This window comes from Microtus oregoni, unplaced genomic scaffold, assembly GCF_018167655.1.
Source record: "Microtus oregoni isolate MIOR12 unplaced genomic scaffold, Mior012 000099F_ref0000060, whole genome shotgun sequence".
Taxonomy (NCBI): Eukaryota; Metazoa; Chordata; class Mammalia; order Rodentia; family Cricetidae; genus Microtus; species Microtus oregoni.
Window position 1 is genome coordinate 1,731,122 of NW_024544712.1, and position 72,089 is coordinate 1,803,210.

Consider the following 72,089-nt stretch of genomic DNA (forward strand, 5'->3'; position numbering starts at 1 on the left):
TAAAATGCCACAGCTATGACTACATAAACATACATTTCCCATTACTTTTATTTTATTGTCCCCTTTCTTTAATAATTCTTTTCCCAACACCTGATGTTTATATATGTGTGTACCCATCTATTAGTAAATACAGATAAGTACTCTGTTAGCTATACTTGTTGACTTTGTCCTTCCTTCCTAGCTTTATTTTTTGTAACTTTATGACTTCCTAACAACTTTCCATCATTTATTTTTTTATCATCCCAAACTACATGTTTCTTTTATTTTCTCTTACTTTTCTTTTATTCATTTATTTTTTGATACAGGGTTTCACTGTAGTTTCCAGAGCCTGTCCTGGAACTAGATATTACAGATCAGTCTGACCTCAAACTCATAGAGATCTGCCTGCTTCTGCTTCCTGTGTGCTGGGATTAAGGGCACGTACCATCAAGGCCTAGTTACACATGTTTCTTTTGTAGATTATTTTACTTATGTATTTTTATTACATTTCTTTTGTTAAATCCTAAATTTTATTTCATTTTCATTTATTTTAAATAATATTTTTATTTTATATAAAAATCACAGATCACTTTCCATACTTTTCTTATGATCCCTTCATATACTCTTTAATTTCAACCCCAACCACCCGTCAGGGAGGGAAAGGCCCCCCATGGGGATTCAATAATTTTGTTACATCACATGAGATAGGATCAACTGTAACCAGGATACAGTAAAATATGTGAATATGAATATGATGGGTTAACTACATTTCAAACAATGATTCTAAAAAAAAATTGTCCCAGTATTACTTCTTGGTGTTAGAAACTTTGTTGCTTGGTGTGGATATTTGGCATCTGGTTCTGGCAGTGGATATGTGTCATAAAAGAGAAGAGTGTTTTTTCTCAGTATAAGGATTTGCTGAAGGAGTGATTTTTGAGTTGTGATCAATTGGTGTTTTTTCATATTTCATTTTATTTTATTCTTATTGATTTTATTGAGGTAAACATTTTTCTATGCTTGCCTCTTGGCCTCTCCCCTCCCCTTCAACCCTCCCCCAAAGTCCCCATGCTCACAATTGACTCCAGAGATCTTGTCTTTTTCTACTTCCCATGTAGATTAGATTCATGTATGTATCTCTTAGGTTATTCCTTGTTGTCTGGGTTCTCAGGTATTATGATTTGTAGGCTGGTTTTCTTTATGTTTCAAAACCACTTATGAGTGAGTACATATGATAATTGTATTTTGGTATATGGGTTACCTCACTCATGATGTTTTCTAGCTGCATCCATTTGCCTGAAAATTTCAGGATGTCATTATTTTTTTCTGCTGTGTAGTACTCCACTGTGTAAATGTACTACATTTTACTTATCTATTATTTGGTTGAGGGGCATCTAGGTTGTTTCCAGATTCTGGCTATGACAAAAATTTGGGTTTAAACCAGTGAAATAAGAAGAGATCTGTTTCCACCTTTTAATTTCTTTGTGGCTAACCTAAACAACATGCATCTTGAAATACCTGACTCACTTTTACTACTGTGGCAGTTTTTTCAAGTTGGATAAAAACCCATGTAGAAATATCAGAGTCAAAACTCATAAAACTTTCCAGTCATAATATGGTAAAACATGTCAGTACTCTTTGTTAAGATATGGTAAAATCAAGGTGGAATAATTGGTAGCTTAAAGTCTACATATGACATATAAAAATCTGACTTAAGAAATCCCATAAAATAATGATAGACTATGCATTCTGTGTTTTTCTCCTAGAGATGAATCTGTACAGGGAAAGTAGAAGGAAAAATTTCAGAGTGATTTTTGCAATTAGTAAATGTAGAACAACACATTTACTAAAATAACTTTCCAAATATTAAGACAGACAAACACAGTTATAAAGAGGAGGCCAGCTACAGATAGAAATTTCATCAGAGCCCTGGTTAACACAAGCTATAATCATTGGAGTAGTTCGGAAAGTCATCTATTCTCGTCAGCAGAGTTTTCTATTTTCCTGTGATAGTTTCTAAGACCTTTACTGGCAACCATGTGTAGAGCAACTTATAAGACTATTGGAAAACATAGCTTGATCTTGATGAGAATTCTGAGAGGGTTGAAACACAGGAATTAGCAAACGTGTTACTATTTAAATTTAAGGGTATGGAATAAAACAAAGGAATACGACTGGTGCTTTCTTCATTCTGGGGATGTGAAATATAGAAGAAAAGATCTAGATCTTAATGTTCCTTAATCTATTATAAGGCTATAGTAACACCTTCACATATATGTGGTTTCCTGTTTCATAGTCAGTAGCTATGGAGTAGAAGAAATGATAATAGTATTATCAAACTAATTTATGTCATTAGTATAAATGAAATTAGGCTAAATGTGGAAAATGTAGGTGCTCGGGGTTGCTTTAGAATATGGAGATGTATTAGATTTGGACAGACTTTGAGATCCTAACTGTTGCCTCCAAATGCCAATGAGATTCTTACTGCTCATATAAAAGTGCAAAGAAGCAAGGAGTTATTGAAATGTAGTGTTTCCTTTGTGATTTTAGTCTCAGGTATAAGTATACTGTATAAGTATTCTTCAGTGGCAGAATAGGTGTCAATCAATTTTCCAAATGAGGCTTTGATCAAATTCATGATCAATCACTTAGCAACTGACACTCTTTTCCAAGTCATGGTTACCTCATCTCACTGAATACAGTGTGTGGAAGAGTTTATCAAAGAGTTGGTACACATCCAGAATTAAAACTCTGAACAAAAATATTAAAGGCCTGAATCATATCCCACAAATGGTGAGTTTTCCATTGCTACCTCATTCAGCAATGTTTCATTAATTGTTATCACTCAGATGGAATAGAATCTTGTCAGGTGGGTGCCAAAGGATACCAAAATGTCACACTTCACAGAAAAAAACTGACACCAGAGATTTTTGGGTTGGATTAAATCAGGAAGGTGGTTATGTTCAGACAAGAAACAATATAGACCAGAGAGGAAGATTAGGTTTGTATAGATTTTCATGGGAGGGGCTGTAACTTTTCAGGGTGCATTTTTCCTGGGTATATATTAGTCATATTTCTATTTCAAAGTTTGGGCTTTTACCTACCTCAGTAGAACAGTGGCTAGAATGGGCCTGTCTTCTGTCTTTAGAACAGCTAGACTGTTTTATTGCTAAAACCTTTCAAATGTAGGTCCTTAGGAGGGGTTCATGGGTACAAGTATATCAAGGGAATTAGAGGTTTACAGCCATTAATTTACACTAAACATAGATTAATGTGTGAGCTATTTCCTGCTGATGAGGCAGCTACCCAAATTTATTCTTTTTGGTGTCCTCTACAACCTCAATATATACTGCATATTATGGCCTAGATCTATAGCACTGAAGTGTTCCTCAAAATGTTCCTCTTGTAAAAATTTTTGAGATCAGAATCTGATTGATGTTTCTTCTTTGCTTTACAATCTAGAATACCTTCATTTACCTCTGATAGTTTCCTGTACTCTAACAAAACGTACCAATCAGGCAGTATAAACATGTTTATAATACATAAACAACAATTTAAAAATCGAACAATAGATATACCAGTATTTATGTGGGAAAAAACAGCAGGTCTGTACCCAACAATAAGATGTATAAACCTATGGAAGGTTAAGGATATAAAGATCATATCTAAATATAACAAAAGCAATATATAGCAAGCCGACAGCTAACATCAAATTAAATGGAGAGAAACTCTAAGAGATTCCACTTAAATCAGGAACAAGACAAGGCTGTCTGCTCCCTCCATATCTCTTCAACATAGTTTTTGAAGTTTTAGCAATAACATAACATAAGGAGATCAAGGAGATTCTAATTAGGAAGGAAGAAGTTAAACTTTCGTTATTTGCAGATGATGTGGTAGTGTATATAAGTGACTCAAAAACTATATCAGAAACCCTCTGCAGCTGATAAATAGCTGCAGTAATGTGGCAGGATACAAGATCAACTTAAAAAAAAAATCAGTAGCCGGGGCTTGAGAGATGGCTCAGAGGTTAAGAGCATTGCCTGCTCTTCTAAAGGTCCTGAGTTCAATTCCCTGCAACCACATGGTGGCTCACAGCCATCTGTAATGGGGTCTGGTGCCCTCTTCTGGCATGCAGGCATACACACAGACAGAATATTGTATACATAATAAATAAGTATTAAAAATATCAGTAGCCCACCTATATGCAAAGGAGAAAGAAGCTGAGAGAGAAATCAGAGTAACATTATCTTGCACAATAACCACAAATCACGTAAATTATCTGTGGGTAACAGTCCCAAAGGACATGAAAGATGTATTTGACAAGAACTTTATGTCTTTGAAGAAAGAAATTGAAGAAGATACCAGAAAATGAGAATGCTCTTGGATAGAAAGGATCAGCATAGTAAAAATGGCAATCTTACCAAAAGCAATCTGTAGATTCAATGAAATCCCTATCAAAATCCCAACACAATTCATCACAGATTTTTAGAGAACAATAATCAACTTCATATGGAAAAACAAGAAACCAAGGATAGCCAAAACAATCCTGTAAAGTAAAGAAACTGCCAGAGGCATTACCATTGCTGATATTAAGCACTATTACAGAGCTACAGTAATGAAAACAGCTTGGTATTGGCACAAAAGTGGAGACGTTGACCAATGTAATCAAACTGAAGACCCAGATATTAATTCACATAACTATGAACACCTGATTTTCGACAAAGAAGCACAAGAGATACCATGGAAAAAAAGAAAGCATCTTCAACAAATGGTGCTGGCATAACTGGATGTCAACCTGTAGAAGAATGAAAATGGATTCATTTCTGTCACCATCCACAAAACTCAAGTCCAAATGGATTAAAGACCTCAATATACATCTGACCACACTGAACCTGGAGAAAGTGGGAAGTAGCCTGCAATACATGGGCACTGGAGACCACTTGCTATGTATAACCCCAGTAGCACAGACAATAAGAGCATCAATAAATAAATTGGACCCCCTGGAACCGAGAGACTTCTGTAAAGCAAAGGACACAGTCAATAAGATAATAAGGCAGCCTACTGAATGGGAAAACATCTTCACCAACCCCTTTTCAGACAAAGGACAGATCTCCAAAATATATAAAGAACTCACGAAATTAGACATTAAAATTCTCAATAACCCAATTAAAAAGTGGTGTACTGAACTAAACAGAGAATTCTCAATAGAAGAATTTCAAATGGCCAAAAGATACTTAAGGACATTTTCTTCTTTTTTAGCTATCAGTGAGATGCAAATCAAAACAACTTTGAGCTACCATCTTACGTCTGTCAGAATTGCTAATATCAAAAACGCTAATGATAGCTTATACTGGAGAGGTTGTGGAGCAAGGGGAACCCTCATCCATTGCTGGTGGAAATGCAAACATGTGCAACCACTTTGGAAATCAGTGTGGTGGTTTCTCAAAAAACTGGGAATCAATCTACCCCAGGATCCAGCATTCCACTCTTGGGAATAAACCCAAAAGATAATCAATCATACTATAAGAGTATTTATTCAACTATGTTCATAGCAGCATTATTTGTAATAGCCAGAACCTGGAAACAACCTAGATGCCCCTCAACTGAAGAATGGATGAAGAAAGTGTGGCACATTTACTCATTAGAGTACTACTCAGCAGTAAAAAATTAATGACATCTTGAAATCTGCATGCAAATGAATGGAATTAGAAAACATTATCCTGAGTTAGGTTACCCAGACCCCAAAAAACCAACATGGTATCAACTCACTCATAAGTGGATACTAGTCATAAACAAAGGCCAATGAGCCTATAGCTTGTGATCCTAGAGAACCTAAGTAATACAGTGAAACCAAAGAAAAACATATATAGACTAACTTGGAAACTGGAATCAGACAAAAATTTGGAAGCAGGGGAAGCAGGGGTGCAGGGGGTAGAAGGAAGGGGACAAGGGGTGGTTGAGGAGAACTTAAGGAATGGGATAGGAGGAAGGACATATATGAGAGCAAGGAAAGACAATATCTTGACTGAGGGATCCATTATGGAGTTGGCAAGAAACCTAGCTCTAGAAAAATGCCCAAGAACCTACAGGGATGACCCTAGCTGAGACCCTAAGCAATAGAGGAGAGGGTGCCTGAACTGGCCTTGCCCTGTGGTCAGATTGGTTATTACCTTAAATATCACCATAGAACTTTTATCCAACAACAAATGGAAACAGAGGCAGAGACCTTCATCACATCACTGGACTGAGCTCCTAAAGTCAAGTTGAAGAGTGGAAGGAGTGAGAGTATGAGCAAGGAGGTCAAGACCATGATGGATTCACCCACTGAGACAGTTTTCCTGAGCTAATGGTAGCTTACCAACTCCAACTGGAATGGGAAGGAAGAAACTCTGAATGTGGTTGACAGTTGAGGCAGAATGAGCGGCCAATGTCAATGGCACTGGGATTTGCCTCTACAGCATGTACTGGCTTTTGGGGATCTTATTTTCTTTGGATGTATACCTTGCTCAACCTAGGCGTAGTGGGGGAGGGCCTTATACCTTGCATAAAGCGAAGTGCCTTACCCTCTCTGAGGATTGGAGAAGGTGGGGTTGGAGGTTGTGTGGAGGGAATGGGAGGAGGAAAGTGAGTGGGAATTTGGATTGGTATTTCTTTTAAAGTAATAAAAGAAAACAAAAAAGAAAATGTCTAGACAGTATGTACTGTTGGAGGCTATGTCTTTACAATAAGTCCTGTGGAGACCCTCGTGGTGAAGGAGATCTGTGTGTTTGCATATGGGAAAATGTTCAGAGACATAATGTTGAATAAGAAAAGAAAGTGCGGCGTTGACACTAAATGCTTCTTCTTCTCCATAAAAAAGACTGGGAGAGCCGGGCGGTGGTGGCGCACGCCTTTAATCCCAGCACTCGGGAGGCAGAAGCAGGCGGATCTCTGTGAGTTCGAGACCAGCCTGGTCTACAAGAGCTAGTTCCAGGACAGGCTCCAAAGCAACAGAGAAACCCTGTCTCGAAAAACCAAAAAAAAAAAAAAAAGACTGGGAGATACAGTCTATACATTGCGATGTTTGTAGGCACTGATGTGGATTTTTCCAGAAGCTGTTAGCAGCAGCAGTTTCCTCTCTCCGAGAGACAGACTGATCACCCACGGAGGGAAAAAGACCTCTCTTCTATGACTTATTTTACTCTCTAGACCTTTACGAACGCGACCCGAGGAGGTGATGATGCAGGGGTCTGAGGACAGAGCCACGTGATGAAGCATGGGTGTAAAGACAGCCCCAAGGTGATGAAACATGGGTGTGAGGACGGCCCCAGGGTGATGAAACATGGGTGTAAGGACGGCCCCGCGGTGATGACACATGAGTGTAAGGATGGCCCCAGTGATGACGCATGGGTGTGTGGGCAGCCCAGCGGTGAAGCTTGCATGTAAGGACGGCATCGCGGGGATGAAGCATGAGTGTAAGGACGGCCCCGCCGGGATGAAGACTCTGAGCGGCGAGATGCAAACGCCCTCCGCCGTGAGCACCGCCCCTTCTTCCTGTCTGTCTCCATCATGATGACGCGATTCACCTGGACTAACAAGCGCGCCCCGTTTTAAGCCCCCACGCACAAAGGGTGAGATCGCGTTGGGCCGTCGCCATGGAGACGGTCGGCGCGTTCTGATGACGCGCCCTCAAGTTGCAAGTGCTGTTCTGATGACGCTAAGTAGCGGGAGAGTGGACGCGTCACTCCTCGCCCCCGAGTTCCGCCATGTTGTGAGCCAGCGCGCCGTGATGACGCAAACCTCCGTTTTCCCGACGTCACTGTGATGACGCGTATCCCTCGCCGCGGACGCGCTGGTTTTTAAGAAGAGCTGAGTAGCGGGCATGTCTGCAATTCGGTTCCTGCCCTTCCTGTCCGTCCGTCATTCCCGTCCGTTTGTCTGCCCTTCCGCTCAGCGTTTTCGCCTTTCCTCCCCGTCCGTGTGTCCGATCATCCGGTCCATGTGTCCGCTCTTCTGGTCAGTGTGTCTTCCCCTTCCGTGTGTCCGCTTTTCTGGTCTGCGTGTCCCCCTCCCTTCCCTGTCCGTGTGTCCGCACTCCCCCCTAAGTGGGTCCACTCTCCCTCCCCTTCCGTGAGTCTGCTCTTCCGGTGTGTCCTCTTTTCCGGTCCCTGTGTCTGCTCTTCTCTTCCGTTTGTCCACTCTTCTGGACCAGGCCACCAAACTAACCACAGTGGGGGGGGCACAGGCGGGGCCTAGGGTGTGGGCTGGGCCTTGGTGGGAGGGACATTGGATGTGGTGGCCCTGCAGTTGGATTAGCAGGAACTGGGCACCACGCCAACCACAGTGAGGGTGTAAGACAGGCAAGGCCTGGATGTGGGTGAGGCCTGGTGGGAGGAGCTTCTGATGCGGCCTGTCCTGCAGGTGGATGAGCAAGACCTGGGTACCATGCTGACCACAGTCAGGGATTTAAGGGGTGGGAGGCACTTCGGATGGGGGCGGGACTTGCAGATGGACAAGCAGGACCTGCTTACCATCCTAACCACAGTGAGGGTCGGAGATGGACAGGGCCTGGGGTGTGACAGGGCCTGGCTGGAAGGGGCTAGAGTTTGAGGATAGGACCAGCAGGTGGGCGTGCAGAACCTGATGTGCCTCTGACCATGGTCAGCTTTGTGTGAGGGGTGGGTCCTACAGAGGGTTTAGGGTGGGGGAGGGGCATTCGATTGGGGCAAGGCCTGCATTGCAGGGGCGTGGCCGAGTCTGACAGTGGGGCAGAGTCAGGCTCCCTCAATCATCAGTCTTGACCCCTCCCACGATGCCTGTCTTCTTTCACAACCATCTCCTCCCAGATGATTGACAGGATCCTCTTCGGCATTGTGACAGGGTGCATGTTGGCATGGCAGTGGGCTGGCCCCTGGGTGTGGGCATCACTACTCGTGGTCTCAGTCACGTGAACAAAGTTATGACATCGTGGGTATGGGGCCTGGCCACTGAATTGATGCCACTCGGGGGTGGGTGTGGTCCCTGGGTTCGCGGTGGTGTCACTGGTTGGGTGTGGCTGCTATGAACAGTGATGCCTCCCAGAGGTAAGCATGGCTGCACCATCTGCGGTGACCCCACCCCCACATGAGACCCCTGTCCCTTATTCTCATAGAGGCCCAAAAGTGCTGAAGGTCAGGAAGATCAGCTACTTGGATTAGTGCCTTTCCCATGCAAAAACGCAAAAGCCAACTTAGCTCCATCTCCACCCCCTTTATTAGTATTTCCCTAGCCCTAGTTCTCCCCAGGGCCAGTTTCTAGGTAAGTCTGGACTCACCCACTGAAATCATTCAAATTAGCCAATCTTTAACATGCTCACCTAGCCAAGCACCCTTCCTACCTACACAAATCACAACAAGGGGACTTTTCTATTACAACCTAACCCATTTTTTCCCTTATATTGACCCCCATCCAGAGCCTGCCCTAGTATTTCCCAATGTAGCCAACTTCTTTCTTAGAACCTATGAACTATAAACTGTATTTCAGGAATCCCTATCATACAATCTGATGCCCTTTTCTGGCATGCAAGAATATATGCAGAGGGCTGGAGAGATGGCACAAGGTATAAGAGCCCTGGCTGCTCTCCCAAGGATCCTGAATCCAATTCCAGAAACCATATTATAGTGGCTCACAGACAACCGTTATGAGATCTGGCGCCCTCTTCTGGCCAACAGGCAGACATAACAGGCAGAATTCTGTATCCATAATGAATGAATGAAGGAAGGAATGATAAATGAATGAACAAATGAACGAACGAATAGGCAGAACACTCATGAATAAAAATTAAAAAAATAAAATTTTTACAAAATTACCATCTCGGGGCTGGAGAGATGGCCCAATGGTTAAGCACACCTGCTGCTTTTCCAGAGGGCACAGCTTCAATTACCAGCACTCGTGTGGCAGCTCACCATTGTTTGCAGTTTAATTCCTGGTTATCACCCAGTTCCACACGGACATATATGCAGGGAAAATGCAAATGCACAGAAAATAAAAATTAATAAATTTAAAAATAAGAGTTGCCATCTTCTGAAATATTAGTTTCACTGTACCCCTAAAATAATAGATAATCTAAAGGCAGGTGTGTGCCTTTAATTGCAGCAGTCTAAAGATGAAAGCAAGATCAGGATTTTGAAGTCATCACAAACTCCATAGAGAGTTCAACGCAAGCATGACCTACAGGAGAGCCTATCTAAGGAGGAAAACAACAAACAAGCCAACAGAAGTGACTTTATCTGGGGTTGCAATGCTGGGACTAGAATCAAGGACCTTACACATGCTAAGCATTCTTCCTAACTTGGCTGGATATTTTTAATTCAATAAAATCATGAGGTAAATGAAAGGATAAGAGTGAAGTCTTATGGCTTCTGTATTTCTGGCCTGTCAAATTGACCAGGAGGATATTTTAACATTACTCACTCCTGGTCAAGGAATGAAATCATGCATCCAGACCTAGTAGGCAAACACTAGTATCACTTGTTCACTTTTTAAAGGATTGGCAGTGCTGGGATGGAACCCAGAGCCTTCTGCATGCTATGCAAGTACTCTAGCTACACCCAATATGGAATAAGGCCCTTGAGAAATTCTTGTGTGTTCGCTTTTGTTTGGAGACAACATCTGGGTATATAGGATAAGCAGGTGTCTGCTGCCTCTGCCTTCTGTGGGCTGGAGTCATAAATGTGGGTCACCAGGTCTACCTTACATAGATTTATCTAAAGATCATTGATAAAGAATTTGAACCACCTGACAGTCGCTTGCCGACAAACAGAGAAGGACTGTTTGGACAGATGATTCAGACCAAACACCATTGGAGTAACTGAGATACGGTCTACTTGTGCAAACAACACAAAATCCCACACAGGATGCACAGTGGAAAGACCAACAGCACTTTCCTGGCCAAAGGGAAATGAGGAGTTCTCACCATGCTGCAAAGGTTTTAATATAAGTGAGGGATGGAAACACAGTGACAGCTGTCATATTTGCAGGAGTAAGGGCTACATATCAAACTTTCTGGAAACTAATTGGTCTGTTTAGAAATGTCTAATACAAATTGGGTAGGTATATGGCAGAAACACTTGTTTCAAAGCAAGATGCTTGTTCTCGATGCAGTTGTACTGGGTAAATCCTCTATTATAAGTGACAAATGACAGTTTGAAGTGAACTGACATTCTAAGCTCTAAGCAGGGTGTGTGTGTGTGTGTGTGTGTGTGTGTGTGTGTGTGTGCGTGTGCGTGTAAACCTTTGGTAAAGATTCTAGGAAGTTAATTTTTTTTTGAAACTTCTGGTGGTGATGAAGGCTAGGAATGTTTCACATCCTGATATGGATTATCTTGGGCTATCTTTACCCTTTAAGAGCCACCTATTGCCACCGCTCTGTCTGAACTAACATCCCTTTCAATATCATGTGAAATCCTTTTGGAATGAAGCAACACATCACTACCTTCTATCAACCCAAATGCAAAGAATGTTGTTAAATAACAATTGACCCTATAATCGATTTTACCCAACTTGCTCCAATTTCCCTACTTGATGTTTCCATTTAATAGAGTTGGGAGAGAGAGAGACAAAGAAAGACAATGAAGGCAGATAAAGTCAGTACACACCAGACCGTGTTGTCACATGCCTTTAGAAATGCATTCATAACTGTCATGCAATGAGAATGAATTCTTTTTCTATGTATTATCTTTAGTCAGTAGATCACAGTGTGCTAACAAGCACATATACATTAAATTATATGGTTAACACATCCAAAACTGTTTGAAACTCTGAACTAATGTTAATACATTATAAGTCTATCATGGAGGTTTATCATTCCTGAATTTTACTAAATTAGAAATTATTGCTGGGTTGAGATGACTCACGCCTTAAATTCCGGCCTCCAGGAGTCAGAGGCCGGCAGATCGCTGAGCTTGATTAATATCTGGGAAATCAATTGGATTCCATTGGTCAACCACTGTTTTAATGCCAATATCAAGCTGTTTTTATTACTGTAGCTCTGAAATAGAGCTTGATGTCATTGATGGTGATGACTCTGGAAGTTCCTTTATTGTAGAGGAATGTTTTGGTGATTATGTGTTTTTTGTTTTTCCATATGAAGTTTAGTATTGTTCTTTCAAGGTCTATGAAGAATTATGTTGGGATTTTGATGAGGATTTCATTGAATCTATAGATTACTTTTGGTAGGATTGGCATTTTATTATGTTGATCTTTCCATCTTCTGGTGTATTCTTCAATTTCTTTCTTCAAAGACTTAATGTTTTTGTCGAATAGGTCTTTCACTTCTTTGGTTGTGGTTACCCCAAGATATCTTATGCTGTTTGTGGCTAATATTAAGGGTGATGTTTCTCTGTTTTCTTTCTTAGTCTCTTTATGATTTGTATATAGAAGGAATATTATTTTTTTTGAGTTGATTTTATATCCTATCACTTTACTGAAGGTATTTATCAGCTGTAGGAGTTCCCTCAAAGAGATTTTGGGGTCACTTATATATACTGTCTTATCATCTGAAAATAACAAATGTTTGACTTCTTCCTTTCGAATATTTAATGCCCTTGATTTCCTTTTGTTTGTCTTATCCAGAACTTCAGGAACTATGTTGTCCTATCCAGAACTTCAGGAACTATGTTGAAGAGATATAAAGAGAGTGGCAACCTTGCCTTGTTCCTGATTTTAGTGGAATTGCCTTGAGTTTCTATCTATTTAGTTTAGATATGTTACTTGTATTACTGATGTCCTCAAGGCCTTTATCATGAAGGGGTTTGGATTTTGGTGAATGATTTTTCATCATGTAATAAGATGATCATATGGCTTTTTTCTTTCATTTTATTTATATGATGGAATACCTTGATAGATTTTCATATGTTGAACCATCTCTGCATCACTTGGATGAAGCCGACTTGATCATGATGAATTTTTTCGTGTATTATGGGATTCAGTTTTCCGTTATTTTATAGAGTATTTTTGCCTCTATGTTCATGAGTGAGATCAATCAGTTATTCTCTTTCTTGGTTGAGGTTTTGTGTTGTTTCAGTATCAAGGAAACTGTAGCCTCACGAGAAGTGTTTGACAATGTTTTTTCACTTTCTATTATATGGAATACTTTGAGGAGGAAAAGTATTAGCTCTGTTTGGATGCTCTGATAGAATTCTGCGCTAAAATCATCTGGCTCTGGGGTTTTTTTGGTTGGGAAGCTTTTGGATGACAGCTTCTGTTTTCATTTAATAAGTCTATTTAAATTGTTCGCCTGTTCCTAATTTAATTTTGGTATATGGTATCTATCCAGAAAATTTTCCATTTCTATTTTGTTTTCCAATTATGTGGAGTGCAGGGTTTTGTAATATGACCTAATGATTTTCTGGATTTTTTAAGTGTCTGTTGTTGCCCTTTTCCTTTCTGATTTTGTTAATTTGGATGTTCTCTCTTTGCCTTTTGATTAGTTTGGATAAGGGTTTGTCTGTCTTGTTAATTTTCTCAAAGAACCAGCTCTTTGTTTCATTTATTCTTTGTATTATTTTCTTTGTTTCTATTTTATTGAATTCAGCCCTCAATTTGATGATTTCCTGTCTTCTATTCCTGCTGGGTACATCTGCTTCTTTTTGTTCAAGAGCTCTCAGGTGTGTTGTTAAGTCACTAGTGTCAGTTTTCTGTATTTTCTTTATGTGGACACTTAGTGCTATGAAATTTCCTTAGTGTTGCTTTCATATTGTCCCATAGGTTTGAGTATGTTGTGCCTTCATTTTCATTGTATTCAAGGAAGTTTTTCATTTCTTTCTTTCTTCCTTGACCCAGGGGTGGATCAATAGAACACTATTCCATTTCCATGAGGTTTTATGCTTTCTTATAGTAGTGTTTTTATTAAACTCTAACGTTAAACCATGGTGATACAATATAATACAGGGTTGCTCTAGTTTTTTGTATCTATTGTGGTTTGTTTTTGTTATCAAGTATGTGGTCAGTTTTAGAGGAGGTTCCATGAGGTGCTGAGAAGAAGGTATACACTTTTGTTTGTTTGGGTAGAATATTCTATAGATGTGTGTAAAGTCAATTTGAGTCATGACATCTGTTAGTTCTCTTATTTCTCTGTTAAGTTTCTGTCTGGCTGACCTGTCCACTGGCAAGCATGGAGTGTTGAAGTCTCCTACTATTAGTGTGTGAGGTTTGCTGTGTGGCTTAAACTGTAGCAGTGTTTCTTTAACATATGTGGGTGCTCTTGCATTTGGGCCATAGATGTTCAGAATTGAGACTTTATCTTGATTGTTCCTGTTATGAGTATAAAGTGTCCTCCATCTCTTCTGATTGATTTCTGTTTGAAATCTATTTTGCTAGATATTAGGATAGCTGCACCCACTTGATTAGTAGGTCTATTTGTTGGAAAAAACTTTCTTCACCTTTTTACTCTGAGGTAACATCTGTCTTTGAGGTTGAGGTGTGTTTCTTGTATACAGCAGAAGGCTGGATCCTGTTTTTGTATACATTTTCTTAGCCTGTGTCATTTTATAGGTGAATTGATTCCATTGATTTTAAGAGATATTAATTATCCATAGTTGTTAGTTCCTGTTAATTTACAGTGGTAGTGGTTGTGTTTTTCTTTCTTTTTTTTTGAGTTTTGCTAGTGGGAAGCTATCTGTTTTCTGTATTTTTGTGGGTGCAGTTAGCTTCCTTGAGTTGGGGTTTTCCTTCCAGTACTTTCTGTATGGATGGGATTGTGGAAACATATTGTTTAAATCTGGTTTTGTCATTGAATATATTTTTTTCTCCATTGATTGTGATTGAGGGCTTTGCTGCGTGTAGTCATCTGGGCTTGCATTCATAGTCTCTTGGTATCTGCAACACATACGGCCAGGACCTACTGGCTTTTATGATTTTCATTGAGAAGTTGGATATAATTCAAACAGGTCTACATTTATATGCTACTTGAGCTTTTTTTTGCAGCTCATAATCTTTCTTTATTCTGTTTGTTTTACATTATGATTATTATGTTGTCAGGGGAATGCTTTTTGATCAAGTCTATTTGGTGTTCTATAAGCTTCTTGTACATTTACAGGGATGGCTTTCTTTTGGTTAGAAAAATTTTCCTCTATGATTTTGTTGAATATATTTTCTGTGCCTTTGTGCTGGAGTTCTTCAACTTTTCCTATCCCCATGTTTCTTAGATTTAGTCTTTTCATGGTGTCCCAGATTTTCTGGATGTTGTGTGTTAAGAATTTCTTTGTTGACCAAAGAATTAATTTCTTCTATAGTATCTTCAGCACCTGATATTCTCTCTTCCATTTCTTGTGAAATATTTTAATTTCTTATAGTTTCATTTATTGATCATTGAGAGTATTTTCTGTGGTATCAGAATCTTGTTTTAAAAGTCCCTGCTTATACAGTTAGTGTTAAATTGTTTTCCCTACCAGTGACATTTACAAAAATCAATTCAATGTTTATAAATATCTAAAATTAACATTTTCACTCTAAGAATGAATCTCTTTTCTTCCTTCATTTCTCTCATAGCAGTCTACTCTGTCTCTCTCTGGATCCCTGTTAATCTTTTCCTCTTCCACCATAGCTTTGGGAACTTATGGGTATTCCAAGTATACACTGTTCGAAAAATGTGGTTTGCTTTTTGTTTCTATGTTTTGTTTTGATACTGAAATTTGCAAGTGAAGTGCTTTTAAATAAAGATCAAAAACAGGGTTTGAGGCTACTTCTGAAATTTCCAAGCCAAGATGATACAAGGCGACATCCATTATTTCCCTCAGTCTGTGCTTCTGCAAAATGTGTATGTCAGTCACTGTTACACTTAAACACATTCCAATCTAAATCTACTGGGGGAATATCTGTTCATTGTTATAGCTAAATTATCATGAGACAGATTTTGCAGATTTTTTTGCCCCAAACAAAAACAGAGTAGTAATTTCTTTTTTTTTAATTTTTTTTTATTGCGAAAGAAGAAAAAAAACATAAACAAAAAAAACAAGTTTCCACCTCCTCCCAGCCTCCCATTTCCCTTCCCCTCCTCCCACCCTTCTCCGCCTCCTCCCACCCTTCTCCCCCTCCTCCCACCTTTCTCCCCCTCCCCCCACTCCTCTCCCCCCCCTCCCTCTCCAGTCCACAGAGCAGACCAGGTTCCCTGCCCTGTGGTAAGTCCTAGGTCCTCCCCCCTTCGTCCATATCTAGGAAGGTGAACATCCAAACTGGCTAGGCTCCCACAAAGCCAGCACATTAAGTAGGATCAAAAACCCCTGCCATTGTCCTTGGTGTCTCATCAGCCCTCATTGTTCGCCACGTTCAGAGAGTCCGGTTTTATCCCATGCTTTTTCGGTCACAGTCCAGCTGGCCTTGGTGAGCTCCCCATAGATCAGCTCCACTGTCTCAGTGGGTGGATGCACGCCTCATGGTCCCAAATTCTTTGCTCATGTTCTCCCTCCTTCTGCTCCTCATTGGGACCTTGGGAGCTCAGTCCAGTGCTCCTGTGTGGGTCTCTGTCTCTATCTCTATCCATCACCAGATGAAGATTCTATGATGATATGCAAGATATTCGTCAGTATTGCTCTAGGATAGGGTCATTTCAGGTTCCCAATCCTCAGCTGCCCAAGGAACTAACTGGGAACCTCATCTTGGGCACTAGGGAGCCCCTCTAGGGTCAAGTCTCTTGCCCTCCCTAAACTGGCTCCCTTAACTAAGAATTGTGGTTCCGTGCTCCCCTATCCACCTATCCTTTATCCCAATTCTCCTGTTTCCCAGGTCCCCCTCCTTCCCTTCTACCTTTTCTCTCCCCATCTCCCTTTACCCCCATCCCACCCCATCCCCAAGATCCCATTTTCTCCCCGGAAATTTGGTCTACTTCCCTTAGCCAAGAGGACAACTATATGTTTTTCCTTGGGTTCACCTTCTTACTTAGCTTCTTTAGGTTCACATCTTGTAGACTCCGTGGTCCTTATTTATGGCTAGAAACCAATTATGAGTGAGTACATCCCATATTCATCTTTTTGGGTCTGGGATACCTCACTCAGGATAGTGTTTTCTATTTCCATCCATTTGCATGCAAAATTCGAGAAGTCATTGTTTTTTACTGCAGCGTAGTACTCTAGCGTGTGTATATTCCATACTTTCTTCATCCATTCTTCCATTGAAGGGCATCTAGGTTGTTTCCAGGTTCTGGCTATTACAAATAATACTGCTATGAACATAGTTGAACAAATGCTTTTGTCATTTGATAAAGCATCTCTTGGGTATATTCCCAAGAGTGGTATTGCTGGGTCCAGGGGTAAGTTGATCCCGAATTTCCTGAGAAACCGAAACACTGACTTCCACAGTGGTTGCACAAGATTGCATTCCCACCAGCAATGGATGAGGGTACCCCTTCCTCCACAGCCTCTCCAGCAAAGGTTATCCTTGGTGTTTTTGACTTTAGCCATTCTGACAGGTGTAAGATGATATCTCAAAGTTGTTTTGATTTGCATTTCCCTGATTGCTAAGGAAGTTGAGCACGACCTTAAGTGTCTTTTGGCCATTTGAACTTCTTCTGTTGAGAATTCTCTGTTCAGTTCAGTGCCCCATTTTTTAATTGGGTTAATTAGCATTTTAAAGTCTAGTTTCTTGAGTTCTCTATATATTTTGGAGATCAGACCTTTGTCTGTTGTGGGGTTGGTGAAAATCTTCTCCCAGTCAGTAGGTTGCCTTTGTGTCTTAGTGACCATGTCCTTTGCTTTACAGAAGCTTCTCAGTTTAAGTAGGTCCCATTTATTCAATGTTGCCCTTAATGTCTGTGCTTCTGGGGTTATACATAGGAAGCGATCTCCTGTGCCCATCTGTTGTAGGGTATTTCCCACTTTCTCTTCTATCAGGTTCAGTGTGTTCGGGCTGATATTGAGGTCTTTAATCCATTTGGACTTGAGTTTTGTGCACGGTGAGAGATATGGGTCTATTTTCATTCTTCTACAGGTTGACATCCAGTTGTGCCAGCACCATTTGTTGAAGATGCTTTCTTTCTTCCATTGTATACTTTTAGCTCCTTTATCGAAAATGAGGTGTTCATAGGTTTGTGGGATAAAATCCGGGTCTTCTATACGATTCCATTGGTCGACTTCTCTGTTTTTATGCCAGTACCACACTGTTTTCATTACTGTAGCTCTGTAATAGAGTTTGAAGTCAGGGATGGTAATGCCTCCAGAAGATCCTTTATTGTATAGGATTGTTTTGGCTATCCTGGGTTTTTTGTTTTTCCATATAAAGTTGATTATTGTCTTCTCCAGATCTGTGAAGAATTTTGATGGGATCTTGATGGGGATTGCATTGAATCTATAAATTGCCTTAGGTAGAATTGCCATTTTTACTATGTTGATTCTCCCAATCCAAGAGCAAGGGAGGTCCATCCATTTTTTGGTATCCTCTTCAATTTCTTTCTTCAATGCCTTAAAGTTCTTGTCAAATAGATCTTTCACTTCCTTGGTTAGATTTTCCCCAAGATATTTTATGCTGTTTGTGGCTATCGTGAATGGTGAAGCTTCTCTGATTTCCCTCTCTGCTTCCATATCCTTTGTGTATAAGAGGGCGACTGATTTTGTGGAGTTGATCTTGTATCCTGCCACATTACTAAAGCTGTTTATCAGCTGTATAAGTTCTTTGGTGGAGTTTTTGGGGTCACTTATGTACACTATCATATCATCTGCAAATAACGAAAGTTTAACTTCTTCCTTTCCAATTCGAATCCCCTTGATCCCATTATGTTGTCTTATTGCTATTGCTAGAACTTCAAGCACTATATAGAAGAGGTATGGCGAGAGTGGACAGCCTTGCCGTGTTCCTGAGTTAAGTGGGATGGCTTTGAGTTTCTCTCCGTTTAATTTGATGTTAGCTGTCGGCTTGCTGTATATAGCTTTTATTATATTTAGGTATGACCCTTGTATCCCTAATCTCTCCAAGACTTTGAACATAAATGGATGTTGAATTTTGTCAAATGCTTTTTCAGCATCTAATGAAATGATCATATGGTTTTTTTCTTTCAGTTTATTTATATGCTGGATTACATTGATAGATTTTCGTATGTTGAACCAGCCCTGCGTCTGAGGAATGAAGCCTACTTGATCATAATGGATAATTTTTCGGATGTGTTCTTGGATTCGATTTGCCAGTATTTTGTTGAGGATTTTTGCGTCGATATTCATGAGTGAGATTGGCCTGTAGTTCTCTTTCCTGGTTGAGTCTTTGAGTGGTTTTGGTATCAGAGTAATTGTGGCTTCATAAAAGGAATTTGGTAATGACCCTTCTGTTTCTATATTGTGGAATACATTAAGGAGTATAGGTATTAGGTCTTCTTGGAAGTTCTGGTATAATTCTGCATTGAAACCATCTGGTCCTGGGCTTTTCTGGGTAGGGAGGTTTTTGATAACAGCTTCTATTTCTTCGCGACTTACAGGTCTGTTTAGATTGTTCACCTGGTCCTGGTTTAATTTTGGTAGATGGTATTTGTCTAAAAAAGTGTCCATTTCTTTTACATTTTCCAATTTTGTGGCATACAGGCTTTTGTAGTAAGATCTAATGACTCTCTGATTTTCCTCTGTGTCTGTGGTTATGTCCCCCTTTTCATTTCTGATCTTATTAATTTGCAAATTCTCTCTCTGCCGTTTGATTAGTTTAGATAGGGGTTTATCAATCTTGTTGATTTTCTCCAGGAACCAGCTTTTTGTTTCATTGATTCTTTGGATTGTTTTCTGTGTTTCTATTTTGTTGATTTCAGCCCTCAATTTGATTATTTCCAGTCTTCTACTCCTCCTAGGTGAGTCTGCTTCTTTTTTTTTTCTAGAGCTTTCAGGTAGGCTGTTAAGTCTCCAGTATGTGCTTTCTCTGTTTTCTTTAGGTGGGTACTTAGTGCTATGAACTTTCCTCTTAGGACTGCTTTCATAGTGTCCCATAAGTTCGAGTATGATGTTTCTTTATTTTCATTGAATTCAAGGAAGACTTTAATTTCTTTCTTTATTTCTTCCTTAATCCAGGTATGGTTCAGTAGTTGACTGTTCAGTTTCCATGAGTTTGTGGGCTTTCTGGGGGTAGCATTGTTGTTGAATTCTAACTTTAATCCATGGTGATCTGATAAGACACAGGTGGTTACTAATATTTTTTTGTAACTGTGTAAGTTAGCTTTGTTACCAAGTATATGGTCAATTTTCGAGAAGGTTCCATGAGCTGCAGAGAAGAAGGTATATTCTTTCCTCTTTGGGTGGAATGTTCTATAGATGTCTGTTAAGTCCATTTGCTTCATTACCTCCATTAATTCTCTAATTTCTCTGTTAGGTTTCTGTCTGATTGACCTGTCCATTGGTGAGAGAGGAGTGTTGAAGTCTCCTACTATTAGTGTGTGTGGTTTGATGGCTGCCTTGAGTTTTAGTAATGTTTCTTTTACGTACGTGGGTGCTTTTATATTAGGGGCATAGATATTCAGGATTGAGACTTCTTCCTGATGAATTGTTCCTGTTATGAGTATAAAATGTCCCTCTCCATTTCTTCTGATTGATTTAAGTTTGAAGTCAACTTTGTTAGAAATTAGTATGGCCACACCTGCTTGTTTCTTAGGTCCATGTGCTTGATAAGCCTTTTCCCAGCCCTTTACTCTGAGTAGGTGCCTGTCTTTGTGGTTGAGGTGTGTTTCTTGTAGACAGCAGAATGTTGGATCCTGTTTTCTTATCCAATCTCTTAGCCTGTGCCTTTTTATAGGTGAGTTGAGCCCATTGATATTAAGTGATATTAATGACCAGTGGTTGTTAACTCCGGTCACTTTTTTAGTAGTAGGGTTTGTGTGTTTTCCTTCCTTGATTTGCGCTGGTGAAGAGTCTCTAGATGTCTGAGTTATTGTGGTCATTGTTGGACTCCTTGGTTAGTGATTTTCCTTCTATTATTTTCTGTAAGGCTGGATTTGTGGCTACGTATTGTTTAAATTTGTTTTTATCATGGAAAATTTTGTTTTCTCCATTTATAGTGAATGAAAGTTTGGCTGGATATAGTAGTCTGGGCTTGCATCCGTGGTCTCTTAGTTTTTGGAGAACATCTATCCAGGACCTTCTGGCTTTCATGGTTTCCATAGAGAAGTCAGGTGTAAGTCTGATAGGTTTACCTTTATAAGTAACTTGGCCTTTTTCCTTTGCGGCTCTTAATATTCTTTCTTTATTCTGTATATTTTGTGTTTTGATTATTATATGGCGAGGGGATGTTTTCTTTTGATCCAGCCTATTTGGTGTTCTGTATGCTTCTTGAACCTTCATAGGTACATCTGTCTTCAGTTTGGGAAAGTTTTCTTCTATAATTTTATTAAGTATATTTTCTGTACCGTTGAGCTGCACTTCTTCTCCTTCTTCTACTCCAATTATTCTTAGGTTTGGTCTTTTTATTGTGTCCCATATTTCCTGAATGTTTTGTGATGAGAGTTTGTTGGACTTGCTGTTTTCTTTGATCAGAGTGTTTATTTTCTCTATGTTATCCTCAGAATCTGAGATTCTTTCTTCTATCTCTTGTATTCTGCTGGTTATACTTGATTCTGTAGTCTCTATTCGTTTACCTAGATTTTCCATGTCCAGCCGGCCCTCTGTTTGTGTTTTCTTCTTTGCCTCCATTTAAGTTTTCAAGTCATGAACTGTTTCCTTTATCTGCTTGATTGTTTTTCCTTGGTTTCCTAGGGTATCATTCACTGATTTACTCAATTCCTCGAACTTTCTATTATACTTCTCATCCATTTCCATAAGGGCGTTTTTTATATGCTGTTTAAGGGTGTCAATCACTTTCATGAAGTCAGTTTTTTCTACTTCTTCTTGATTAAGGTGTTCATGTCCTCCTGTTGTGGGGTCACTGGCTTCTGGTGGTTTCGTGTTGTTTTTCAGATTGTTGGGAGAATTCCTGCATTGGCGTCTGCCCATCTCTTCCTCCCAATACTCCCTTTTGGATCTTCTTTTACAGGATCAGGTCTTCTTGCCCACTGATGTACCTTCCCAGTGATGTCACTCCCCAGAGATGTTTCTCCACAATGATGTTTCACTCGGTGCCCAGATCGAAACTCCTTGCTACTTGGTTAGCTCGCGAACAAAGGGCCCACCCCGCTCGCTGCGGGCAGGCTATGGGAACAAAGGAGCTACTGGCCACCCCTTTGTCCTCCCGGTTTGGTCCCAGCATCCTAGCAGGCTGGGCAGGGAGGCGCTATGCCCCAAAGGAGGGAGAGAGGGAGGGAGACAGGGGCTGTGGGGATCTGGATGTAAGCTGAATGGGATAGAAATAGAGAGGCGGTTTGGGCAGTATAGCCCCTGTAGGATGGCCTGGAAGTGTGGGCGGGCTGAGGTATGTTCCCAGCTGCCGCAGCACTCACTCACCACAATGATGTTTCACTCGGTGCCCAGATCGAAACTCCGCGCTGCCTGGTTAGCTCGCGAACAAAGGGCCCACCCCGCTCGCTGCGGGCAGGCTATGGGCCAGAGTAGTAATTTCTTTTTAATTTCTTTTAGAGATAACTGAGTATAAAAGACCATCCAACTCAAGACCTCCCCCCCCCAACTACTGAGACCAACTCCTATTTGGTCATTGGGAAGCACTTCTGTCAGTTTCCCAGTCAATACCTTCAACCAGGGTTTGCCTACATCTTATATATGAACATTAGCCTTGCAGAAATGAATGATGGTCTGCATGAACCTCATGAAATGTCAACTGGAGCCATTCACGTCTGTGAAGGGCCCACTTGGCCATACAAATCCTAATAGAAATCCTTTCTGTGAATTCTCTTAGAAAGCAACAGTGAAAGGAAGTGAATGGAATCAATTCATTTCGCTTCTTGCAAATGAGTTTTATTTAAAGGAGTAGGGTGCTAATAAGATACTTCAGACACCTACTCCATTCTTCTATTTACAGAATCATTTACATGTATTTGTTAATACATATTCCATAGGGTAATGATTTGGAATCATAATACAGATTGAAAAGGTCGTTATTGAACATTAAGCTGCTGTTAAAAGTTATACCTGAGTTATAACAATCTGAAATTTAACCAATTTGAAAATTTTTGGAATCAAACGATTGAAGCATAATATTAGAGATGTGTACAAGTTTTATTTATATAGGACATTGACCTGTTTTCTAGTAGGAAAACTATTCTTCCTGCCACTGAATGTATGTAGTAGGATCTATCATTGGGCACCCGATACATATACATATACATACATACACACACACATATATTTGAAGCAATATTATTTTGCATGCCAACAACAACAGTTTTCTCTGCCTCTCCTCCTCCCACTCCTCCCAGCTTCTACCCAGTCTACCCTCACTCACTCATTAGAGATGATGAAGTCTCCCATGGGGTGTCAAAAAATTCTGTGCTATCACTTGAGGCTGAAACAAGGTCCCTTTCGTGTATATAGGCTGAGAACGGTACCGGAATGGGCCCTAGAGAGCCATATTGTGCCCTAGGGATAAATACTGGTAGTACTGTTAGTGGCCCCACAAACCATCCTTGCCACAGAACTGTCACCACCCACAAGACCTAGATTTTTTTTATGCTGGTTTGCCAGCTGTCAATCCAGAGTCAGTGAACTCTCAACAAGCTTGAGTCAGCTGTTTCTGTGGGCAACCCCATCATGGCCTTGGCCCCTTTGCTCATAATATCACTCTTCCCTGTCTGTGACTGTCCTACAGGAGTTTAGCCTAGTGCTTAGCTGGGGATCTCTGCATCTGCTTCCATAAGTTACTGGATGAAGGTTCTGTGATGACAATTAAGGTAGTCATGAATTTGATTACACAGCAAGGGCAGTTTAGATACCTTCTCCAATATTGCTGAGATTCTTAGTTGGGTTCATCCTTGTGATTTTCTGTGAGTTTCCCTAGTACCTGTTTTTTGGCTAACTCCCAAATGGCTACCTCTTTCAAGGTATCTCTGTCCTTGCTCATGCTTCGTGTCCTATTGATGTGGGATTCACCTCTGTATCTTATGAATACCATTGCTTAATAAAGAAACTGACTTGGGCCTGCATAGGGAATAGAGGTAGGCGGGGAAATCTAAACTGAATGCTGGGAAAAAGAAAGGCAGAGTTAGAGAAAAGCCACAAGGCCCTGCCAGAGACAGATGCTACAACTTTAGCTGGTTAGCCATAGCCACTTTTCAATACACAGTTTAATAGAAATTAATTAAATTGAGACGCACAGAGGCTGAGCGGTGGCGGCAGCGCCAGACGCGGCGGAGCAACAACGCATACAGGAAGAAGCTTTCGGGGACCGGCACAGCGGCAGACCCAAGCGGCGGGGACAGGCGTGCAATAAGGAGAGCAGATCGCCCTACTACAATTGAATCAAAGAGGTAGGCCTTTGGTTGGACAGGTCACTGGCACAAGGGGAGCCTGGTCCTGTCCTGAAGATCCTTCGGAGGGGTGAGAGGGTTCTTGGCCTGCAGCAGGAACCACGAAAGAGAGTGAGGGCATTTTGTAAGCGGAGCCCTTGGCCAGCAGGGAAACCTGATCCGGTTTCTAAAGGACCCATTGGATAGGATCAATAGGAGGAGATAGGCAGGCGCCAAGGCAAGAACTCACCCAATAATCCGAAAAACAACATGAAAACATCAGAACCCAATGATCTTACAACAGAAGTATTTGAACAACCTAACACAGAAGAAGTGGAAATAATCGACTTTATGAAGATAATAGAGTCCCTTAAACAACATGTAAAAAATGCCCTTATAGAAATGGATGAGAAGTATAACAAAAAGTTTGAAGAAATGAGTAAATATGTACATGATACCCTGAGAAACCAAGAAAAAACCATCAAACAGGTAATGGAAACAGTTCAAGAATTGAAAACTGAAATGAAGGCAAAGAAGAAAATACAAACTGAGGACCAGCTGGATATGGAAAATCTAGGCCAACGAGCAGAGTCTACAGAAATAAGCATAATCAATAGAATACAAGAGCTAGAAGAAAGACTCTCAGATGCTGAGGACACCATAGAGAAAATAAACGACCAGATCAAAGAAAACAGCAAAGCCAACAAATTCTCAACACAAAACATTCAGGAACTATGGGACACAATAAAAAAACCAAACCTAAGAATAATAGGAATAGAAGAAGGAGAAGAGTCACAGCTCAAAAAGGCCCAGAAAATATTTTCAACAAAATTATGGAAGAAAACTTTCCCAACTTAAAGAAAGATATTCATTTAAATATTCAAGAAGCATACAGAACACCAAACAGACTGGATCAAAGAAAAACATCTCCTCGCCATATAATAATCAAAACACAAAATATACAGGTTAAAGAAAGAATATTAAGAGCTGCAAAAGAAAAAGGGCAAGTAACTTATAAAGGTAAACCGATCAGACTTACACCTGACTTCTCGATGGAAACTATGAAAGCCAGAAGGTCCTGGATAGAGGTTCTGCAGAAGCTAAGAGACCATGGATGCAAACCCAAACTACTATACCCAGCCAAGCTATCGTTCACTATCAACGGAGAAAACAAGACATTCCAGGATAAGAACAAATTTAAACAATACGTAGCCACAAATCCAGCCCTACAGAAAGTAATAGAAGGAAAATCGCAACCCAAGGAATCCAACACTGCCAACACTGCCTACAATAACCCAGGCATCTAATGACCCTTCACGAGCACATCTCAAAGAAGGGAGACACACAATCTCTACTACCAAAAGCAATAAGAATAACCGGAGTAAACAACCACTGGTCATTAATATCACTTAATATTAATGGGCTCAATTCACCTATAAAAAGGCACAGGCTAAAAGATTGGATATGAAAACAGGATCCAACATTCTGCTGTTTGCAAGAAACACATCTCAATCACAAAGACAGGCACCTACTCAGAGTAAAGGGTTGGGAAAAGGTGTTTCAAGCAAATGGTCCTAAGAAAAAAGCAGGTGTGGCCATACTAATTTCTAACAAAACTGACTTCAAACTAAAATCAATCAGAAGAGACCGAGACGGTCACTTTATACTCATAACAGGAACATTTCATCAGGAGGACGTCTCAATCCTGAATATATACGCCCCCAATATAAAATCACCTACTTATGTAAAAGAAATATTACTAGAACTCAAGGCAGACATCAAACCACACACACTAGTAGTAGGAGACTTCAACACACCTCTCTCTCCAAGGGACAGGTCAATCAGACAGAAACCTAATAGAGAATTAAGAGAATTATTGGAGGTAATGAAGCAAATGGACTTAACAGACATCTATAGAACATTCCACCCAAATAGGAAAGAATATACCTTCTTCTCTGCAGCTCATGGAACCTTCTCAAAAATTGACCACATACTCGGAAACAAAGGAAACCTCCACAGATACAAAAAAATATCAGTGTCCACCTGTGTCTTATCAGATCATCACGGATTAAAGTTAGAAGGCAACAACCACGCTGCCCCCCCAAAACCGACAAACTCATGGAAACTGAATAGTCAACTACTGAACCACACCTGGGTCAAGGAAGAAATCAAGAAAGAAATTAAAGTCTTCCTTGAATTTAATGAAAATAAAGGGACAACATACTCAAACCTATGGGACACAATGAAAGCAGTGCTAAGAGGAAAGTTCATAGCACTAAGTGCCCACTTAAAGAAAACGGAGAATGCATACATTGGGGACTTAAAAACACACCTGAAAGCTCTAGAAAAAAAAGAAGCAGATGCGCCCAGGAGAAGTAGAAGACTGGAAATAATAAAACTGAGGGCTGAAATCAACAAAATAGAAACCCAGAAAACAGTCCAAAGAATCAAAGAAACAAAAAGCTGGTTCTTGGAGAAAATCAACAAGATCGACAAACCCCTATCCAAACTAATTAAACGACAGAGAGAGAACACGCAAATAAATAAGATCAGAAATGAAAAGGGGGACATAACCACAGACACAGAGGAAATTCAGAGAATCATTAGATCTTACTACAAAAGCCTGTATGCCACAAAACTGGAAAATACAAAAGAAATGGACATTTTTTTAAATAAGTATCATATACCAAAGCTAAACCAAGACCAGGTGAATGATCTAAATAGACCGGTTTCTCACGAAGAATTAGAAATGGTTATCAAAAATCTCCCTTCGAAAAAAAGCCCAGGACCAGATGGTTTCAATGCAGAATTCTACCAGAACTTCCAAGAAGAACTAATTCCTATACTCCTTAATGTATTTCAGAATATAGAATCAGAAGAGTCATTGCCAAATTCCTTTTATGAAGCTACAGTTACCCTGATACCAAAACCACAAAAAGACCCAACCAAGAAAGAGAATTACAGACCGATCTCACTCATGAACATCGACGCAAAAATTTTCAATAAAATACTGGCAAACCGAATCCAAGAACACATAAGAAAAATTATCCATTATGATCAAGTAGGCTTCATCCCAGAGATGCAGGGCTGGTTCAACATACGCAAATCTATCAATGTAATCCACCATATAAATAAACTGAAAGAAAAAAAACCATATGATCATTTCACTAGATGCTGAAAAAGCATTCGACAAAATTCAACACCCCTTTATGATAAAGGTCTTGGAGAGAATAGGGATACAAGGGTCCTACCTAAATATAATAAAAGCTATTTACAGCAAGCCAACAGCTAACATTAAATTAAACGGAGAAAAACTCAAAGCCATCCCACTAAAATCAGGAACACGACAAGGATGTCCACTCTCGCCATACCTCTTCTATATAGTGCTTGAAATTCTAGCAATAGCAATAAGACAACATAAGGAGATCAAGGGGATTCGTATTGGAAAGGAAGAAGTTAAGCTTCCGTTATTTGCAGATGATATGATAGTGTACATAAGCGACCCCAAAAATTCTACCAAAGAACTCCTACAGCTGATAAACAGCTTTAGTAACGTGGCAGGATACAAGATCAACTCCAAAAAATCAGTTGCCTTCCTATACACCAAGGATAAGGAAGCAGAGAGGGAAATCAGAGAAGCATCACCTTTCACGATAGCCACAAATAGCTTAAAATACCTTGGGGTAACCCTGACCAAGGAAGTGAAAGATCTACTTGACAAAAACTATAAGTCTTTGAAGAAAGAAATTGAAGAAGACACCAGAAAATGGAAAGACCTCCCTTGCTCCTGGATTGGGAGGACCAACATAGTAAAAATGGCAATTCTACCAAAAGCAATCTATAGATTCAATGCAATCCCCATCAAAATCCCATCAAAATTCTTCACAGATCTGGAGAAGACAATAATCAACTTTATATGGAAAAACAAAAAACCCAGGATAGCCAAAACAATCCTATACAATAAAGGATCTTCTGGAGGCATTACCATCCCTGACTTCAAACTCTATTACAGAGCTACAGTAATGAAAACAGTGTGGTACTGGCATAAAAACAGAGAAGTCAGCCAATGGAATCGAATAGAAGACCCTGACATTAACCCACAAACCTATGAACACCTGATCTTCGATAAAGGAGATAAAAGTATACAATGGAAAAAAGAGAGAAGAATGAAAATAGATCCATATCTATCACCATGCACAAAACTCAAATCCAAATGGATTAAAGACCTCAATATCAGTCCGAACACACTGAACCTGATAGAAGAGAAAGTGGGAAGTACTCTACAGCACATGGGCACAGGAGACCACTTCCTATGTATAACCCCAGCAGCACAGACACTAAGGGCATCATTGAATAAATGGGACTTCCTGAGGCTGAGAAGCTTCTGTAAAGCAAAGGACACTGTCACTAAGACAAAAAGACAACCCACTGACTGGGAGAAGATCTTCACCAACCCTGCAACTGACAAAGGTTTGATCTCCAAAATATATAAAGAACTCAAGAAACTAGACCGTAAAAGGCTAATCAACCCAATTATAAAATGGGGCACTGATCTGAACAGAGAATTCTCAACAGAAGAACTTCAAATGGCCAAAAGACACTTAAGGTCATGCTCAACTTCCTTAGCGATCAGGGAAATGCAAATCAAGACAACTTTAAGATACCACCTTACACCTGTCAGAAGGGCTAAAATAAAAAACACCAATGTTAGCCTTTGCTGGAGAGGTTGTGGAGAAAGGGGTACACTCACCCATTGCTGGTGGGAATGCAAACTTGTGCAACCACTCTGGAAAGCAGTGTTTCGGTTTCTCAGGAAATTCGGGATCAACCTACCCCTGGATCCAGCAATACCACTCTTGGGAATATACCCAAGAGAGGCCCTATCATACAACAAAAGTATATGCTCAACTATGTTCATGGCAGCATTGTTTGTAATAGGCAGAACCTGGAAACAACCTAGATGCCCTTCAACGGAAGAATGGATGAAGAAAGTATGGAATATATACATATTAGAGTATAACTCAGCAGTAAAAAACAAGGACTTCTTGAATTTTGCATACAAATGGATGGAAATAGAAAACACTATCCTGAGTGAGGTAAGCCAGACCCAAAAAGAGGAACATGGGATGTACTCACTCATATTTGGTTTCTAGCCATAAATAAAGGACATTGAGCCTATAATTCATGTTCCTAGAGAAGCTAAATAAGGTGAATCCAAAGACAAACACATAGGCATCCTCAGGAATATTAACCTTCATCAGGCCATGAAAGGACACAGAGACAGAGACCCACACGGGCGCACCGGACAGAAATCTCAAGGTCCAAATCAGGAGCAGAAGGAGACGGAGCACGAGCAAGGAACTCAGGACCATGAGGGGTGCACCCACACACTAAGACAATGGGGATGTTCTATTGGGATCTCACCACGGCCAGCTGGCCTAGGTCTGAAAAAAGCATGGGATAAATCCGGACTAGCTGAACATAGCGGACAATGAGGAATACTGAGAATTCAAGAACAATTGCAGTGGGTTTTTGATCCTACTGCATGTACTGGCTTTGTGGGAGCCTAGGCAGTTTGAATGCTCACCTTACGAGACGTGGATAGAGGTGGGCAGTCCTTGGGCTTCCCACAGGTCAGGGAACCCTGATTGCTCTTTGAGCAGATGAGGGGGGGACTTAATCGGGGGAGGGGGAGGGAAATGGGAAGCGGTTGTGGGGACGAGGCAGAAATCCTTAATAAATAAATAATTGTAAAAAATAAAAAAAAAACAAATTACCAAATCAAAAAATAAAAAAAAGAAATTAAATTAAGATGTGTTAGTCAATAATAAGCTAGAGCTAATGGGCCAAGCAGTGATTTAAGTGATAGAGTTTCTCTGTGATTATTTCAGTTCAGGGTGGCCAGGTAAAACAAGCAGCCTCCTCAAACAAATTGGCACCTATGTGGCCAACTAAAATCCACTTAAAAACCTAAGAAAGCTTGAAAAGGACTTCTAGACACAAAGATGCAGAGTTTAACACAGCTTCTTGCTGTTTGCTTGCAGCATACCGGAGCTCTTTTAAGAGAGGTTTTCCTGACTCAGAGGATGAAGAAGGACACTTAAAAAATCCCACACTAGCTCAGAATTGAGAGATAGATGATTATTTATTTAGGGATAGACTCACAAATAAGAATCCTCCCCTGGAACTCTATTACAGAGCTACAGTAATGAAAACAGTGTGGTACTGGCATAAAAACAGAGAAGTCGACCAATGGAATCGTATAGAAGACCCGGATTTTAACCCACAAACCTATGAACACCTCATTTTTGATAAAGGAGCTAAAAGTATACAATGGAAGAAAGAAAGCATCTTCAACAAATGGTGCTGGCATAACTGGATGTCAACCTGTAGAAGAATGAAAATAGACCCACATCTTTCACCGTGCACAAAACTCAAGTCCAAATGGATTAAAGACCTCAATATCAGCCCAAACACACTGAAAAGGATAGAAGAGAAAGTGGGAAATACCCTACAACAGATGGGCACAGGAGATCGCTTCCTATGTATAACCCCAGAAGCACAGACATTAAGGGCAACATTGAATAAATGGGAACTACTAAAACTGAGGAGCTTCTGCAAAGCAAAGGACACTGTCACTAAGACAAAAAGGCAACCTACTGACTGGGAGAAGATCTTCACCAACCCCGCAACAGACAAAGGTCTGATCTCCAAAATATATAGAGAACTCAAGAAACTAGACTTTAAAATGCTAATTAACCCAATAAAAAATGGGGCACTGATCTGAACAGAGAATTCTCAACAGAAGAAGTTCAAATGACCAAAAGACACTTAAGGTCATGCTCAACTTCCTTAGCAATCAGGGAAATGCAAATCAAAACAACTTTGAGATATCATCTTACACCTGTCAGAATGGCTAAAGTCAAAAACACCAATGATAACCTTTGCTGGAGAGGCTGTGGAGGAAGGGGTACCCTCATCCATTGCTGGTGGGAATGCAATCTTGTGCAACCACTATGGAAGTCAGTGTTTCGGTTTCTCAGGAAATTCGGGATCAACCTACCCCTGGACCCAGCAATACCACTCTTGGGAATATGCCCAAGAGATGCTCTATCAAATGACAAAAGCATTTGTTCAACTATGTTCATAGCAGTATTATTTGTAATAGCCAGAACCTGGAAACAACCTAGATGCCCTTCAATGGAAGAATGGATGAAGAAAGTATGGAATATCTACACATTAGAGTACTATGCTGCGGTAAAAAACAATGACTTCTCGAACTTTGCATGCAAATGGATGGAAATAGAAAACACTATCCTGAGTGAGGTATCCCAGACCCAAAAAGATGAATATGGGATGTACTCACTCATAATTGGTTTCTAGCCATAAATAAGGGTCACGGAGTCTACAATAGGTGAATCTAAAGAAGCTAAGTAAGAAGGGGAACCCAAGGAAAAACATATAGTTATCCTCTTGGCTAAGGGAAGTAGACAAAATTGCCGGGGAGAAAATTGGGATCTTGGGGGTGGGGTGGGATGGGGGTAAGGAGAGATGGGGAGAGAAAAGTTAGAAGGGAAGGAGGTCAGGCCTTGGGAAAACAGGAGGATTGGGATAAAGGAAGGTTGGACAGGGGAGCACGGAACCACAATTCTTAGTTAAGGGAGCCACTTTAGGGTTGGCAAGAGACCTGACCCTAGAGGGGCTCCCAGGTGCCCAAGCTGAGGTCCCCAGTTAGTTCCTTGGGCAGTTGAGGATAGGGAACCTGAAATGACCCTATCCTAGAGCAGTACTGACGAATATCTTTCATATCATCATAGAACCTTCATCTGGTAATGGATGGAGATAGAGACAGAGACCCACACTGGAGCACTGGACTGAGCTCCCAAGGTCCAATGAGGAGCAGAAGGAGGGAGAACATGAGCAAAGAAGTCGGGACCACGAGGGATGCACCCACCCACTGAGACAGTGGAGCTGATCTACTGAGAGCTCACCAAGACCAGCTGGACTGTGACTGAAAAAGCATGGGATAAAACCGGACTCTCTGAACATGGCGAGCAATGAGGGCTGATGAGACGCAAAGGACAATGGCATGGGGGTTTGATCCTACGTAATGTGATGGCTTTGTGGGAGCCTAGCCAGTTTGGATGTTCACCTTCCTAAATATTTACGGAGGGGGCAGGTCCTAGGTCTTACCACAGGGCAGAAAACCCTGACTGCTCTTTGGACTGGAGAGGGAGGGGGGAAGGAGTGGGGGGAGGGGGAGAAGGGTGGGAGGATGGGGCGTAGGATGGGAGGAGGGGGAGGGAAATGGGAGGCTGGGAGGAGGTGGAAACTTGTTTTTTTTTCTCCTTTTCTCAATAAAAAAAGAAAAGGAAGAAAAAAAACCAAGCACAACACTTGTCTTAGAATGAGTCCTTGATATTTTTCTACCTTCCTTCTTCAAAATCAGATGTTGGCAAAGTTTGATTATGTAAATAAAATCATCACATATTTTATTTTAATATTCAAAAAAAAAAGAATCCTCCCCTGGAAAGAAGATCAGAAACCAAATCCTGCAGCTGGAAAAGAGGCAGGTCCCATGCTCTACAGCAGCATAAATAGTGTAAGAGGCCATGCCCCAGTGAGCAGGGTAACTACTGACTGTAGGATTTGCTAAAACACCTCCCCCTTTTGTTTAAATAAGAGAGTTCTACACCTAATATAAAATTATTTACAATAAGAACAAATATATTCAATAATTATCTTATCCTAATGAGTTTAAGTCTTGTATAATAAATAACTTGACCAAGTTATGAAAGGAAAGTAACTACAATTATCTAGTCTTCAACCTCATCAAAGATCCGAAAAAGGATATAATATTACTTGAGTAAGCAGGAAGTGTAATCAAGCAACTTCCAAAATGTGCAACTAATGACAGAGACAACTGACTACCTGGGCAATCGCCCATGATCTTATTTGCAATGTTGAAGCAACCAACTTTGGCTATGGCCTAGAGTAACTGACAGACCATTTTCAGAGTCAGGAATTTTTTTCAAAACCATCTTACTCTGTCTTGGCAAGATTTGACTGTCCTGCTTATCCATTTCTGGATACCGTGTATCTTGTCATTGGTTGTTGCATGGGCAGTTCCTTGCTCAAAGGCCAGTTTTGCCAAGAAAAAAACAAACTCCGAGTGGAGTGTCTTTGTTGTTCAACATTCTCTCAGGAATAGATCAGTGCTTCCAGGAGCAATCAGGTCTCACTTCAACAGAACCCTAAGTTATTTAAATGCCATATTCTACAGCTCTTTAAAGTGGTTAAAGATTATCTATCTATGCAGAATATAATCTGTATGTATCTAAAGAACCTGATTTGTCTAACTATTAAGTATAACAAACATAGATGACTATTGATTTATAATTCTTAATACCTGTATATCTTTAAGACAATAAACAACTGGGCAATAAATGAGGACAATGACCTCAAAATGTAAGCAGTGTATAAGCATCTTGATCAGAGAAATGTACATTGCAATATGATAAATATATATCAATATATAAAGGTGTTTTAAGCAGAGGTAGAAGCATGCATGCATATAATATTCAATATAATTTAACTTTGTATCAATATACAAGAATCTAACCAATGTAAATTGCTTATGAATAATAACTCACAAGTATTCACTCTATTACTCACTTTTATTATTTGTGTAAGCTCACACTAATCTATTATCCCATCTAAAATTCATTTTTCCCCAAAGAGATCCCTGAGCCTACTAAATTTCCCACCAACCCCCAACCCTATACCAATTATAATCAACCCCTAAAAGATGTCCCTAACTCTGAGGACAAACTTTGTTGAGAGAGGGGACGTTATCTTCTTGAATTAATTCTAGCTGTCATGGGAGTGAAAATGATGCTTAAGTTACAAGATTACTGTCTGGCATAATTGCAACTAGTCTCTGAGTATTTGGTAGGATTTTTCTGAGGTTCCTATTTGAAAGTCTGGCCAGAACATTGTAAAAAAAAAGGCACCATTTCAGCTAACTAATTTGGAACCATCTTGAACAGCCGGTACCCAAAACAGGTCTTAAAGTAGTGCTATCAACATCATGACATCATATCAACAAGGTGAAGTTGTAATTTTTTTTCTAAACTCTTTTTTATGTTTTTCCCAAGTCATGGCTGCTGATATGAGATTGAAACTCTGAATTTTTAGTTTAACAACATGCTTTGATTTAGAGAGTAACAGAGCCAGTGTCTAAATCCAAACCCAGTTTTATATATATATATATATACACACACATATATTTACACCCATTTAATGTATATATGTATATATATATATATATATATATATATATGTGTGTGTGTGTGTATATAAATCACCTGTACTTATGAGTCATGCTCGTCTTTCTTGATGATCCTTATAGGACAGTTATTTTTTATTCTGCCAGCATCCAAACATCCATGGTCTCTTGGACACCAGGAAACCCTTGTTGTGCCAAGTCTCTTGCCAACCGTAAAATGGCTCCCTTAGATAAGATATCTTCTTCCGGTGAGTCTGGGCCCCCACGAGCTGCTGAGCCGCCCGCGAGCTCACACCGGCTTCTCTTCAGCCTCAGTCAGTGCGCTGCGGTTGCCGTCATTCTTGCCGCTGCCCTTCGTCGCTGTACTGCAGCCGTGGCCACCCGAGACTTTCTGTACCCTGTCTTGGCCCCCAGCCCTGCCGCCGCTGTCCAGTCCATTCGCTGCTATTCTCATGGATCACATGAGACAGATGAGGAGTTTGATGCTCGCTGGGTGACATACTTCAACAAGCCAGACATCGATGCCTGGGAATTGCGTAAAGGGATAAATGATGGAGGAAGGTCATTGGTTAAATAAAAAGAAACTGCTTGGCCCTCATTGGTTAGAAGATAGGTGGGAGGAGTAAACAGAACAGAATGCTGGGAGGAAGAGGAAGTGAGCTCAGACTCCACAGCTCTCTTCTTGGGAGCAGACGCCTCAGCAGAGATGCCATGCTCCCGGCTCCTGGGCAGACACATGCCATGAAGCTCCGACCCAGGATGGACATAGGCTAGAATCTTCCTGGTAAGTGCACCTAGGGGCGCAACACAGATGATTAGAAATGGGCTAAATTAATATGTGAGAATTAGCCTAGAAGAGGCTAGATAGAAATGGGCCAAGCAGTGATTAAATGAATACAGTTTGTGTGTTGTTATTTCGGGCATAAGCTAGCCAGGCAGCCGGGGTGCTGGGGACACAGCCCCACCACCCCTATTTACTATAGATGAACACACTTGTTGGTTATGATTTGGTTCCTGAGCCCAAAATCATTGATGCTGCTTTGCGTGCATGTAGACAGTTAAATGATTTTGCTAGTGCTGTTCGCATCTTGGAGGTTGTTAAGGACAAAACAGGACCTCATAAGGAAATCTATCCCTATATCATCCAGGAACTTAGACCAACTTTAAATGAACTGGGAATTTCCACTCCAGAGGAACTGGGCCTCGACAAAGTGTAAACTCCCGTTTATGGGCTTCCCAAGGACTTAGTGCTATTGCTACTTGATTAAAATAGTTGCCTGGAAATGTTTTATTTGAACAAATTTTCCTTTGAGTATCAAACCATGTAATAGTAACTTGGACTTTAATAAAGGGAAATGAGTTTGAACTGAAAAAAAAAAGGATATCTTCTTCCCTGCTCCCATATCGACCCTTCCTCCATCTCAACCATCCTATTCCCCCAAGCTTTCCCCCATCATCTCCTTCTCCCTTCTCTCTCCCCTTCCCCCAACCTACCCACCCCCCTGCTCCCAACTTTTGCCCTGCGATCTTGTCAAATTCCAATATCCAGGAAGATAACTCTATGTTTTTCTTTAGGTTCACCTTCTTATTTAGCATCTCTAGGATCATGAACTATAGGCTCAATGTCCTTTGTTTATGGCTAGAATCCACTTATGAGTGAGTACATACCATATTACTCTTTTTGGGTCTGGGTTATCTCACTCAGTAAAGTGTTCTCTCTTTCCATCCATTTGCATGCAAAATTCAAGATGTCGGGTTTTTTTTTTACTGCTGAGTACAACTCTAAAATGTATATATGCCACACCTTCTTTATCCATTCTTCTATTGACGGGCACGTAGGTTGTTTCCAGGTTCTGGCTATTACAAATAGTGCTGCTATGAACATAGTTGAACAAATGCTTTTGTAGTATGATTGGGCATCTCTTGGGTATATTCCCAAGAGTGGCATTTCTGGATTCTGAGGTAGGTTGACTCCCAGTTTCCTGAGAAACCACAACACTGATTTCCAAAGTGGTTGCACAAGTTTGCATTCCCACCAACAATGGATGAGTGTTCCCGTTACTCCACAACCTCTCAAGCATAGGCTATCATTGGTGTTCTTGATTTTAGCCATTCTGTCAGGTATAAAATGGTATCTCAAATTTGTTTATATTTGCATTTCCCTGATCACTAAGGAGATTGAGCATGACCTTAAGTATCTTTTAGCCATTTGAACTTCTTTTGTTGAGAATTCTCTGTTCAGTTCAGTACCCCATTTTTAATTGGGTTAATTAGAGTTTTAATGTCTAGTTTCTTGAGTTCTTTATATATTTTGGAGATCAGTCCTTTGTCTGATGTGGGGTTGTTGAAGATCTTCTCCCATTCACTAGGTTGCCTTTTTTGTCTTAATGTCAGTGTCCTTTGCATTACAGAAGCTTCTCCATTTCAGAAGGTCCATTTATTCATTGTTGCTCTTATTGTCTGTGCTACTGAGATTATGCATAGGAAGTGGTCTCCTGTGACCATGTGTTGTAGAGTACTTCCCACTTTCTCTTCTATCAGGTTCACTGTGTTCCAATTAATATTGATGTCTTTAATCCATTTGGACTTGAGTTTTGTGCATGGTGATAGATATGGATCTATTTTTATTCTTCTAGAGGTTGACATTCAGTTATGCCAATACAATTTGTTAAAGATGCTTTCTTTCTTCCATTGTATAAATTTAGCTACTTTGTTGAAAATCAGGTGTTCATAGGTTTGTGGGTTAATATCTGGGTCTTCAATTCAATTCCATTTATCAACATCTCTGTTTTTATGCCAATACCAGAGTGTTTTCATTACTGTAGCTGTGTAATAGAGTTTGAAGTCAAGGATGGTAATACCTCTGTAAGTACTTTTATTGTATAGAATTGTTTTGGCTATTCTGAATTTTTTGTTTTTCCATCTAAAGTTGATTATTGTTCTCTCAAGATCTGTGAAGAATTTAGTTGGGATTTTGATAGGGATTCATTGATTCTATAGATTGCTTTTGGTAGAATTGCCATTTTTACTATTTTGATCCTCCCAATCCAAGAGCAAGGGAGATCCTTCCATTTTCTGGTATCATCTTCAATTTCTTTCTTCAAAACCTTAAAGTTCTTGTCAAATAGATCCTTCACCTTCTTCCTTAGAGTTACTCCAAGATATTTTATGCTATTTGTGGCTGTCGTGAAAGGTGATGCTTCTCGGATTTCCCTCTCTGCTTCTTTATCCTTTGTATATAGGAAGGCAACTGATGTAAGTTGGTCTTCTGTGTATGTGTTACTTTCATTGGTCAAATAATGAGACTGCCTTGGCCTTTGATAGGACAGCAGCTTAGATAGGTGGAGTAGACAGAACAGAATGCTGGGAGAAAGAAGCAGAGTCAGGCAGATGCCATGCTTCTCCTACCCAAGATGGATGGTGGTTAGAATTTTCCCAGTAAGCCACCACATCATGGTAGTACACAGATTACTAGAAATGGGTTAATCAAGATGTGAGAGTTAGCCAATAAGAGGCTATAAATAATTGTTTAACTGAATACAGTTTCTGTGTATTTATTCTGGGGACAAGCTAGCCATGCGGGAGCTGGGCGGGACAAAAAGCAGTCCTCCTCACCTCTTCACTACAGGCAACTGATTTTTTGGAGTTGATCTTGTGTCTTGCCACATTACTAAAGGTGTTTATCAGCTGTAGGAGTTCCTTGGTAGAGTTTTTGGGGTGCTGTATCTATTGAGGTTTATTTTGTTACTGAGTATGTGGTCCATTTTATATAAGGTTCCACGAGGTGCTGAGAAGAAGGTATATGCTTTTGTGTTTGGGTTGAATATTCTCTTAAGTCTTTTTGTATCATGACATCTCTTTGTTCTCTTATTTCTCTGTTAAGTTTATGTCTTGTAGACCTGTTCAATGGCAAGTGTGAAGAGTTGAATTTTCCTACTATTTGTGTGTGGGGTTTGATGTGTTGTTTAACTTTTAGTAGTGTTTCTTTTACATATGTTGGTGTTCTTGTATTTGGGGTATAGGTGTCTGGGATTGAAACTTTATCTTCATAGATTGTTTCTGTTATGAGTATAAAGTGTTCTCCAAGTCTTCTGATTGATTTCAGTTAGATATCTATTTTGTTAGATATTAAGGTAGCTACACCTACTTGATTCTTATGTCTATTTTTTGGGAAAACATTTTCCCACTCCTTTTCTCAGAGATAACGTCCATCTTTGAAGTTGAGATGTGTTTCTTTTACAAAGAAGGCTGGATCCTGTTTTCATATCCATTCTCTTATCCTGTATCTGTCTATAGGCAAAGTGAATTTATTGATATTAGTCACCAATAGATGTAAATTCCTGTTATTATTTGTGATAGTGGTTGTGTGTTTTCTTTGTTGGGGGTATTGCTAGTGGAAATATATGTAGTGATGAGCTGCAGGCCACTTCCCACCACCCAGCACCCAGCCACTGGCTACCTTTACCCTAAATAACAACACACAAATTGTATTCATTTAAATACTGCCTGGCCCATTATATCTAACCTCTTCTTGGCTAACTCTCATATCTTGCTTAACCCATTTTTAATAATCTGTGTAGCACCATGAGGTGGTGTCTCACTGGGAAAGATTCAACATGTTTGACCTGGCGGCTGGCTCCATTGCGTCTGACCTCACTTCCCTTCTTCTCAGCATTCTGTTCTGTCTACTCCTCCCACCTATATTCTGACCTATCAGGCCAAGCAGTTTTCTTTATTAATTAGCCAATGAAACACCAGATAGAAAGACCTACATCAAATATATCAGTTTCCTGTATTTTTGTGGGTACAGTTAGCTTCCTTGGGTTGGGGTTTTCTTTCAAGTATTTTCTGTAGCACTGGGTTTGTGGATACATATTACTTAAATCAGGTTTGTTATGGAATATTTTTTCCTTCAATGATAGTGATTGAGAGCTTTGATGGCTATAGTAGTCTGGACTTGCAACCATGGTCTCTTAGTATCTACAGCACATCTACTCAAGACCTGGTTCTTTGATAAAATCAACAAGATTGATAGACACTTATCCAAACTAATCAAAAAGAAGAAAGAGACAACATTCAAATTAACAAAATCAGAAATGAAAAGGGCAACTCAAAGGAAATTCAGAGAATCATTAGGTCATATTATAAATACCTGTACTCCACAAAACTGGAAAATGTAAAGAAATGAACAATTATTAGATAGATATCATATACTAAAATTAAATCAAGACCAGGTGCTCAATTTAAGTAGACCTATAAAATTCAAGGAAATAGAAGCTATCATCAAAAACCTCCCAACCCAAAAAAGCCCCTGGCCAAATGGATTTAGTGCAGAATTCTACCAGAACATCCAAAATTACCTAATACTTATACACCTCAAAGCATTCCACATAATAGAAATAGAAGGGACATTGCCAAACTTTTTTTATAAGGCTGCAGTTAACTTGATACCAAACCTACAAGGAACACTCAACCAAGAAAGAAAATTACATACCAATCTTACTAATGAGTATAGATGCAAAAATACTCAATAAAACACTGGCAAACCTAATCAAAGAACACATCATAAAATCATCATGCAAAAAACTCAAGACCAAATGGTTAAAGACCTGAAAAACTACCACACTGAACCTGACAGAAGATAAAGTGGAATGCACTTTTCAATGCATTGGCACAGGAAATGACTTCAAAAATACATCCTCGGTAGCACAGATACTGAGAGCAACAATAAATAAATTGGATCTCCTGATACTGAGAAAAAGCACACAGTCAATAAGACAAAAAGGAAGCCTACTGAATAGGAAAAGATCTTCATGAAATACACATCAGACATAGGACTGATCTCCAAAATTTATAAAGAACTTATGAAATTAGACATCAAAATTCCAAATAACCCAATTAAAAATGGGGTGCAGAAGTCAACAGGGAATTCTCAACAGAAAAATATCAAATGGCCAAAGACACTTGAGGAAATGTTAAACATCCTTAACCATCAGGGAAATGCAAATCAAAACAACTGTGAGATACCATCTTACACCTGTCAGAATGGCTAAGATCAAAATACCAATGATAGCTAATGGCAGAAAGATTGTGGAGTCAGGGGAACACTCATCCACTGCTGCTGGGAATGCAAACTTGTACAACCACTTTGGAAATCAGTATGATATTTCTCAGACAATTGGGATTCAACCTACCTCAGGATCCTGCAATACTAGTCTTGGGAATATACCCAAAATATGCTCAATCATACTACAAAAGCATTTGTACAATTATATTCATAGCAGCATTATTTGTAATAGCCAGTTCCTTTAAACAGCCTATATGATTCTCAGCCAAAGAATGGATACAGAAAATGTGGCACATCTAAACATTAGATTACTACTCAGCAGTTAAAAAAATGAAATCTTGAATTTTGCATGCAAATGGATGGAGTTAGGAAACCCTAACTGAGTGAGGTAACCCAGACCCAAAATCATGAATATAGTATGTATTCACTCATAAGTGGATACTAGCTATAAACAAAGGACATCAAGGTAGGGTAGCAGGCCACCAAAGTAACATTGGTGGTTTGGGCTCCATTCTGGAGATATAACATGGGGATAATACGAACAATGTCTATGTGTTCTTCAATCTATTACATTGATAAGGTGACTCTTTCAATTGCATGTGTAGTTAACAGCAGCCATAGTAGGAAGATCTGTCGTAGCAGAAATTGAAAGTTATCTCACACAGTTTTGTGTCCTTAGTATAAAGTAAATTAGCTTATATGATTGGTGTGAAAGGTAGATGAAATTTGTTTAGATTATGGAGATGTACTGGAGTGGAACAGACTGAGATAATAATTGTTGCCTGGTCCAAGGCCATGATGGGTTCACCCACAGAAACAGCGGGCTCGAGCTAGTGGGAGTTCCCTGACACTGGATTGACAGCTGGGGAGCTAGCCTTGTGGGTAGTGACAGTTGTGGGTTATGGATAGTGTGTGAGGTCCCTAGCAGTAGAATGAGTATTTATTTCTTTGGAGTCCATTTCCTATGGAGGGGTACATTGCTCAACCTAGGTACAGGAGGACCTTGGTTCAGCCTTAATTGTTGGCACAGGCTTTGTTGACACCACATGGGAGACCTCACCCTATCTGTAGGGTGTATAGGGGTAGGGTGGTTGAGAGGTGGGAAGAGTGAGGAGGAGGAGGAAACTGTTGCTATTGGTATGTAAAATTATATATATATGTATATATATACATATATATGTGTATATACACACACATACACAATGGTGCCCAATGTTACCTCTCACTACATACATTCATTCACTGACAAAAAAAGTTTTACTACTAGAAAACAGATCAATGTAATTCCTTCCATTTAAACAAAATATCCAGACAATTACAATATTATGCTACAACCTTTTGATTCCAAAAATTTTCAAATTGGTTAAATATCAAATTGTTGTATCATAGCTGTAACTTTTAACTGCAGCTACTTTCTAATGAGCATTATTTGAACTTGTCTTTTCTGTGTTATGATTCTAAATCATCACCCCATAAATTATATATTAACAAATACATATAAATAATTCTGTAAATACAAGAATGGAGTATGTGTCAGTAGTATCTTATGGCCACATCACTCCTTTAAATAAAATCTCACTTGTAAGAAACAAAATAAGTTGATTCTAATCATGGAGCCTTATTTCTTGCTTCCACTGTTGGTTTCTCAGAGAATTCTCAGAAAGGATTTCCGATTAGGCTTTGTAACCCAAGTGGGGCCTTCACAGACATGAATGGCTCCAGTTGATATTTCATGAGGTTCACAGAGACCATCATTCATTTGTGTAAAGCTAATGTTCATGTATAAGGTGTTGTCAAACCCAGGTTGAAGTTATTGACTGGAAGACTGACAGCAGTGCATCTGAATGACTGAATAGGAGTTATGCTCAGTACTGTACAGGATCTCAAGTTGGTTGGGCTTTCATACTCAGTATCTGTAAAAGAAATTACTACTCTGTTCTTGTTTGTGGCCTAGAAATCTCAAAAGTCTTTCACATGATATCTTGTCTATATAATAAACAGATGTCCCCCCAGGAGATATAGATTGGAATTGTTAAAGGGTTACACTGACTGACATGCATGGTTTGCATAAAAAGAGACTGAGGAAAAATGGATGTTACCTTGTAATATCTTGACTTGGAAAATTCAGTAGTGGGCTCAAACCCTGTCGTTGATATTTATTTAAAAGGATTTCACTTGCAAGTATAAGTATCAAAACAAAACAAAATATACCTTATTCTCTGTAGCTCATAGAACCTTCTCAAAAATTGACCACATACTCGGTAACAAAGCAAACCTCCACAGATACAAAAAAATTTTTGTGACTACATGTGTTTCATCGGATCACCGTGGATTAAACTTAGAATTCAACAATGAGGCTACCCCCAGAAAGCTGACAAACTCATGGAAACTGAACAGTCAACTGCTGAACCACACCTGGGTCAAGGAAAAAATAAAGAAATTAAATTCTTCCTTGAATTTAATGAAAATAAAGAGACAACATACTCAAACCTATGGAACATGATGAAAGCACTGCTAAGAGGAAAGTTCATAGCACTAAGTGCCCACTTAAAGAAAATGGAGAAAGCACACATTGGAGATTTAACAGCACACCTGAATGCTCTAGAAAAAAAAGCAGACTCACCAAGGAGGAGTAGAAGACTGGAAATAATCAAACTGAGGGCTGAAATCAACAAAATAGAAACACAGAAAACAATCCAAAGAATCAATGAAACAAAAAGTTGGTTCTTGGAGAAAATCAACAAGATAAATAAACCTCTATCCAAACTAATCAAACGGCAGAGAGAGAACACACAAATTAATAAGATCAGAAATGAAAAGGGGGACATAGCTACAGACACAGAGGAAATTCAGAGAATCTTTTGATCTTAATACAAAAGCCTGTATGCCACAAAACTGGAAAATGCAAAAGAAATGGACATCTTTTTAGATAAATACCATATACCAAAGTTAAACCAGGACCAGGTGAACAATCTAAATAGACCTGTTAGTCGCGAAGAATTAGAAGCGGTTATCAAAAACCTCCCTACCAAAAAAAGCCTAGGACCAGATGGTTTCAATGCGGAATTCTACCAGAACTTCCAAGAAGACCTAATACCTATACTCCTTAATGTATTTCACAATATAGAAACAGAAGAGTCATTGCCAAATTCCTTTTATGAAGCTACAGTTACTCTGATACCAAAACCACACAAAGACTCAACCAAGAAAGAGAATTATAGACCAATCTCACTCATGCGAATCAACGCAAAAATCCTCAACAAAATACTGGCAAACCGAATCCAAGAACACATTAGAAAAATTATCCATTATGATCAAGTAGGCTTCATCCCAGAGATGCAGGGCTAGTTAAACATACGAAAATCTATCAATGTAATCCATCATATAAATAAACTGAAAGAAAAAAACCATATGATCATTTCATTAGATGCTGAAAAACCATTTGACAAAAATCAACATCCCTTTAGGATAAAAGTCTTGGAGAGATTAGGAATACAAGGGTCATACCTAAATATAATTAAAGCTATTTACAGCAAGCCGTCAGCTAACATTAAATTAAATGGAGAAAAACTCAAAGCCATCCCACTAAAATCCGGAACACGACAAGGATGTCCACTCTCTCCATACCTCTTCAATATAGTGCTTCAAGTTCTAGCAATAGCAATAAGACAACATAAAGGGATCAAGGGCATACGTATCGGAAAAGAAGAAGTTAAGCTCTCGTTATTTGCAGATGATATGATAGTATACATAAGCGACCCCAAAAACTCTACCAAAGAACTCCTACAGCTGATAAACACCTTTAGAAATGTGGCAGGATACAAGATCAACTCCAAAAAAATCAGTGGCCTTCCTATACACTAAGGATAAGGAAACAGAGAGGGAAATTAGAGAAGCATCACCTTTCACGATAGCCACAAATAGCATAAAATATCTTGGGGTAACTCTGACCAAGGATGTGAAAGATCTATTTGACAAGAACTTTAAGTCTTTGAAGAAAGAAATTGAAGAGGACACCAGAAAATGGAAAGATCTTCCTTGCTCCTGGATTGGGAGGATCAACATAGTAAAAATGGCAATTCTACCAAAAGCAATCTATAGATTCAATGCAATCCCCATCAAAATCCCATCAAAATTCTTCACAGATCTGGAGAAGACAATAATCAACTTTATATGGAAAAACAAAAAACCCAGGATAGCCAAAACATTCTTATACAACAAAGGAGCGTCTGGAGGCATTACCATCCCTGACTTCAAACTCTACTACAGAGATACAGTGATGAAAACAGCTTGGTATTGGCATAAAAACAGAGAAGTCGACCAATGGAATCGAATAGAAGACCCTGACATTAACCCACAAACCTATGAACACCTGATTTTCGATAAAGGAGCTAAAAGTATACAATGGAAAACAGAGAGCATCTTCAACAAATTGTGCTGGCAAAACTGGATGTCAACCTGTAGAAGAATGAAAATAGATCCATATCTATCACCATGCACAAAACTCAAGTCCAAATGGATTAAAGACCTCAATATCAGTCTGAACACACTGAACCTGATAGAAGAGAAAGTGGGAAGTACTCTACAACACATGGGCACAGGAGACCACTTCTTACATAGAACCCCAGCAGCACAGACATTAAGGACCTCATTGAATAAATGGGACCTCCTGAGACTGAGAAGCTTCTGTAAAGCAAAGGACACTGTCGCTAAGACACAAAGGCAACCCACTAACTGGGAGAAGATCTTCACCAACCCCGCAACTGACAAAGGTCTGATCTCCAAAATATATAAAGAACTCAAGAAACTAGACCGTAAAAGGCTAACCAACCCAATTATAAAATGGGGCATTGAGCTGAACAGAGAATTCTCAACAGAAGAGGCCATTTTTTTGAAGGAGCAACCTTACCTGCAGTGAAGGAAGAAGGATTAAAGAAGACATGGATAGAAGCTGAGCCTTGGCACTATTATGTAAGATCAGAAGCCCTGTAAAAACCTGAGGAGAGGCTATTGGAAAAAGTACAACCTACTTGTATTTTAGACCCCAGTGTGGTGGAGATGGAAGGACAGGGTATGACCAAGGGCAGTGGCAGGTCTAGAGTGGACCTGGACCCAACAGTGAGATTACGTTTTTGGTTTTTGATGACAGAGCCAGAGTTACCTAATCTCTGTGAAGGCCAGAAAGTTGTGATTGAGTCCCATACATTGAAAACTAAGTGGTTTACCCTTCTACAGTGTTTTTAGACTTTAGTTTGTTCAAACTTTTCCCTTATTCTTCACCTTTAGACTAAGAGTGCATTTATATTGATTTTGGTTTTAGTTTTATTTTTGTCTTACAGGAGCCAAGAGATAAGAGTCTATGGACTTTTGAAGAGTCTTTAATTATTTTAAAGAACATGAAATTTTTCAGTATTTTAATATGTTAAAACTGAAGGGCTTTTACAAATATATATATATATATATGTATGTATGTATGTATGTATGTATGTATCACAATATTAACCGAGACCTAGGGAATAACCATGAAAGGAAATATTATGGCTTAACAGTGAAGCACGTATGTGAAGGGTAAGTACTCAGTGGGGTTGATTAATAATTTGCCAACTTAACAGAAACTAGGGTCATCTGTAAGAAAGTAAACTTAATTGAAAAATATGTTTCTATCTGATTGGCCTGTAATGGAGATTGTGAAACATTTTCTTGATTAATGTTTGATATTTCAGAGCCCAGCCAATTAGACTTCCTATCACACCTGTTCAGGTTATATTGAATTATATTTTAAAAAGCAAGTTTTGTGAGCCATGGATTTAAAACTAGTAACCAACTTCCCTCTATGACCTCAGTGTCAGATCTTGCCTTGAGGTTCCTGACTGGAGTTGGAATGTCTAAGCTGATATAAACCTTTTCCTCCAAAGTGGTTGTTGATCATATTATTTTATCCCATCAGAAAGGGAGGCAGTTATATGCTAGGGAAAGCTTTCTGATGACCATTATCAGGCAAACATTTTCATGAACTGTGCAAGTGAGAATGTTAGAATCTGGATTATGGAGATGGTCCAGGTGGTGTTGTTTCCATCAGAGCTGACCAAGGAAAGTCAGTGCTGCAGCCTCAAGACTAGATAAGATCTCAAAGTGTACGGATGGCACTGGCAGTCAACCTTAAGGAGAACTCAAAAGGAAAATTTGGTGAGTAATGAAAGCAACTGCAAGTAGGCCTGGGAATACAGAGAGATCCAAGAGTTCTGGATTCAAGCAGAACTCACTAGGAAATTTGGGTGCAGTTGCCTTGAAGCTTCTTCTGGGAGAGTGGGAATGGCAAAAGCAGGTGAGGTTATGTGGAGATCACCAGGAAAACTTGATGCATAGTAGATGAAATTCCAGAGAGGCCTTGGACTGGACAGACGGTTGAAGGAGGCTTAGTTCTGAGTGGAGGATGCTGCAGGGGAAGATCTCACAGAATCTGCTACAAAGGAGCAATGTATGGGAGTCAGGAGGGATGGTACTAGTAAACTAGGCAAGCCAGGTATGTGTTCTGTGCATTTAACTGTGTTGGAACTTTAGACCAGGGAGTATGGGTACTGGCAGGGGATGTATGCACCAATACAAACTGGTGCATAATCTGAACTTATTGCACTAGTATTTGTCAGTGTGGAGATGATACAGGCAGACCTGTTTCTGAAGACAAGACCAGGGAAAGATGATACAGCAAATGTTTTGTCGCAGACACTGTTGGGAGTAAATGGATAAAACTGGCCAGTGAAAATAGGTAAAGATGACCAGAATAGTCTGATGCATGACCTGCATATCAACACTTGGAGTGTGCAGATGATACAGGTAGGCGTGGCTCTGGGGGATGGTGAAGGAGAATTAAACTAAAGAGCTGCAAACCAAGCTATGCCTGGGACTGTGGGGATGAAGCTGGCACACAAACTTCTGTTGAAATTATGTTGCAAATTTGGCATAGGTAATGAAAGGGAGCTATTCCTAAAAGAGTAGATGTGTTCTACACAGCCTGGGTTCTGGAAAAGGATCAGGGAAACATGGTGCAGGAACTAAATGGGTAGTTCTAGGCTTTGACATGCTGTGGTAGGGCTCCTAGGATCCCACCAAACAGACCTAGAGAGGATCTATGTTTCCAGAGCTAAACATGATAATGTTAATACATCCCAAACGGAAAGGTTTCTGAAGGTACTTCTTAGATAAATCCAGAGCAACAGTTGGGTGGCCAGAGCTAGAAGTGGAAATTCCGAATGGTCCTGTGGAGCAAGTTCTGTGACTCTTATCCAGTGAAAGCAAAAAGCCATTTACTCATTCTTTAGCCAGGAATCAGCTTTTTAATTTGGGACATGCCAGCTGTTGTCAGAGAGGGAATCACCAGGAAGAGAAAGTGCCAGAGCTGTGTGACTACAGAGAAGCCTAATAGTGCACATAGTAGGGATCTTTTTGATTCTGTGGTAATGTGGCATGGAAAGAAACAAGATATGAATGAGCAGATCTAAACCTAAGAGGATGGAAGTCACAGAGGTTGGAAAGGTTCAAGGAATCTGAGAATTCTGTATATGTATATCTAAATTGGCAACCCCAAATTACTCGTTGGGTTGTGGATTTGACATGAGCAATCCCTGTACTGGGGATATTTATAATGTATGACCACAGCGGGATATGCATTAGTTGGAATTACTCCACAGTTTTAAAACCTGCTTCCAGACAATGTTTTTTTTTTTTGAACTCAGAGAGCAAATATGTCATGCAATCTGAAAACACACAGCTAGGTATTAAACAAGAAAGTGTGACAGACTGAGGGTAATTCCATCAGGCATAGCTAATATGCCTACTGTGCATCTGATGGCAGGCATTGGATAGTGGATATCATATAGGATGTCTTTTTGCAGAACTTATCAGGGAAATCTGTTGCAGGAGCTGCATCTCCACAGATAGATCTGAGAGTGTTGGGGAGGCACTGGTGCAGAATGACTTAGAGAGCACACCAAAACAATCATGGTTTAGATTCCTGCAAACACAGGGTCAAACTAAAGTGTAGAGATGGATCCGATGAATTTGGATTTGGTGAAACTCAACATGAAATCTGATGTAGAAGTTGCATGACTACTGGTTGTGTTAGAAGTCTGGTTTTGAGGCTGTGAAATGCCATTCTTGGAAAATCCACATGCAAAGTCAATGTACAGTTGGCTAGTCCAGAGATAGCAGAAGTGAGTTGAGTGTCATGAGGAAAACTGGTGACTGATTCTGCATTCAGGTCTAGGGCTTTGTGTGTGGAAATGAAGGAGGTGTATGTGGAATAGGGGCACTCACCAGGCAAATCAATTATATTGTGTGATCACAAGTAGGAGTGGGGACATGGGGATAACTGACAGCTGAGGTTTTTGCAGTAGGAAAATGGCTAAGCAATGTGTGTATTGAGAAGTAGGTATCATATCAAGGCACTGGAGCAAGATCTGTTCTTATGGTACATGGCAGCGAAAGCCAGTGAATGAACTTGTGTTACCAGAGCAAAGCCAAGGAGTATGGAAATGACACAGAGCAGAAGAGGTTATGGGGAAAATCATCATGGAAATTAGTGCTTAATCTGTGTTCCCACAGATAGGACTTGGGACTATGAAGAGGACATGAACATGAGTTTATGTCTTATGGATCCATCAGGGAAAGCTGGTATAGAAATTATATGATGAGAAGTACTATTAAGAGCATTAGGATTAAACAGAAGAGTAAGATATGGTCAAGAGCAACAGGGACATCCAATGTATAATATATTCATGCACAGTCAAGAATTGAGGATTGCAGATTATTCTGGTAGGCCTGGCTTTAATGGGATTAAGCAGGGAATCCATATAGAAGCAGAGATGCAAGAAATAGGTCTTTGTGCTTAGACATTGACCTGGTGAATAAAGTTATGTAAATCTAACAAGGAAAATCAGAAGCCCTAGGCCTTCTACGTGTGTGTGTGTGTGTGTGTGTGTGTGTGTGTGTGTGTGTGTGTGTATTACAGCCGTGTAGACTGGTCTTCTTTTGGGACTCCTATCAATGGCAAAAGGGGCTATCGCTGAAGCTGTTGCCTACTTTTGGGACCCTTTCTGCCTACCAGATTACCTAATGAAGCCTAAATAAAACAGAAGATGCCTAGTCTCACTGCAACTTGATATTCCGTGATTGACTGAAATCCATGGGAGGCCCACCCTTTTCTGAAGAGAAACAGAGGAGGAAGAGTGGATGGAGTACAAGGCATGATGGAGAGGAATGGGTTACCTCATAGATTACTGGGAATTTCCATTTTCCTAGGTTTATAGCTCATCCCAGAGATGTCCCAGGAGCCAGATGTCTCTCTCAGTACTCTCCCTCCATCTTCCCTTCACCTGATCCCTCTTGTTCCCATTCCTTACCTGCATCTAGACCCCTATCCCATCCATCAGTGATGTCTATTCTATTACCCTTTCACAGTGAGATTCTCAAGCCCCATTGTGACCCCTTGTTAATTAGCTTCTCTCTGAACCTGTGATTGTAGCATGGTTATCCTCCCTGGGCCTGTGATTGCATCATGGTTACCTTACAGCTAATATTCACTTATACGTGAGTACATACAATGATTGTCTTTCTGGGTCTGGGTTACCTCACTCAGGATGACCTTTTCTAGTTCTACCCATTTGCAAGCAAATTTCTTTTACTTTATGAAATGGCCTACATTCTATGGATGCCAAGCATGGGATATCCTTATGTGAAGTGGGGTATATTTGAAGTTAGTGAGATTGCCCAGTGGCTATGTAAGCTTGCCATCAAGCTTAATATGAGTTTGAACCCAGTATTTCAGAAGGTAAAAACAAGAAATACAACTCGGGCAAGCAGCCCTCTGATCTTCACACCACATTTTCTGTGAGAGCACACTGGGAATGCTTGGCAATTTGGAATATTAACAAACAGGAAGATATGTCTGACTGTCCAGCGTTCAGTATAGTCTTCATACTCCATGACAAAGGCACACACTGTCTGCAGAGCCAACACTATGAAGTCCAGCTCTGCCTTCAGGAGACCCGAGATTCAGAGGGTCTCCAGATAAAATGGTGTTTACTTTTCTGTTTATGTGTCAGTTTCCTTACAACCTTCTTTCACGTGATATTTATCTTGTGATAAATGTTTTTGCAACATGCATTTCACCATTACTTTTGCTTGCTACTGCTTGTCAGAAATATCTGAACGCATGATCATGGCCTTCAGAGATTGGGATATGAAAATATCCAAAGAAAGAAACAAGTTAGACAGAGGAAGAAGTCATTTAGACAGACCAAGAGAATCCATTTGATGCTTTATTTAGAACAAGTTGGGAACTATAGGAGTTTTGTATGTCAATAGGAAACTCTTTCTAGGAACCTTCTGACAGATGTTGTAAATGTAGGAGTCCTCACTTCAGATTTCCTGATCAGCCACAATAGAAGCACACTTGGCCTTCACTTGATTCTGTAGTTTCAAAGAGTTCATCTCAGATAGAAAGAATATCACACCAATGAGTGAAATGGTGGTCATCAGTACCCCTACTGGGAACACAGCAGTATAGTGTTTGCTTATTAAGGCTTCTTTTTTAACTGGAAAGTCAGGTGGAAAGTCAAGAGTGGTTTGGCCATAATGATCTACAAAGTGGTTCCAGCTCACAGAAACAAATGTGAAGATGCTGCTAACATACAAAACAAAGGCAGCAACCTTGTAGCAATATATCTGCATCTCAATAAATGGGTCTTTCATACAGCCAATCTTATTGGCAATTGACCCGAAAATCAGAACTACAGGCTTCATCAAAACAGTCCACATTATCAGGGTTTGTGCGTACTGAAATTCCGGTGAAATGGTCCATGTGGAATTGATAGGGGTGTGCACCAGAATCTTGGTTACAGTCCCTGAGACGTTAAACTCTTGAGGGTAATAAGCTTCCCACAATCCTAGGGACACAAATTGTACAATCTTGTCATCGAATTCCCACAGGCGCCAGGATTGGCTTCTTGCAATGATTGTTTCAAACACCAAAGCTGATAGGCTGCAAAGGAGGCCACTCAACTTGAAGAAGCACTCCTTCGCATTGGCAAATCTGAAGATGAAATTCAACAAGTATATGGTCAAGTCAGGAACACAAAGGACAGTGGAAAACAAAATGAGACATGGTTTACAGAGTAATAAGTTCTCATACCTTGTCCTTGCTGTCACATAAAGTTGTATTTAAATAATATACTTATGGCCAAAGTTCCCTCTATAAGAGGTTTTGATTAGCAATTTCACTGTATCTATCAAATGCTGAAATGTGCAGATTTTTAACTAAACATTTAATGCTCGGAATTAATAGTGAATAAAGATTACAACGTTTACAACACAATGATGTTTAATTAATCAGTCTTTACAATACATAAAAAAGAAAAAATAGCTTAAATGAGAGGTATAGGCAGAAGAAAGCACAAATATCTATAAATTATGGTAGTGAACTTATACAAATTTAATTCACCTATATTGTCTGCTATATTTGTAAATGTGTATGCTAGTGTACGTGTCATGGGAAAACATATTTGAAAACCTAAATTCTTATTATGTGACCAAAATTAAAATCTGTATGTGAAACATGAGCCCTCATGGATATTTCAATCATTTCTTATAAATTACTCAAACATACACATTAGAAAATGATCTTCATTTCATTGCTGAATATGAAGTATCCCAACTGTCTTATGTGAGCAACTATCTTCTCCAGCACCAAATTAATACTCTACATTTACTGTATGCACCAATATATTTAGATCACTTCTTGGTTCATATCTTTGGATGCAGGCTTAATGTTCATGAATAACTATGCCCTGAAGGATGTCACTGTGTTCATGAGCAGAAAGCAAGTTCAGGCATGTACATGATAATATTGCCACCTACAATGCAGAAGGTTTGAGTGGCCTACAAACTGTATCACTTTGCCAGGAAAATTTCCTTACCCGCTCCCCATTACTCCACATTCTCTGTGGAATGTACTTCCTAACGGGGTAAAGGCAGTAGCTCTACTAAATTGGGAAGTCACATCAGCAAAGTGACTTTAAAATCTAGTATGAATTGAGTAACACCCTACCCATGCCCTCTTCCTTGTTAAGGCAGATCTGAGCCTTTTGACGTCAGAATCAGTGAGTTTTGAAGCACAACCAGAATCAGGGTGGAAAATTCTGTTGTGCAAGACAAATGAGCTAGCATGGCAAGATTTAGTTTTGCCCATGTCTGAAACCCATGGAGGAGGTGCTTATGCTTCATAAAGATCCAATTTGAAACCCTCCATGAAGCTCATCTTAAGCTTTTACCTTTGTTTATCCAGGAGGAAGAGATCCATTTGAGGAATGTCGCGATCATAAATATCTTCAAAATAGCAGGAAATGTTGGACAGGGAGTCGCACAAGAGTTGAATCACCTTCAGTAAAAGAAGTTCTGTTGGGCAGATATTTCAGCTCAGAATGGTGTCTCACCATCAACCCCTGGAACCAACCCCTTCCTCTGCTTTGCTTAGTTGAAGCCTCATTTATACTCTTCAGGGATATTAGCCCATCTGATAGTCCTGACCCTCCAATGAGATTCACGCAATCATTACCCCATTAAATAAACAGAAAAAACCACAGAAAGTCTAATTCACATACTCAGTTTCAGGAAACTACAAATGTATAAAGGTCAATACAGGCTACAGAGCCTTCACAGCTACACAGGGATTCCCAGTACTTATATTCAGTAGGATTTACTGACATAGAAATGATAGCAACAAAGAGTTGAATCTTAGGTCATTGACTTCTTTGACCTTCTATGTCTCCTGAAATTGAAAGCTTTCAACAGAAACCATGTAGAAAACATAAAATACTTGCCTCTCTTCCCTTCTATGAAGGCCAAATGCTAGTGACTGCTCAGTATGAGAGTGACTTTAAAAATTCTTGTTTCCGTAGCTACCAGAGATGAATGTCACATTATGAGCAAAGAACCAGAGTCAAGACATATAGTCTTAAAGGGCCAGGGTGGTTAATGTCCCTCTCATATGTATAAGCCCTTAGGGATATAGTTGATCTATTAAAGGTACAAATTAATCTAGAATTAATTTGAAAAAATTATCATAAAATATAAATTTATCATGATTTATCCCTTCCACAACGTTTTCTAATCCCTTTGTTTCCCACATCTCTACCTGCCCACTTGTTCAGTCTTTGCTTTCTCTATCTCTCTGAAAAAAATCTTAATACTGGAAAGACAAAAATACAAAATGAACACATGGCATAAGGTTTGCATTGGCCAGCTACTGCTAGTTATGAGGCCTATCTGGAATGTATTGAGTTTTCCCAGTTATATTCCTTTGAACAAAACTGATTTTCTTTTTCCAGCACGTATCAATTGCAAATATCTTCTTGGTTAGTGGAGATTTTTTGTGTCTACTACATAGTTAATAATACTGGCATATGGTCTGGTTTGAATGAGTATGGGTCTTGTTTGTCCTTTCAAAGTCTCCTTCAGTTCTCATGTGGTATCTGTCTTGTGTCTCCAGGACACTGTTTCCTAAGAGTCATCCACTAACTCTGACTCCTACAATCTTTCCCTCTCTTCTACTGTACAGATCCCTAAGCCTTGAAGGGGGAAATCTGATGAGGACATTCCATTGAGGACTGAGTATTTCAATATGTCTCATATTCTGCAGATTGTCCAGTTGTGGGCCTCTGTGTTAATTACCATCTAGTACAGAAGTTTCTATGATATGTGTGGGGTATAGTGGGACACAAATCTATGGGAATAGTTCTTTAGAAGTCATTTTATTTCAGTATTCCTTTTCTGAATAATAATAATAATAGGAGATTTAATATGACCTATCTAATTCCAGATTCTTTTCCACTTCAGTGGTGTCTTCTCATGCAGTGGATCATAAATTCAATAAAAATTTGATGAGTAACCTCCTTCAGCCAAAGGCCTTTGAAAGGCTGGACCAGGTTGAGGCAAGACTTTGTGTACAAAAAAGCCACAGTCCCACCCACTCACCCTCTTCTTCCCATGTACCACACCTGGATATTTCATTGCAGTTATCCATGAGTTCCCTTTTAGTAAACAAACACCTTAATACACCCTATTCAGAACTAGTGTGGGATTCCTTTATTTACTCCATCTGGTGCCCCCAATATGGGAACAAGTCTACACTTATTGGGACAGCCCCCACTCCTGTGGCACTCCTTGTTCACCAGCCTGTCTGCCGCTGCTTAGTTACCTGACTTTCCCTACCCATGGCTCACGACTCACATGCCATTCCTTTTATAGCCAGTGATCCCTGTGGTGTTTCTTCTGCCAGTAGTACATAGTTCATGACTCACAACTGAATGAAAGCTTTGGGTTTCCTTCTTATTCTGACCACTAACTCTCAGAATCACTTTAATTGTCCTTAATAACTGCTATTAATTTGTTAAACAAAGCATATTTATCAGTATCAAAGAAATGATGTCCCTCTACTAGATGGCTACAACCATGACACCTTCTGGTCAATACAGATTATTACACGTATTCCAATTCACCATAATTACCTAAGGCAGATTAAGATTTGAGAATTAAATGATGACTAACAATATTACTATTTATGGATTTACTAACCAAATTTTACTTATGCTATTCTGCAAGGCTTATGTGATTTTCGTGATACATCCATTTATTTGATTTTGGGAAATAGTTTTGTTTTTTTGTATTATATCACTAAGAATATAGTTTCATAACAGAGCCAAGAATGAGACACTTTTAGAAATGGTAGAGTCTTTACATACTAATAATAAACAGCTCGTTGAAAAATTTATACTATCGAAAAAGATAACATTAATTTAATAGACAAAATCCAGTCAATGTTGAAGGGTGCTGAGATAATATCTGAAAGAAGTCATGATGTTGAACTTACCAATAGGAATCTGTTGAAAAGTTATGATAGGTTAATGGATAAGGTGTCTCTCCAGGAGGGAAATATGTACACCATCACAATTACATCCAAGGATGAGATGTTATCTTTACTGGACAAATTCCATAACTTGGATTCATCAATAAGAGCATTTAGAACAAAACACTGGACATGAGATTCAAACTTCACAAAAGGCACTGGTAAAATAATTTGTATACTTTTTTTTTTATATTTATTTATCACTACATTTTCTCTGCTGCCCTCCCTGCCTTTTCCCTCCCCCTTCAATCCTTCCCCAAGGTCCCATACTCCCAATTTACTCAGGGGATTTTGTCTTTTTCTACTTTATACTTCTCATGTAGATTAGATCTATGTAAGTCTCTCTTAGTGTCCACACTGTTGTCTAACTTCTCTGGGATTGTGGTCGGCTAGACTGGCTTTCTTTGCTTTATGTTTAAAAACCACCTATGAGTGAGTACATGTGATAATTATCTTTCTGTGCCAAATAATTTGAAAATATTGAGGAATCAGGAACAAGACAGGCTGTCCACTCTCTCCATATCTTTTCAATATAGTTCTTTTTTTTTCCTTAGAGAGGAGATGCCCTTTATTCAGACTTAGGAAAAACCTTCTGTACACAGCTGCTGCGCAATGGAATTCCCCCCAGGCAGGTGGAAATTATCACACCCAAAGTGGAGTAAACAACGCCCTATAGCAAATCACCAGGCAGGGCAGAGGGAGCCCGGGATAGCTGGGAAATGCAACAAAATGTCTGGCCAGAAACTGTCCACAAGATGAACCCGGCAGGAGGGGTAGACCTGTGGGCCCTATACCTGCTGACGGGCACTCTAGGCCCATCTAACATGCTCTGCAAACACAAAAGAACAAGAGCACCTTTTCCTCTCTTCCTGGGGAGAAGTCAAGGTGCCCTAACAGGGAATACAAATAAGAACCTTTCTATAGCGTCATACTGAGCTAGCAGCAATTGGCGCTCTGAATCTCAGTTTGGGGGTCGTTAATAAAGAATGCCCATTTTTAGGGAGGATTGGGCCTGGTGGAGTGTTAGCTGGGCTATAATTCTCTGCACCAGAGTAAAGTGTGGGGACAGCACCAGAGTTGATTAAACAATGTGGTTTATAGTTTATGTATATAAAAAGTGACTGAGCCCATTTTGCCACTGGGCATGTGTATCTTGGTGTGCCCTTTCCTATTATGTTTTTGTTTTTCCTACTTTCTTGACCTACATATAGAGCTTATAATACTTTTTATTAAAGCCTTTTGTATGAATACAAGTACCTTACAATCCCAGCTAAGTAGCTTTCTTAAAAATTCAGTTTTTCAGAGGTACACGCCTTTAATCCCAGCACTCAGGAGGCAGAGGCAGGCGGATCTCTATGAGTTCAGGGCCAGCCTGGTTTCCAAGAGCTACTTCCAGGACAGGCTCCAAAGCTACAGAGGAACCCTGTCTCAAAACAACAACAACAAAGTTCAATTTTTTCAGTTTTTTGCTTATTTGACTTTGTTCAATATGTGCTTCCCTTTTTATATGTGTATGTTCACATGGGTGTGGTGCATATGTGTACACGAGTTTTAGGGGTCCCAAGGTCAATGTCGGATGTCTTTTTCAATCACTCACCTCCTTATACACAGAGGTAGGGCACCCTGTTAGCCCCAGAGCCGCTGGTTCCGTTCTGGCTAGTCTGTTTTCTCTGGGGAATTTACACCTCTGTCTCCTGACTGTGGATTACAGACAGGCTGCCACGACCACCCAACTTTCACTAGAGTCTGGTCTTCAGGCTTGCATAGCAAGTGTTCCCACCACTAAGTCATCCAGAGCCCTTCATTGCTTCCCCAAGACAGTGTTTAACTATATCTCTTCTTCCCGCCATTTAGTTAGTTACTTTAAATCAATGTAATCCAATTTTATTTTATTTTATTTTTTTTTCTGTTTTGGATTTTTATTTTCCAGCCCCACTGAGTAGTAGTACACCATAATTTACTGAGATACAAATCAAAGAAACAAATGCCTGACACTCCCTTCATTATAAAATTAAAATTATGATTCATGACTTAACGCCAACTCTTGATGCGGTACTTAATGTACTTTTAGAATAAAAATATCTTCCATTTGTATCACATTTTACAGTTTCAAATTCATTATTTCATAACGCACTGTGTTGTTTCTTTTTTTTTCATAGTTGCTATTGTTTTATTTTTTTTAATTTATTTATTTATTAAGGATTTCTGCCTCGTCCCCACAACCGCTTCCCATTTCCCTCCCCCTCCCCCGATCAAGTCCCCCCCCCTCATCTGCTCGAAGAGCAATCAGGGTTCCCTGACCTGTGGGAAGCTCAATATAGTTCTTGAAGTTTTAGCAATAGCAGTAAGACAACATAAGGAGATCAAGGGGATTCAAGTTGGAAAGGAAGAAGTCAAACTTTGGTTATTTGCAGATGATATGATAGTGTACATAAGTGACCCCCAAAACTCTACCAAAGAACTCCTATAGCTGATAAATATCATCCCCACTGCCTGCCCTCGTGTCTCCAGGAATCTGCCCTCATGCACCCATGGTCCACCTCTGGCCTCTGTGCACACTTGAACTCCCATGAACACAGCCCCTCTGTTCTTGGCAGGCACTTGTTCATTGCCTACTGACCATTACAGGCACTTGCATTCACATCCCACTTCCCCACTGTCCTCTGCAATTATCTGCACTCACATGCCAACTGCCCGTGGGCCTCTTCAGGCCCCAGTCCTCACAAGTTCACTGGCACAGTCAGACCTCTGTAGGCACCTTCAGTCACTTGCTTACCATCCGAAGGGGTTAAGTTCTCCCACATTTTACAACTGAATTTAAGTTTCAGCTGTCTGAGAAGGACACACAGGTGTCTTTTCCAACAAAGGATCCTTTATCTTCAAGGCCCTTATGCTCAGGGTTGAGAGAGAGAGCAAACACAGAGGGTCTAAGTCAGCCTCACAATATCTCAAGGACAAACACGGCAGCCCATTTCTGAGTGACCTCCAAGCTTGTGCAGATGTGTCCAAAAAAGATAAGACTAACATAACTGATGCTTGCTTAGTCAGTTAAGTTTGCGATGACCTAACTCCTCCTGAAATGCCCCTTAGCTATGCGTAAAAGGAGCCTATAAGTTTCTCTCAGGATTTCTTGCCATTTTGTACAGGTGAATGAGCCCATGTACATGTGGTATAACTAACACTCTTTGCTGTTACATACTATTTGAGTCTCGGGTCTTCCTTTAGCATTTTCTAGATCCTACATACCCTACTCTGTCTTCTGTAGGAGCATAGGAGCCCACACTCACATGTCCACTGCATTCCTGGCCTCTGCATATTTCAGCACTCACTTGCTCTCTTCTTCACTCTTTCCTCAGAAGGAATCTTCTCTAACATGCCAAATTTACCCATCTACCCTCTTCAAAACCCTCTGCACTCATATCCATTGCTCTGCTCTTGCAACTTCAGGAAAATGTACTCACATGCTCACTGACCTCCATGCTCTGCAGGCAAGTACACTCGCATGCCCCCTGACCTATGCAGCGATTCATAGACCCACTGCAACCTCTCTGTTCTCCTCAAGCACCTGCACTGCCATGGCAACCTCCCAACTCTGGCCTCTGTAGGCACCTTCATGCACATGCCCACTGCCACAAACTGGTTTTGCAGGCACCTCCACTCACATGCCTGTTAGGGGTGCACTTTTGGGGGTGACTTCTGCCATGATCCTAGCTACAACCAGCTTGCAATTTCCAGAGTAGGGGCTGAGGATTAGAAATGTTAGGTAGGAGGAACAGAGATAAGAAAGAGTTACAGAGACACAGGATAGAAATGGGAGAGCAACTCAGCACTGAATGCTGAATTCTTATTCTGACTTCTTATTTCTGAGTTTGCCCACATTTAATTTTCCATACATCTATATAGCCCAATACAATAAGAGGAAAGAAGGCAAAAAACTGCTTTAACATGATACAAAGGACTACCAGAACTGTTATTTGCCTCAACACTCGAGACATCAAGTCATTATTTCTTGAGAAAAACATTCTGTTGTTTAGGCAGTGAACCCACCCTTGATCAAATATCCTAAGAGCAGTCACTACCTAGGTCAAAACTCCTAACTCAAAAGAAGGAGCAGAACTAGGCTTGAATTCTCTGACTTTTGGTCAAGGTGGAGTGAATCTACCTCTTTGGGCCATCTTGATGTCCAAAACACCAAATAAGCACACACTAGGTCAGGGTATGTAGTCACACTGGTTGTTAATAACTTTGAGAAAGCTGAAACTCTCTGACCTTCAGGTAAGTTGGAATAGGCTCACATTTTGGGGCCTCCACACATGCTCACTGCCGGACCATGAGTCTGCAAGAACCTGCACTCACATATCAATGCTCTGGTCTATATGCACCTGAACTCTTAAGGACCATTTTCACTGGCCTCGGTAGGCACTAACACTCATATGACAACTGTCCCTGGTCTCAGCAGGCAGCATCAATCGCATGGCCACTGCCCACTTGGTCTTTGTAGGAAGCTGTATATGCACCCTGTCAGCTTTTTGCCTTTGTGTGCACCTACACAAACATGTTTACTGCACCCTGGGCTCTGCATAAAACTGCACTCATATGTCAATTGCACCCCCAGAGTTTTAATTCTTGTTTTTTTTGAGCCATAGTTTCCCTGTGTAGTCCTGGCTGTCCTGGAAAATGCCCTGTAAATCAAGGTGTTTTCAAAATCAGAGACCAACATGCCTCTGCATCACAAGTTGAGGGACTGAAGGTGTGCAGTAAAAGTACATTCCAACTGTGGCCTTTACAGGCATCTCACACATGTGACCACTGCCCCTTTGGGTTCTGCAGGCATCTGAATTCACATACCCACTGCCCAACTGATCATTGCTGACACCTGCATTCACATGACTACTTTCTTACTGTCCTATGTAGTTACTTACACTCATATGCACACTGACCCTCTCTGCCCTTTGGCGCCACCTGTACTCAGATGTTCCTGGTCCCCACTCGGCCTTTTGTAAGCATGCCTGCGAATCCCTTCTGATCTGCAGGGACCTGTACTCATAGCCACCCTCTGCTCTGGACTTGGCAGACACCAGCACTCACTTCTTGTCTGCCTCTCTCTTTCCTTCAGAGAAATCTTAAGTTAATATAACAAATTTACCAATATACACTCTTCATAACTCTACACTCAGATGCCCAAAGCCCTGCTCTGGCCTCTGCAGGCAAATACTCTCACTTGCCGGCCACCATAATACACTCACATACCCACTGTCCTCTGGCCGATCCAGGCACTTGCATTCACTCTATCCACTGTCCCTGTCTGCTTTCTGCAGGCACCTGCACTCACAAGCCCGCTGCCTTACTTTGATATCTCCAAGCACCTGTACTCTCATGCCAACAGTCCAACTCTGGCCTCTTTAGGCACCTTCACTCATGTGGACACACTTTGGTTTATGTGCACACCTTCACTCTAATGCATTAGCTCCACTGGACTTTGCAGGCACCTACAGGCACCTGCATTACCTGCACTCCTTTTACCTCTGCAGACAAAGGTACTCACATGCTGGCCTTCATAGGCAAGTACAGCCACATACTGCACCCTATAGTGGTACATTGTATTTTAATAGATAAGTTTGCCTGAAGATCAGAGGGCAAAGCAGCCACACTAGTCAGCCATACATTTCTATAGTCTCAGGACTCAGGAGACAGAGGCAGATAAATCTCCATGAGTTCAAGAGTACCCAGAAACAAAATCAATTCAGAAACACATCCAGATGGTGATGGCTCACATCTTTAATGCCAGTATCCTATGGAGGTAGAGGAGCACTATCTAAGTGGAGACAAGAGCAATATGGCTGGTAGTGTGGAAGGACCTTCTGTGTCTGTGTTCCTTTTATTGGTTATTGAATAATGAAACTGCCTTGGCCTGTGGATAGGGCAGAACTTAAGTAGGCAGGGAAAACTGGACTGAATGCTGGAAGAAAGAAGGCAGAGAAAGAAACACCATGTATCCCTGCTGGAAACAGACACTGCAACTTCAGCCAGTACGCCACAGCTAAGTGGAGATACACAGATTAATAGAAATGGGTTAAATTAATATGTAAGACTTAGCCAATAAGAAACTAGAGCTAACGAGTCAAGCAGTGATTTGATTAATATAGTGTCTGTGTGATTATTTCGGGTCTATGCTTGCCAGGTGGCCGGGAACCAACAAGCTTCCCTTCTCCAACAGGCTGGGTGAAAAGAAGAATATAAAGGGGACAAGAAAGGAACTCACTGGAGTATGGAGTTTACGAATTCGTGGACACAGGAAGACTTAGTAAAGGTAAAGAGTTTCTCTTGTATTTGGCTGATTTGTTTTTTTAATCTTCCACTTGAACTGCAAAATCTCTCTCTGGGTTTTCATTAATTGTGCTGCATTTGGTGACCGGTGTTTGGTATACGAATTCATAAGAAAACCATTGGCCTGCTGCTTTACAGCCACTGTCATAGGTGAGAGCTACATGTGGCTAACGTCACTACCCTACGAGTTAGGTTTTGCTTTCTTCTCTCCTGAAGGACTGCTGCCAAACTAGGTAGCTGCCTTGAAATTCAGTCATGTTTTTATTGTTCTATTCTGCAGCAATAAGCCTCACATCTTCATAAAAATCAAAGGCAGATTTGTTAAGACAATGGGAGATTTTATTTATTTATTAAAGATTTCTGTCTCTTCCCAGCCACCGCCTCCCATTTCCCTCCCCCTCACCCAATCAAGTCCCCCTCCCTTGTCAGCCCAAAGATCAGTCAGGATCCCTGCCCTGTGGGAAGTCCAAGGACCATCCACCTCCATCCACGTCTACAAAAGGTGAGCATCCAAACTGCCTAGGCTCCCACAAAGCCAGTACGTGCAGTAGGATCAAAACCCATTGCCATTGTTCTTGAGTTCTCAGTAGTCCTCATTGTCCTCTATGTTTAGCAAGTCGGGTTTTATCCCAGGCTTTTTCAGACCCAGGCCAGCTGGCCTTGGTGAGTTCCCGAAAGAACATCCCCATTCTCTCAGTGTGTGGGTGCACCCCTCACGGTCCTGAGTTCCTTGATCGTGCTCTCTCTCCTTCTGCTCCTCATTTGGACCTTGAGATTTCTGTCTGGTGCTCCAATGTGGGTCTCTGTCTCTATCTCCTTTCATCGCCAGATGAAGGTTAATATTCAGGAGGATGCCTATATGTTTTTCCTGGGTACACCTTCTTATTTAGCTTCTCTAGGATCACAAATTATAGGCTCAATGTCCTTTATTTATGGCTAGAAACCAAATATGAGTGAGTACACCCCATGTTCCTCTTTTTGGGTCTGGATTATTTCACTCAGGATAGTGTTTTCTATTTCCATCCATTTGTATGCAAAATTCAAGAACTCATTGTTTTTTTTACTGCTGAGTAGTACTCTACTATGTATATATTCCATTCTTTCATCATACATTCTTCCATTGAAGGGCATCTAGGTTGTTTCCAGGTTCTGGCTATTACAAACAATGCTGCTATGAACATAGTTGAGCATATACTTTTGTTATATGATAGGGCCTTCTTGGGTATATTCCCAAGAGTGGTATTGCTGGGTACAGGGGTAGGTTGATCCCGAATTTCCTGAGAAACCGAAACACTGACTTCCATAGTGGTTGCACAAGATTGCATTCCCACCAGCAATGGATGAGGGTACCCCTTTCTCCACAACCTCTCCAGCAAAGGCTATCATTGGTGTTTTTGATTTTAGCTATTCTGACAGGTGTAAGATGGTATCTTAAAGTTGTCTTGATTTGCATTTCCCGGATCGCTAAGGAAGTTGAGCATGACCATAAGTGTCTTTTGGCCATTTGAACTTCTGTTGAGAGTTCTCTGTTCAGCTCAGTGCCCCATTTTATAATTGGGTGGATTAGCCTTTTACGGTCTAGTTTCTTGAGTTCTTTATATATTTTGGAGATCAGACCTTTGTCAGTTGCGGGGTTGGTGAAGATCTTCTCCCAGTCAGTGGGTTGCCTTTCTGTCTTAGTGACAGTGGCCTTTGCTTTACAGACGCTTCTCAGTCTCAGGAGGTCCCATTTATTCAATGAGGCCCTTAATGTCTGTGCTGCTGGGGTTATATGTAGGAAGTGGTCTCCTGTGCCCACATGTTGTATAGTACTTCCCACTTTCTCTTCTACCAGGTTCAGTGTGTTCTGACTGATATTGGGGTCTTTAATCCACTTGGACTTGAGTTTTGTGCATGGTGATAGATATGGATCTATTTTCATTCTTCCACAGATTGACATCCAGTTTTGCCAGCACAATTTGTTGAAGATGCTCTCTTTTTTCCATTGTATACTTTTAGCTCCTTTATCAAAAATCAGGTGTTCATAGGTTTGTGGGTTAAAGTCAGGGTCTTCTATTCAATTCCATTGGTTGACTTCTCTGTTTTTATGCCAATGCCAAGCTGTTTTCAATACTGTAGCTCTGTAATAGTGTTTGAAGTCAGGGATGGTAATGCCTCCCGAAGATCCTTTATTGTATAAGAATGTTTTGGCTATCCTTGGTTTTTTGTTTTTCCATATAAAGTTGATTATTGACTGCTCCAGATCTGTGAAGAATTTTGATGGGATTTTGATGGGGATTGCATTGAATCTATAGATTGCTTTTGATAGAATTGTCATTTTTACTATGTTGATGGTCCCAATCCAAGAGCAAGGGAGATTCTTCCATTTTCTGGTATCCTCTTCAATTTCTTTCTTCAATGCCTTAAAGTTCTTGTCAAATAGATCTTTTACTTCCTTGGTCAGAGTTACCCCAAGATATTTTATGCTATTTGTGGCTATCATGAAAGGTGATGCTTCTCGGGTTTCCCTCTCTGCTTCCTTATTCTTAGTGTGTAGGAAGGCAATTTAACTTCTTCCTTTCCAATTCGAATCCCCGTGATCCCCTTATGTTGTCTATTGCTATTGCTAAAACTTGAAGCACTGTATTGAATAGGTATGGAGAGAGTGGACAGCCTTGTTGTGTTCCTGAGTTTAGTGGGATGGCTTTGAGTTGCTCTCCGTTTAGTTTGATGTTAGCTGTCGGTTTGCTGCAAATAGCTTTTATTATATTTAGGTATGGCCCTTGTATCCCTAATCTCTCCAATACTTTTATCATAAAGGGATGTTGAATTTTGTCAATAGCTTTTTCAGCATCTAAAAATGATCATATGGTTTTTTTCTTTTAGTTTATTTATATGATGGATTACATTGATAGATTTTCGTATGTTGAAAAAGCCCTGCATCTCTGGGATGAAGCCTACTTGATCATAATGGATAATTTTTCTAATGTGTTCTTGGATATGGTTTGCCAGTATTTTATTGAGTATTTTTGCGTCGATGTTCATGAGTGAGATTGGCCTGTAATTCTCTTTCTTGGTTGAGTCTTTGTGTGGTTTTGGTATCAGAGTGACTGTAGCTTCATAAAAGGAATTTGGCAATGACTCTTCTGTTTCTATATTGTGAAATACATTAAGGAGTATAGGTATTAGGTCATTTTGGAAGTTCTGGTAGAATTCCACATTGAAACCATCTGGTCCTGGGCTTCTTTTGGTAGGGAGGTTTTTGATAACAGTTTCTCATTCTTCATGATTAACAGGTCTATTTAGATAGTTCACCTGATCCTGGTTTAACTTTGGTATATGGCACTTATCTAAAAAAGTGTCCATTTCTTTTACATTTTCCAGTTTTGTGGCATACAGGCTTTTGTAGTAAGATCTAATGTTTCTCTGAATATCCTCTGTGTCTGTGGTTATGTCCCCCTTTTCATTTCCATTTGATTAGTTTGGATAGGGGTTTATCAATCTTTTTGATTTTCTCCAAGAATCAGCTGTTTGTTTCATTGATTCTTTGGATTGTTTCTGTGTTTCTATTTTATTGATTTCAACCCTCAGTATGATTATTTCCAGTCTTGTACTCCTCCTAGGTGAGTCTGCTTCTTTTTTTCTAGAGCTTTCAGGTGTGCTGTTAAGTCTCCAATGTGTGCGTTTGCTGTTTTCTTTAAGTGGGCACTTAGTGCTATGAACTTTCCTCTTAGGACAGCTTTCATAGTGTCCCATAAGTTTGAGTATGTTGTTTCTTTATTTTCCTTGAATTCAAGGAAGACTTTAATTTTTTTCTTTCTTCCTTCCTTAATCCAGGTATGGTTCAGTAGTTGACTGTTCAGTTTCCATGAGTTTGTAGGCTTTCTAGGAGTAGCATTGTTATTGAATTCTAACCTTAACCCATGGTGATCTGATAAGACACAGGTGGTTACTAATATTTTTTTATAACTGTGGAGGTTTGCTTTGTTACTGAGTATGTGGTCAATTTTCGAGAAGGTTCCATGAGCTGCAGAGAAGAAGGTATATTCTTTTAACCCAATTAAAAAATGGGGCACTGAACTGAACAGAGAATTCTCAACAGAAGAAGTTCAAATGGCCAAAAGACACTTAAGGTCATGCTCAACTTCCCTAGCAATCAGGGAAATGCAAATCAAAACAACTTTGAGATATCATCTTACACCTGCCAGAATGGCTAAAGTCAAAAACACCAATGATAACCTTTGCTGGAGAGGCTGTGGAGGAAGGGGTACCCTCATCCATTGCTGGTGGGAATGCACCCAGCAATACCACTCTTGGGAATATACGCAGGAGATGCCCTATCATATGACAAAAGCATTTGTTCAACTATGTTCATAGCAGTATTATTTGTAATAGCCAGAACCTGGAAACAACCTAGATGCCCTTCAATGGAAGAATGGATGAAGAAAGTATGGAATATCTACACATTAGAGTACTACGCTGCGGTAAAAAACAATGACTTCTCGAATTTTGCATGCAAATGGATGGAAATAGAAAACACTATCCTGAGTGAGGTATCCCAGACCCAAAAAGATGAACATGGGATGTACTCGCTCTTAATTGGTTTCTAGCCATAAATAAGGGTCACAGAGTCTACAATAGGTGAATCTAAAGAAGCTAAGTAAGAAGGGGAACCCAAGGAAAAACATATAGTTATCCTCTTGGCTAAGGGAAGTAGACAAAATTGCCGGGGAGAAAATTGGGATCTTGGGGGTGGGGTGGGATGGGGGTAAGGGGAGATGGGGAGAGAAAAGTTAGAAGGGAAGGAGGTCGGGCCTTGGGAAAACAGGAGGATTGGGATAAAGGAGGGTTGGACAGGGGAGCACGGAACCACAATTCTTAGTTAAGGGAGCCACTTTAGGGTTGGCAAGAGACCTGACCCTAGAGGGGCTCCCAGGTGCCCAAGCTGAGGTCCCCAGTTAGTTCCTTGGGCAGTTGAGGATAGGGAACCTGAAATGACCCTATCCTAGAGCAATACTGACGAATACCTTGCATATCATCATAGAACCTTCATCTGGTGATGGATGGAGATAGAGACAGAGACCCACACTGGAGCACTGGATTGAGCTCCCAAGGTCCCAATGAGGAGCAGAAGGAGGGAGAACATGAGCAAAGAAGTCGGGACCACGAGGGATGCACCCACCCACTGAGACAGTGGAGCTGATCTATTGAGAGCTCACCAAGACCAGCTGGACTGTGACTGAAAATGCATGGGATAAAACTGGACTCTCTGAACATGGCGAACAATGAGGGCTGATGAGACGCAAAGGACAATGGCACGGGGTTTTGATCCTACTTAATGTGCTGGCTTTGTGGGAGCTTAGCCAGTTTCGATGTTCACCTTCCTAGATATGGACGGAGGTGGGAGGTCCTAGGTCTTACCACAGGGCAGAAAACCCTGACTGCTGTTTGGACTGAGAGGGAGGGGGAAAGGAGTGGGGGGAGGGGGAGAAAGGTGGGAGGAGGGGGCGTAGGGTGGGAGGAGGGGGAGGGAAATGGGAGGCTGGGAGGAGGTGGAAACTTGTTTTTTTGTTTTTTTTTCTCCTTTTCTCAATTAAAAAAAAAAAGGTATATTCTTTCCTATTTGGGTGGAATGTTCTATAGATGTCTGTTAAGTCCATTTGATTCATTACCTCCATTAATTCTCTTATTTCTCTGTTAGGTTTCTGTCTGATTGACCTGTCCATTGGTGGGAGAGGAGTGTTGAAGTCTCCTACTATAGTGTGTGTGGTTTGGTGGCAGCCTTTAAATTTAGTAATGTTTCTTTTATGTATGTGGGTGCTTTTATATTAGGGGCATAGATATTCATTATTGAGACTTCATCCTGATGAATTTTTCCTCTTATAAGTATAAAATGTCCCTCTCCATCTCTTCTGATTGATTTAAGTTTGACGTCAACTTTGTTAGAAATTAGTATGGCCACACCTGCTTGTTTCTTAGGTCCATTTGCTTGATAAACCTTTTCCCAGCCCTTTACTCTGAGTAGGTGCCTGTCTTTGTGGTTGAGGTGTGTTTCTTGTAAACAGCAGAATGTTGGATCCTGTTTTCGTATCCAATCTCTTAGCCTGTGCCTTTTTATAGGTGAGTTGAGTCCATTGACATTAAGTGATATTAATGACCAGTGGTTATTAACACCGGTCACTTTTTTAGTAGTAGAGTTTGTGCGTTTCCCTTCTTTGAGTTGTGCTGGTGAAGGGTCTCTAGATGTTTGAGTTATTGTGGTCATTGTTGGACTCCTTGGTTTGTGATTTTCTTTCTATTACTTTTTGTAAGGCTGGATTTGTGGCTACGTATTGTTTAAATTTGTTTTTATCCTGGAAAATTTTGTTTTCTCCATTTATAGTGAATGAAAGCTTGGCTGGGTATAGTAGTCTGGGCTTGCGTCCATGTTCTCTTAATTTCTGCAGTACATCTATCCAGGACCTTCTGGCTTTCATGGTTTCCATTGAGAAATCAGGTGTAAGTCTGATAGGTTTACCTTTATAAGTAACTTGACCTTTTTCCTTTGCAGCTCTTAATATTCTTTCTTTATTCTGTATGTTTTGTGTTTTGATTATTATATGGCGAGGAGATTTTTTTTTTGGTCCCGTTTACTCGGTGTTCTGTATGCTTCTTGAACCTTCAAAGGTATATCTTTCTTTAGGTTGGGAAAGTTTTCTTCTATAATTTTATTAAATATATTTTCTGGACCGTTGAGCTGTACTTCTTCTCCTTCTTCTATCCCAATTATTCTTATGTTTGGTCTTTTTGTTGTGTCTCAGATTTCCTGAATGTTTTGTGATGAGAAATTGTTGGTTTTGCTGTTTTCTTTAATCAGTATGTTTATTTTTTCTATGGTATCTTCAGTGTCTGACATTCTTTCTTCTATCTCTTGTAATCTGTTGGCAGTACTTGTCTCTGTAGTTCCTGTTTGTTTACCCAGATTTTCCATCTCCATCCTTTTCTCGGTTTGTGTTTTCTTCATTACTTTCATTTCATTCTTCAAGTCTTGAACCACTTCCCTTACCTGTTTGATTGCTTTTTCTTGTTTCTCTTGGCTTTCTTGGGTATCTTTGAGCGATTTATTCATTTCCTCTACCTTTTTGTTTGCAATCTCTAATTGTTTATGGCAGTTTTTCACCTCCTGTTTAAGGTCTTCTATTATTTTCATATAATTCACTTTTGAGTCGATTTCTTCTAATTCTTCTGGAGTAGGGTGTACAATTCTTCTTATTTTGGGATCCCTGGATTCTGGTGATGTCATGTTGCCTTTCAGGTTGTTGGAGGAATTCTTGCATTGGTGCCTTCCCATCTCTTCCTTCAAATGGAGCCAGGAGAGACCTGGTGTCTTGGTCCAGTCTTTGCTGTGACTGACTCTCTGGGTGTATCTCTTCAGTGTAGAAGCAGGAACTGTTCCCGTCCAGATGGAACTCCTCAGCACCAAAACATGGATGCCTGGTAGTCCAATTACCGACAGACAAAAGGGGGAACTTGGGGGGCAGGGCGGGGACGAATAGAACACAGGACACACTGACGCACAAGCTGAAGGTGCGCGTGCTCTCTTTCGGGTGTCCTTGAGGCCTGCCTGGTAGGCAGACACTCACCCCTCTGGGTGGGTAGCCTTAGTGTAGGAGCAGAAAACTGTTTCTGAGAAAAGGACCTTGGAGAAAACGCAGGCTTGGGGGGGGGGTTATGTGTAAGAAACACAGCCCTGAAGAAGGAGCTGGGGGAGGGGGGTTTGTGCTCTCTTCCGGGACAATCCACCCCTGGATAGCACACACTCACCTGTCCAGATGGAACTCCTCAGCACCTAAACAGGGCTGCCTGGTAGCCCAATGATCCAGGAACAAAAGGAAGAATGGGCAGGCAGGTCAGGGTTCAGGAGAGCACAGGAGACCCTGGAGCACAAGCTGAAGTTGCCCGGGCTCCCTTACAGGGGACCTTAAGGCCTGCCCGGTAGGCAGGCACTCACCGCTCTGGGTGGGTAGCCTTAGTGTAGGAGCTTAAAACTGTTCTTGAGCACTGGTCCTAGCATACAGCATGGCAGGGTTGGGGGGGGTTGTGCTGGGTGGCTGGGTCGTGTGTAAGGTGCCTTCATTTTTATTGACTTCAAGGAAGGTTTTAATTTCTTTCTTTATATCTTTCTTGACCCAGGGGTGGCTCCATAGTTGACAGTTCAGTGCTCATGAGTTTGTAGACTTTCTGGGAGTAGTATTGTTGTTGAATTCTAACTTTATTCCATGGTGATCCTATAAGACACACAGTGGATTACTCCAATTTTGTTGTAACTGTGGATGTTTCCTTTGTTACTGAGTATCTGATCAATTTTAGAGAAGGTTCCATAAGGTGCTGAGCAGAAGGTGCATTTTTTTGTGTGGGTGAAATGTTCTATAGATATGTGTTAAGTCCATTTGATTCATTACATCTGTTAATTGTCTTATTTCTTTGTTGAGTTTCTGTTTGTTTGACCTGTCAATTGTCAAGAGAGGAGTGTTGGAATCTCCTACTATTAGTGTGTAGGGTTTGATGTGTGCTTTAAGTTTTAGTAACGTCTCATTTACAAATGTGGGTGTTCTTGTATTAGAGACATAAATATTCAGGATTAAGATTTCATCTAGATGAATTGTTTCTGTTACGAGTAGAAAGAGTCCTTCTCCATATCTTCTGACTGATTTTAGACTGAAATCAATTTTGTTAGATATTACGATAACCATACCCACTTCTTTCTTTGGTCCATTTGATTGGAAAACATTTTCCCAATCCTTTACTCTGAGGTAGTGTCTGTCTTTGAGGTTCAGGTGTGTTTCTTGTAATGCTGGATCCTGTTTTTCTAATTATTCTCTTAGCATGTGTCTTTTTATAGGTGAATTAAGACTACTGATATTTATCAATATTAATGTCCAGTGGTTGTTAACTCCAATTATCTTTCAGTAGTAGTGTTTGTGTGATTCCCTTCTTTCTTTGGGTTATGCTGGTGGGGTATCAGATATCTGTGTTATTCTGGGTGTAGTTAGCTTCCTTGGGTTGAGATTTTCTTTCTAGTATTTTCTGTAAGGCTCAGTTTGTGGATACATATGATTTAAATCTTTTTGCCATGGAATACCTTATTTTCTCCATCAATGGTGAATGAAAGCTTTGCTAGGTATAGTAGTCTGGGCTTGCATCCATGGTCTCTTAGTGTCTGCAGCACATCTATCCAGGACCTTCTGGCTTTTATGGTTTCCATTGAGAAGTCAGGAGAAATTCTGATAGGTTTATCTTACTATGTTACTTGATCTTTTTCCCTTGCAGCACTTTATATCCTTTCTTTATTCTCTATGTTTCGTGTTTTGATTATTATACGGCAACGGGGTTTTGTTTTTGTTTTTTTTTTTTTTTGATCCAGTCTATTTGGTGTTCTGTAAACTGCTTGTATCTTCATAGGGATATCCTTCTTTAGTTTGGAAAACTTTTCTTCTATAATTTTTGAATGTATTTTCTGGGCCTTTGAGCTGGAGTCCTTCTTTTTCTTCTACCCCTATTATTCTTAGGTTTGGTCTTTTCATGTGTCCCAGATTTCCTGAATGTTTTGTGTTAAGAATTTGTTGCATTTAATATTTTCTTTTACCAGTGAGTCTATTTCCTCAATAGTATCTTCAGTGCCTGAGATTCTTTCTTCTTCCTCTTGTATTATGTTGGTTATACTTGTCTCTGTAGTTTCTGTTTGTTTACCCATGTTTTCCACTTTTAGAGTCCCCTCAGTTTGTGTTTTCTTTATTACCTCTATTTCAGTCTTCAAGTCTTGAACTGTTTCTTTCACCCGTATGATTCCTTTTTCTTGGTTTTCTTTGGTTTCTTTGAGGCATTTATTAATTTTTTTCCAGCATTTTGTTTGTCTTCTCCTCCATTTCTTTAAGGGTGTTTTTCATTTCCTTTTTAAAGGTCTCCATCATTTTCATAAAGTTAAGTTTAACGTTATTATCTTGTACATCTTTTGGGGTAGGATGATCAAATTTTTCTGTTGTGTGTCTACTGGGTTCTGGTGTTACTATGTTGCTTTTTAGGATGTTGGAGTAATTCTTGCACTGGCACCTACCCTTCTCTTTCTTCAAATGAGGCCTGTAGTGTCTTAGCTTCTTGGTCCAATCCTTGCTGTGGCTGTCTCTTAAGTCCACTCAGTATTGGAGCAGGC

General features: G+C 40.2%; 2 protein-coding genes across 2 annotated transcripts; one reads left to right on the top strand and one right to left on the bottom strand.

The window, feature by feature from the left end:
* Positions 1-34,785: 34,785 nt before the first annotated feature.
* On the top strand, positions 34,786-35,934 carry LOC121443068 (cytochrome c oxidase subunit 5A, mitochondrial-like). The gene is made up of 2 exons (XM_041644752.1): positions 34,786-35,112; positions 35,552-35,934. The coding sequence occupies exons 1-2, from the start codon at positions 34,786-34,788 to the stop codon at positions 35,783-35,785; spliced, it is 561 nt and encodes a 186-aa protein (XP_041500686.1). The 3' UTR covers positions 35,786-35,934.
* Positions 35,935-51,051: 15,117 nt separating this feature from the next.
* On the bottom strand, positions 51,052-52,990 carry LOC121443069. Its single transcript, XM_041644753.1, has 2 exons — positions 52,962-52,990; positions 51,052-51,724 (listed from the first exon to the last, which is right to left on the bottom strand). The coding sequence occupies exons 1-2, from the start codon at positions 52,988-52,990 to the stop codon at positions 51,052-51,054; spliced, it is 702 nt and encodes a 233-aa protein (XP_041500687.1).
* Between the last annotated feature and the right edge of the window lie 19,099 nt (positions 52,991-72,089).

What these genes read in the sequence shown, in the direction of transcription:
- LOC121443068 (XM_041644752.1), top strand. Translation starts at nt 34,786, where the DNA reads ATGGCTCCCTTAGATAAGATATCTTCTTCCGGTGAGTCTGGGCCCCCA. An exon ending in CCTGGGAATTGCGTAAAGGG is followed by an intron (nt 35,113 to 35,551) that starts ATAAATGATGGA and finishes TATTTACTATAG; the next exon opens with ATGAACACACTTGTTGGTTA.
- LOC121443069 (XM_041644753.1), bottom strand. Translation starts at nt 52,990, where the DNA reads ATGGATCTCTTCCTCCTGGATAAACAAAG. An exon ending in TTCCTCCTGGATAAACAAAG is followed by an intron (nt 51,725 to 52,961) that starts GTAAAAGCTTAA and finishes TTTCATCTTCAG; the next exon opens with ATTTGCCAATGCGAAGGAGT.